The following is a 72,089-nucleotide window of genomic DNA, read 5'->3' as shown; positions in this document are numbered from 1 at the left end:
TAACAGAAAGATGAGTTCAGGCCCAAGTTTTGGGCAATTATTGAATACTGCATTCTTGGGTCCATTCTTTTCTTAGTTCATTCTCTCCTTCTGGCTGATGTCATATAATGACTTCAGTTATTTAGTATGTTTGGATGACTCTCAGATATTGACTTCCAGCCTATCTTTCTCTCCTGAGCTTCAGACCTCTGTGCCTATCAGCTGACCACAAAATGTTCACTTGGATATATTATAGGATCCTTAAATTCATCATTTCTATCATCTTTCCACCTCCCAAACTTGTTTCTCCTCTTAATTCCCTACTTTGACTAATTGTGGTTCAATTTGTACTGCAGATGAAATTCCTTAGCTCCTTTCTCTTTGTTTCTAGCTGCAGTAAACTAATTTGCCTGTTCCATCCATTCTACTTCCACAGTATCTTGGTAATCTAGTTCCTTTCTTACATCTCTTCTGCCATTGTCCTAGCCCAGACCATCATTATCTCTCACTCATACTTTTGCAATAGCTTCTTCCTACTTCTAGTCTTGTCTGGTACTACAAGCACCACATTGCTGGCCGGCGCCATGGCTTAACAGGCTAATCCTCCGCCTTGCGGCACCGGCACACCGGGTTGTAGTCCCGGTTGGGGCGCCGGATTCTATCCCGGTTGTCCCCCTTCCAGGCCAGCTCTCTGCTATGGCCCGGGAAGGCAGTGGAGGATGGCCCAAGTGCTTGGGCCCTGCACCCCATGGGAGACCAGGAGAAGCACCTGGCTCCTGGCTTCGGATCAGCGAGATGCGCCGGCTGCAGCGGCCATTGGAGGGTGAACCAACGGCAAAAAGGAAGACCTTTCTCTCTGTCTCTCTCTCTCTCTCACTATCCACTCTGCCTGTCAAAAACAAAAAAAAAAAAAAAAACAAGCCCCACATTGCTGTCAGAATTATTCTTTTAAAACAGAATTTGAATTACATCATTCTTTTTCCCAAAAATCTACCTACAGATTTAAACCCAAACACATGAACATAGTTATCTATGATTTGACCTTGCTAGAGTCATCTTATACAATATTTCTCCACTCATCTTAAACTCCTGTAATGTCTTTTTGGAGCTAGGTCACTCCTGGCCTTTGTCTCTTGCAATTCTTAAGGCCAAAATGTCTCCTACTTATTCTTTAATTGCTAAAACACTTATCCTTCAGGAACTAACTAAAATATAAGCTTTTTAAAAGCCAATTCTATTTGTCTTACTGGAAAAATAATTATTCCCTCTACAGTAGACTAGTTGGACTTCTTTTATAGCACCTGTTTCAAATTTCCTTGTATCATAATGGTTTGTGATCATGACAGTGAACTTGACTACACTGTAAGTTCCTTGAAGACAGAAACAGTGTTGTGCTAATTGCTATATCCATGGAGATAAGACAGTGACTGGAACATTAAAGATACTCTTTTTGAATTGAATTAAATTGAATTTGGTGCCCAGAGATGGACCAGGATTCATGCTTCCATGTTTCTTCCTACAACAACTATGGGTCCCAGAAAGCAGTTTTGTTGTAAACAAGTCTATACATTGGAGAGCTGTCCTTTTATTTTTTTTTAAAGATTTATTTATTTATTTGAAAGGTAGAAATACAAAGAGAGAAAGAGAGAGAGAGAGAGAGAGAGAGAGATCTTCTATCCACTGGTTCACTCCCCAAATGGCCATAACAGCTAGGGCTGGGCCAGGCCGAAGCCAGGAGCGAGGAGCTTTTTCTGGGTCTCCCATGTAGGTGTTAAGAGCCCAAAGACTTGGGCCATCTTCCACTGATTTTGCATTAGCAAGGAGCTGGATTGGAAGAGGAGCAGCTGGGACTCGAATTGGCACCCATATGGGATGCCGGCACTGCCTGCAGAGACTTAACCTTCTATGGCCACAGTGCCAGCCCCCAAAGAGTTGTTCTTAACCAGAATGTGTTCTGTTGGCTTCTGAGTTGGAGGCAAGAAGCCAAGATGCAGGCCCAAATATCTAAGGGTTCTTTCATTCCTCTAATGAGCCTAGCCTGAGTGCAGGGAGGGCAGAGGAGACAGAAAAAAAATCCTGTCAGAATAGGGACAAATAAGTGATTCATTTATCAACTAGCTAGAGTTTGGAAAGGGATGGAGAAATCCATCTGTCGAAATCTCACCATCCATCAACAGTACGTTGCCCTGGGCAGCCAGCCTGCTGTTAGCTACTTACTAATTTTAGGTTGTTTTGCTCTTCTCACAAAGGTTCTTTGGTAAACTTACGGACTGTATAAAAAAGAACCAGAAGAGCCACCACAAATTGTGGGATTAGCATTGACTCAAGTGTCAGGAAACCTGAGTTCTAATCATCATTCTGCTATTAATTTGCTATGGGATTTTGGGTAACTGATTTCCTTCTTCTGGACTAGTTCCTCTGATCCATAAAAGTCTGATGTTTGACAAAGTTGTATCCAAATCCCTTTCATGCTATGACCTTGTATAGAGTGTGGCTATGCTAATGATGCCAGCAAAGTATTAGGTGTTCAATAAATTCTTATTGAATAAATATGTAAAAATGATTAAGGGCTTTGTGTTTGTGGCATAGGTTGTGAGTGTCAAATAAATTTGGATAAAAGAAAGGTAAGAGAAGCAGAGAGAAAAGGAAAGGTATTTCAAGCAAGAACACCATTTCTATGATTAACTTTATGTAAATTCTTGAGATGGTTCCCAAAGGCCCAGAATATGTGTAATTATTTTATTACTTATTTCTGTGATTTCTATTCTTATTCTTTTCTCCTTGATTAATGAGAGGGGATGAGAAAAGAAAGGAGGAGACACAAAGTAACTTACAATAAGTCTTCTGTATGTTCAGAACTATATATTTGATACCATATTTAACCCTTACAATAACCACCATAAAAAGACTTTATTATTTCTGTTTTCTTGTAGATGAAAAAGCTAAGCCTCAGAGAGTTTCAGTAAATTTACTGAGTTCACTTTCCTAGTAAGGCGCAAATCTAGGATTCAAACTCAGATTTTTTTTTCTTTTAAAGATTTTATCTATTTATTTGAGAAATAGAGTTACAGATAGTGAGAGGGAGAAACAGAAAGAAGGGTCTTCTGTCAAATGGCCACAATAGCCGGAGATGAGCCAATCCAAAGCTAAGAGCCAGGAGCTTCTTCTGGGTCTCCCATGTGGGTGCAGGGGCCCAAACACTTGAACCATCTTCTACTGCTTTCCCAGGCCATAACAGAGAGCTGGATTAGAAGAGGAGTAGCTGGGACTCGAACCAGCACCCACACGGGATGCCAGGGCCACAGGCAGAAGATTAACCTACTGTTCCACAGTGCCGGCCCCAAACTCAGATCTTATTAACTCCAAGTCTCACTCCTAGTCAGCGTGATTCCTTAAACATTTTTCTTATACCATTTCAAGGTGAACTAAGCCATGGTACTCAGAGTTTTAAAGTTAGGAACTGACTAATTAATTCACATAGACCTTTCACTTAATGGGCTTATTTCAAAACCCTTGGTACCTTGAATATAATTTCTGAACCTTATCTTGAGCTCTGGAGGTCTGATAAAAGGGAGAGAGTTGCTCTCTGATTTCCCAAAGTACTATATAACCATGTACAAAAAGAAATTTTGAAATATTGGAAACAACCTAAATACTCACACACAGGAGAGTGGTCAAATAAACCATGCCATGTCCAAGCAATGAAGTATTTTTAGTTATATATATTCTGCAATAATAAATAATAAATGATCACAAACACATATTTATTATTTCACAGATCCGGTGGGTCAGGACCCCCAGCATATCTTAACTGGGCCTTCTACTTCAGGGTCCCTTATAAGATTGTAATCAAGGTGTTCAACAAGGCTGGGAATCACTTGAGGCTCAACTGGGGAAGGATGATCTTCCAAACTCATATGGTTGTTGGCAGAATTGAGTACCTTGAAGATTGTTAGACGAAGACCCTCAGCTACTTGTTGGCTGTCAGCCAGAATTGTTCTCTAACAGCTGAAAGCTTCCTGCAGTTCTTTGCCATATGGACCTCTCCATATGTTGGCTTCCTTCATCAAAGCTAGCAGGAAAGGACTCAATATAGAGAGCCTGCTAACAAGACGAAAGTGACAATGTCATGCAACATAATCATGGAAGTGACATTCCATCATATTTTCATGATCTATTGGTTAGTGGCAATTCACAAACCACTCCCACACTCAAGAGAATGGAATTGCATAAGGGTGTGGATACTAGGAGGTAGAGATCATGGAGCAACTTTAGAGTCTGTCACATGTTCTATACAGCTGTAAAAAGAACGAAAGAGCGATGAACTGCCTTGATTTGATTTCTATGACATACTGTTAGGTGAAAAAAGTAATGTACAAAAGAATAGCACATTACCATTCATGAAAGAAAAAGAAATACAAGAAAACCTATGTGCTCATTTGTGCAAAAGAAATAACAGAAGTATAATCAGATTTGTTATTTATATAGGGTGGTTCAGTGGAAAGAAGTGTCTATCAAAGAAAGATGTACTTTTCTCTGAAGAGAGGAGAGAATTTCTGCTTTGCTTAGGGCCCTGTCTAAATACTGATGGAGTTTGTGGACTCAAAAGGCTTCCATAGCCTCGGCAGCTCATGACAAGAGCCTTGGGTGATCACTGACGTCATAAGTAAGAGTGCCAGTTGTTAAATTAACAACAGGAGTCACTGTGCACTTACTCCCCATGTAGGACCTCTGTCCTTAATGAGTTGTACTATGAGAATTAACTGTAAAACTTGTTCTCAAACAGTACTTTATACTTTGTGTATGTGTGTGGGTGCAAACTGTTGAAATCTTTACTTAGTAGGGGGCTGGCGCTGTGGCGCAGTGGGTTAAAGTCCTGGCCTGCAGCACTGGCATCCCATATGGGCACTGGTTCTAGTCCCGGCTGCTTCACTTCCTATCCAGCTCTCTGCTATGGCCTGGGAAAGCAGTAGGAGATGGCCCAAGTCCTTGGACCCCTACACCGCGTGGGAGACCTGGAAGAAGAAGCTCCTGGCTCCTGGCTTCAGATCGGCGCAGCTCCAGCCGTTGCGGCCGGTTGGAGAGTGAACCATCGGATGGAAGACCTGTCTCTCTCTCTCTCTCTCTCTCTCTCTCTCTCTCTCTCTCTCTCTGTCTCTCTCTCTCTGCTCCTCCTCTCTCTATGTAACTCTGACTTTTGAATACATAAATAAAATCTTTAAAAAAAGAAATCTTTACTTAGTATAGAGTTGGTCTTCTATATATGAAGTTAATTAAAAATGAATCTTATTGAAGAATAGGATGGGAGAGGGAGTAGGAGGTGGAATGGGAGTGGGGGTGGGAGGGCAGGTATGGGGGGAAAAACCGCTATATTCCTAAAGTTGTACCTATGAAAATTGTATTCATTAAATAAAAGCTTTTTAAAAAATAATAAAGTATATAAATCTTCTAAAAAATTTATATAGGGTGGTTGTTAAAAGGGTGAACAGAATGGGAAAATGGGAAAAATAATAAAGTATATAAATCTTCTAAAAAATTTATATTAGGGTGGTTGTGAAAAGGATGAACAGAATGGGAAAATGGGAATAAGGTAGCAAAAGATGAGAGACAAATGACCCCTTTGTACAACTTTGACTCTTTTTAAAAAAGATTTATTTATTTATTTGAAAGTAAGACTTACACAGAGAGAGGAGAGGCAGTGAGAGAGAGAGAGAGAGAGAGAGAGAGAGAGAGGTCTTCCATCTGCTGATTCACTCCCCAAATGGCCACAATGGCAGGAGCTGTGCTGATCTGAAGCCAGGAGCCAGGAGCTTCTTCCGAGTCTCCCACACAGATGCAGGGGCCCAAGGACTTGGGCATCTTCTACTGGCCCTGGCTGTTGCAGCCATTTGGGGAATGAAGCAGTGGAAGGAAGATTCCTCCCCCCCCTTTCTCTACCATTCAAATAAATCTTTTTTAAAAACCTACAAACACATTGTACAGCTGTACAAAAATATTTCCTTTCTTTATATCCTTATTCTACAAGCTTTTTTCTTTTTAAAATGTTTTTTTAACTTTTAAAACTTTTTGGTAAAAACTAAGACAAAAGCACACGTTAGTCTAGGCCTACACAGGGTCAAGATCCTCATATCACTGTCCTCCACCCCCACATCTTGTTCTGCTGGAAGGTCTTCCAAGGCAATCAAATGCCTGGAAGTGACATCTTCTGTGGTAACAATGTCTTCTCCTGGGACACTTCTTGAGGGACCTGCCTGAGGCTCTTCTTGAGGAGGTGTTACTTTTTTCAGCAGTATGTCCAATGGTGGTTTGCTTGGCTTTTTTTTTTTTCATCATAAATTTGCTTGTCATCAGATAATGCATTGTGAACTTTCCTCTCTATTAATTAAAACATGTTAGTGTTACAGTCCATGTTTCACAATGTTTAAGAAGCTTGTTGAGGTCTGCATAAGCTTCCACTATACCCTTCACTATGAATTTTTTTGGGGAATCTTCTGTTTCTTCTCCTGCAGTTTCCTTTTCTCTTGCCCTCACTTCAGCTATATATTCAAATTTCATTTCCAACAAGTCCTTAGGAAGCACTTCCAGGAGCTCCTCAATGCCATCCTCATCACACCCAGGTTAAAGTTGTTTGCCATCTTAACCACCAGCCTGGTGATTTTTGCAACCTCTTCATTCTTTGGAAATCTTTTGAATTTGGGAACTGTTTTTTTTTTTTTGACAGAGTTAGTGAGAGAGAGACACACAGAGAGAGTTATATAGACAGTGAGAGAGAAACAGAGAGAAAGGTCTTCTCTCCGTTGGCCCACTCCCCCAATGTGTTTTTTTATTTATTTTTTATTTTTTATTTTATTTTTTTTTTGACAGGCAGAGTGGATAGTGAGAGAGAGACAGAGAGAAAGGTCTTCCTTTTTGCCTTTGGTTCACCCTCCAATGGCTGCTGCGGCCGGCGCACCGCGCCGATCCAAAGCCAGGAGCCAGGTGCTTCTCCTGGTCTCCCATGCGGGTGCAGGGCCCAAGCACTTGGGCCATCCTCCACTGCCTTCCCGGGCCATAGCAGAGAGCTGGCCTGGAAGAGGGGCAACCGGGATAGAATCCGGCGCCCCAACCGGGACTAGAACCCGGTGTGCCGGCGCCGCAAGGCGGAAGATTAGCCTGTTAAGCCACGGCGCCGGCCCCCAATGTGTTTTTTTAAATATTTGTTTATTTATTTATTTGAGAGGCAGATTCACAGACAGAGAGAGGGAGAGACAGAGAGAGGTCTTCCATCCGCTAGTTCACTCCCAAATGACTGCAAAGGCCAGAGCTGGGCCATTCCGAAACCAGGAGCCAGGAGTGCCCTCCAGGTCTCCCATGTGAGTTCAGGGGCCCAAGCATCTTGGCCATCCTCCACTGCCCTCCTAGACCATCACCAGAGCTGGATCACAAGTGGAGCAGCTGGACTCTAACTGGCACCCATATAGGATGTCGGTGCCACAGGCAGAGACCTAACCTACTACGCCACAGCATCAGCCTGGGAACTAACTTCTTGAGTGTCTTCTTCTAGATGTCATGCATACACTCCAAGCCCAAGCAAGGTTCTTGATGTGTAGATGGTGTAATCCTTCCAGAATTGCATCAGTGTCGGTCTCTTCCTCAGTTGCAACAATAGCCTGGGCAAAGATCTTCCTCAGATAGTAGGCCTTAAAAGCTGCCAGAACTTCTTGATCCATTGGTTTGATCAAAAAGGAGAAACACAACTTCGATATTGGGATGAAGGTCAATAAAAGGAGGATGTGCGGGAGCATTTGCAACAGTTAAAAAACTCTTGAGAGGTACATTACCTTCCAAACAGCACTTCTTCATTTCACTGGCATAACAATTCAGGAGAGTGCCTTGGATGAGGAGCTGAGCCATTCATGACTTCTGATTGTTCCTGTAGTGTGGGCAGTATGTCCTTACTGATATGCTTGAAGGCCCCTGGGTTCTCACTGTTCCGAGTGTTTCAATTTATAGCTTGCAACGTTGCCCCCAAGCAAGACTGTCATCTTGTTCTTAAAAGCCTTGAAACGGGCCACTGGCTTGGTCTCCTTACGTACAAAAGTCTTTCAAGGCATCCATTTCCATAATAGGGAGGTTTCAACTATATTGAAGATACGCTCTTGCAAGCAATTCTCCTCCATAATCAGGTTATCTAGAGTTTCCCAAAATTCTTCAGCTGCCTTCATATCACCCTCACATATTATGTGATTAATTCCACTTCTTGAATTGTTTAAGCCACCCAGAGCTAGTGATAAATTCAACATCCACAGTTGAGTTCAGGCTTTTCTTACAACATTGCCAATAAACTTCTTGGTTTGGTCATGATGGTTATAGTGCCAAGAGGAATATGTCTCTGTGTTCTTCTATTCAGGTCATTAGAAGGTTTTCCATATCTGATGTAGGCCCTTGTTGAATTTTTGTTTGTTTTCATGCCTTCAATGAAGCATATCTGTTAATAGCTTCTGTCATTTTATTTATTTATTGTTACACACAATGTAATTTATTGGGGGGGGGCTTTACTGACAGAAATATGCTCTCTGATGGCTTTGAGAAAATGGATCCCTGCATCACAAGGCAGTAGAAAAAAATGTATATACAAAGGTGGGTTATGGCTAATTGAACACACCTGGAGTTTTTCAAGAAATATTAATATTCATAAGAGACATTCTGGACTTCAGATAAGGGACATTCCAAATGTCAGATAAAAGCAGTAGATTATCTTAATGACTTTGTTCACCTGCGAGGGCTTGGGATGACCATAAGAGTTACCAAAAGGGCATAATGGTGGTTCCATCCAAAATGGCTGCAGTCATGTCAAGCTGAATCTCTATTCCCCATTCCTTTTTTTAAAAAAGATTTATTTATTTATTTATTTGAAAGGCAGAGTTGCAGAGAGAGAGGGAGAGAGAGAGAGAGAGAGAGGTCTTCCATCCCCTGGCTTACTCCCCAGATGGCCGCAAGGGCCGGAGCTGGGCTGATTCGGAGCCAGGAACCAGGAACTTCTCCCAGGTCTCCCACATGGGTACAGGGGCCCAAGGACTTGGTCCATCCTCTACTGCCTTCCCAGGCCATAGCAGAGAGCTGGATTGGAAGTGGAGCAGCCGGGACTCAAACTGGTGCACATATGGGATGCTGGCTGGTGGTATCTTTACCCGCTACATCATAGCGCCTGCCCCTGCCCCATTCTTTATAACTAACTTACAACCTCACATGCCTTCTTCTTCTGTGGTATTCCCTGAGCCTGACATGTGTTTTTAACATTGTGTTGGCAGAGTGTTAAGTAGCCATTTGTCCAGCCTGTAGGCAGAATCCACAGCAGCAAGAGGAACATGCACAAAAAGAGAGAAAAGATGATTATGCAAATGATAATGGCAATCAAAAACAGATTCCAGCAGAAAGAACAGCAAAAACATCATCACTCCACAGTTATGAATGAAAGCAAACATGTTTAGTGGAGACTTTTATTGGCAAATCTGCACTATCCAGGAAGATACTGCTAATAGCATCATCTCTGTTTGACAACATGGCAGCAGCAGCTGGGGGCTGGTGCTGTGGAGCAGACCACACATGTTGGCCAACAAGGTAGGATCCACCAGTAATTCCTAAAATTAACAGAGAAATGGCATGCCTGACCAATAAACTGATTTTAGAGTCCTGCAGTATTTTCTTTAGCATACTCAGAGCACAAGTCACACCCATGGATCCAGAGCCCAGCAGGATCAATGGGCATCAATTTAAGTGGGCCAGAGACTCCTTACACTGCAGCAGGAAATAGCTGACCCACTCTGGGGCAACAAACCACTTGAGCTTTCATTTAATTGTCCCCTCCCCCTGGACTTAGCATTTGTGATATCTGAAACAACAATGTCTGTGTCTCAACCCAGGCAGTATAGCCGCTGCATGTATAGCTTGGACACAAAGCCAAAGCCAGATCCCACAGGTGCTCATAAGTGACAGGATGCCAGCTGTGCGGGTATTTAAATTTATTGACCCTTGGGGCCGGTGCTGTGGCATAGCAGGTAAAGCCGCCGCCTGCAGTGCTGACAACCCATATGGGTGCTGTTCGAGTCCCGGCTGCTCCACTTCCTGGTCTAGCTCTCTGCTATAGCCTGGGAAGGCAGTAGAATATGGTCCAAGTCCTTGGGCCCCTGCATCCACATGGGAGACCTGGAGGAAGCTCCTGGCTCCTGGCTTTGGATCAGTGCAGCTCTGGCCGTTGCGACCAATTGAGGAGTGAACCAGCAGATGGAAGACCGACCGACCTCTCTTGCTCTCGTTCTGCCCCTCCGTTCTCCATATAACTCTGACTTTCAAATAAATAAATTTTTTAAAAAATAAATAAATTTATTGACTCTTCTCTAGGACTTCAGGTCAGCTGACCAAGGTGGCATTACCTAAGAGAGCCTGTACTTGTTGCTTTACCTAGTTGTTTTTTCCTTCTCCACCATTCCCACTGTCTGGGGGTTATATGGCAGATGAAAGCACCATGACACATCAAGTATTTGAGCCCAATCTTAGACAGCATGCTTTGTAAAGTGGGTGCCTCATTCATTTTCAAAGTTTTCTAGACTTCCAATGGTGACAGTTTAGTTAACTCTCTTGCAAGAAATGCTTTTATAAGGTCAGTAGCTGCAGCTACACACTGAGGGCATTTGTGTCCCTTTTTGTTTGGCAAAGGGCCAATGTACTCTACCTGCTAATTTCTCACAGGTTGGACGGCTCAGTGTATCTGTCCCTGCATGTGTGCCAAGTGGCAGAGCTGCACACTCAAGGATTACCTAACATTGTGTCACCATATTTTAGGGATAATTCTTCCTTAGCCTTGCCCCATCTCACTTTAGCATTCTGTTGTTCACTCTTGTTATGTACCCACAGGGCCAGATCAGTTGTTTGGGTCAGAACCGAGATCCAAACTTTAGTCAAGGCATCAACTACCATGTTCCCAGAGGGTGGAGGTCTTACCATAAGCAGATACATGAACCTGAAGTTCATGTAGCTGTTCCCACTGTTGCCACATCATGGCTCCCCAGAAAGGCTTTTCTAGTATAGATCATTATTATTGCTATTCTGCCATCCACAGTACGAGGCCTCAATTCACTGCCCAATTGTCAGTGCAAACAATCAGTGGGCATGGCTCATGAGTCACTGATGCTCATGGGCATCAGATAAGAGACGTTCCAAATGTCAGATAAGACTGTCAAATAAAAGCAGATTATTTTAGTGACTTTGTTTACCTGCTAGGGCTTGGGATGACCATAAGAGTTACCTAAAGGGCAAGATGGTGGTTCCATCCAAAATGGCTGCAGTCATGTCAAGCTGAATCTTTATGCCCCATTCCTTATAACTAACTCTTACAATCTCAGAATGGTGTCTGTAGCTCTGTCCATTGGCAGATAGGATCAGTGGCAGGTTGTACTGCTGCACCAGTTCAGACACTCGGGTTCCCCCTGCTGGACTCATCTATATACCAAGCATTTTCAGGTATGGGAGCCAATTCCTCTGCAATTAGCTGATATAGAGGGTGTAGACACTGAGTTAAATGGGGCAATGAAAGTCCACCAATAACTCAAGAGTCCCACAAAAACCTATGCATTCTTTTCTGTACAGGGTATAGGGAAATTTTTTACTCTATCAAACACTGTTCCTGTTTTAAATGGGGTCTTACCCAACTAGACTAGTTTGATTGGGAGTTATGTTTTACAGCCTGGTTCTTGGTCCCACTGCCCCCAGAACCAGGAAAAAACAAAACACTATACTAGGGCCCTGAACCTGGAAGCGGAGACAGTGACAAGATTCTTTCTAAGTGACACATCCACATCCACTCTAGATGCTGAGCACTAGAGGTGTACACTCAGTGCAGAGGTGCAGGAGCCTGTGGTCTTCTCAGCTTATAGCTCTTTTTTTTTTAAAGATTTATTTATTTATTTATTTGAAAGAGTTACACAGAGAGAGAAGGAGAAGCAGAGAGAGAGAGAGAGAGAGGTCTTCCATCTGCTGGTTCACTCCCCAATTAGCTGCAATGGCCGGAGCTATGCCAATCCAAAGCCAGTAGCTTCCTCTAGGTCTTTCACATGGGTATAGGGGCCCAAGGACTTGGACCATCTTCTACTGCTTTCCCAGGCCAAAGCAGGGGGTTGGACCTGAAGTGGAGCAGTCAGGACTTGAACCGGCGCCCATATGGGATGCTGGCACTTCAGGCAGCCCCAGCTTACAGCTCTTGATGTGAAACCCCTGCTTCCTCAGTCATGGAAGGCTCATTGAGTGTACAAAATTTTTGCATGTCATGCCCATGTCAGAGCTTCCATTTTGCTAATGGGAGGTGGGAAGATGAAGGGAGCCCCAATCTCTTGACCACAGTTGTCCAGGACTTAGCCTCAGTAATAAGTACGTGGGGGCAAAGGGAGAAATGCAGAACTTTTAATCTCCTGGGAAGAGTGTCCTCCAGTTGAGAGCTGGGGGAGAGGAGTCCCATATTCTTGGCTGCAGCAGTTGGGAGTGGAGTCCTGGCCTTGTAGAACTAGGAGGGGAAGAGAGAAAGAGAAGCTCATTTACATACCACAGTTTCTTCATTTGCTGTTGCCCTCAGAACCATTTCAAGATGCTTTAAAGATTTTTTTTCTTAAATAATTTGAGCCAGGGGTTGGCGCTGTGGCGCAGCAGGTTAACGCCCGGGCCTGAAGCGCCAGCATCCTATATGGGCGCTGGTTCGAGACCTGGCTGCTCCACTTCTGATCCAGCTCTCTGCTATGGCCTGGGAAAGCAGTAGAACATGGCCCCTGCACCTTCGTGGGAGACCCGGAAGAAGCTCCTGGCTCCTGGCTCCTGGCTCCTGGCTTCGGATCGGCACAGCTGCAGCCATTGCAGCCAATTGGGGAGTGAACCATCGATGGAAGACCTCTCTGTCTGCCTCTCTCTCTGTGTAACTCTGACTTTCAAATAAATAAATAAATCTTTAAAAAATTAATTAGAGTCAGTTTCGCTGAGTATTTGGTTAGCAGAGCTACTCATCCTGTCACATCAGACTCTTTTTTCTGTCTATATCCATTTCCTTGATTCTATTCAGTCTCATGGCTTTAAATATCAACTATCCATTGTTGTCTCTCAAATTTACATCCCCTACAAGGACCTATCCCCCTGAACTTGAATCATCTCTCTAGCTTTCTGATTAACATCTCCACTTGGATATCGAATAAGCATCTCAAACTTAACATGTTCAAAACTGAACTCTTTTATTTTAAAGGATGTATTTATTTATTTGAGAGGCAGAGTTACAGACACACAGAGAGAGGTATTCCCTCCACTGGTTCACTCCCCAAATGGCCACAATGACCAGAGCTGGGCTGATCCGAAGTCAGGAGCCAGGAGCTTCTTTCAGCTCTCGCACATGGGTACAGGGGCCCAAGGACTTGAGCCATCCTCCACTGCCCTCCCAGGCCATAGTAGAGAGCTGGATCAGAAGTGGAGCAGCCAGGACATGAACTGGCACCCATATAGGATGCTGGCACTGCAGGCTGTGGCTTTAACCTACTGAGCCATAGCACCGGCCCCCAGAAATAGAAATTCTTATCTCCTTTTTCTTTTGATCAGAAACCTTGGCATCATTTTGACTCTTTTCTATCTCTCTTATCCCAGTCCAATCTGCCTCTCTTTAAAACATACCAAGATTTGACCCATTCTCACCCCTCTATTCATATCCAAAATGCTATTATCTAATCCCTAGATTATTACAATAGCTTCCCTCCTGGTCTCCTTGCATTCATTCTGAACATGAGTCTCCTTCTTTTTACCTCCTAATACGCCAGGGTGATCCTGTTAAAACCTAAAACCATCATTTACTCCTCTGCTTAAAACCATCTGATCTTTGCAAATCAAAGAAAAAGCTTGTTCTTACAATGGCCAGAAGACTCCATAGTATCTGTGTGCTCCCTGCCCAGCTGATTCTGTGACCTCATCTGGTATTACTGTTGTTCTCTGGTTTTACGTTTTCACTGTGCTGCATCCTACTCACTCTGCTCCTTAACACATTAAGATGGTTCAAATTTGGTTTACTGAACAAGGGTTAATGTGTTGTGAGTGGAATTCCCAGTGTAGTAATGTTAAGAGGTGGTGGGACCTTTAAGAGGTGGGGCCTAGAGGGAGAATGGTTCATTCACTACAGAATGTCCCTCAGAAGGAACTGATGGTGGTGAGTCAGTCAGTTCCCCCTGAGAGCCAGTTGATAAGAAAGAGCAAGACTAGCTCCTCCCCGTGCTCTGGCTTCCTGTCTTTGCCACATGGTCTCTCTCTTTCCTATGTGTTCCCTCCATGATACTATCTGCTATGATGTGATGTAACCAAGGGGGCCCTCACCAGAGGCTAAAGCAATGGCACCACCTAATCTTGGACTTTTAGCCTCCAAAACTGTGAGCTAAATAAATCTCTTTTTCTTTAAAAAGCACTCAGTCTCAGGTATGAAGGTACTTCAGAATGTTCGGGGAAAATGCATATTGAAAAAACTATGCAAAGATTTAAAAAAATTGTACACCAAAATAAAATAATTTTTTAATTTCATTTTTCCACAAATGTTTTGATGTTCCCTTATGTCTCATTATGTTACATTATATTAACAAAAAACAGACTAATACACTCACCAACCTTGCTTTCATCTTAGGGCTTTTGTACTGGTTATTCCCTTTGTCAGGAACACTCTTCCTTCAGCTGTCTCTGCAGACTACATCCTTATTCCCTTCAGGTCTTTGTCCTTATGTCATCTTCCCAATGAGGCAGTTTCTACCTGCCCCATGTAAAATTGATGTCAGGGTGAGTGTTTGTCCTGGTGGTTAAGATGCTGCTTGGGATTCCTGCATCCCACATCAGAGTGCCTGGGTTTGAGTCCCAGGTGCACTCCTTATTCCAGATTACTGCAGATGTGCACCCTGGGAGGCAGCAGGTGATGGCTTAGGTGATTTGGTTCCTGCCACCCCTTTAGGAGACTTGGGTGGAGTTCCCAGCTCCTGATTTCACCCTGTCCCAGCCCTGGCTATTGTGGGCATTTGGGGAGTGAAACAGTGGATGGAAGACCTCTCTTTCTGCCTCTGCCTCTGCTCTGCCTCTGTCTCTCTGTAACGCTGCCTTTCAAATAATAAATAAACAAATCTTTAAAAAAATAGGACACAGAACAGATTTGAGCCCTTTTTATTCTCATCACAAACTGGGCAGGAACCAGCTTTGGGTATGCATATGAACTCAGGTGTGCCTCAGTTCCCAGTACTGCTTTTTTCTCTCCTATCATCCAGTAAAGCCATTAGGTATTTGTTCTGTACATCACTTGACTTGGGCTATGATAATGCTTCCTAGTGGCCACAGGCACAGGCTCCTACTCACCATGTCTAAACAAATTGGTGAATTTCCAGTCCCCCCTATATTCTGCCAACTGTTGTAGTCACATGACTTTGCATATCTAATATACACATAATATCAACACATGAAGAGGATGAGGGGTGTGTGTGTGTGTGTGTGTGTGTGTGTGGTGGTATTTGAAATATAACCATTGTGGACCTAGAGCAGGAGCCAGAGTTCAGCCTTGGTCGATACTTTGCTCAGAGCTTCAGTATCCCACTCAGGGGTCTTCCACAAACATGCCATTCTACAAATATATCTTTTAAAGACCTATTTATTTATTTGAGAGGCAAAGTGATCACACACACACACACACACACACGCAGAGAGAGAGAGAGAGAGGTATCTTCTATCTGCTGGTTCATTTCCCAAATGGCTGTGACAGCCAGGGCTGGGCCAGGCCTAATCCAGGAACCAAGAACTCTATCTGTGTCTCCCCACATGGGTAGTAGGAGCCAAATACTTTGGTCATCTTCCACTGCCTTCCCGGTCACATTAGCAGGAAGATGGATAGGAAAGCAGAACAGCTGGGATTCAAAGTGACACCCTGACGTGGGATGCTGATGTCACAAACCACAGCTCAACCCACTGTGCCACAATGCCAGCCCCCAAATATTTTTTTAAAAAAGGTTTATTTATTTATTTGAAAGTCAGAGTTACACAGAGAGAGGAGTGGCAGAGAGAGAGAGAGAGAGAGAGAGAGAGAGAGGTCTTGCATGGCTGGTTCACTCCCCAATTGGCTGCAAAGGCCAGAGCTGCACCAATCTGAAGCCCAGAGCCAGGAGCTTCCTCAGGTCTCCCATGCGGGGGCAGGGGCTCAAGGACTTGGGCCATCTTTTATTGCTTTCCCAGTCCATAGCAGAGAGCTGGATCGGAAGTGGAGCAGGCAGGACTCAAACCGGTGCCCATATGGGATACTGGCACTGCAGGTGGTGGCTTTACCCGCTACACCACAGCACCAACCCCCCAGATAGCTTGATAAAATAGAATATTATCTGGGATCTGCAAAGGACTCTAAGCCTTATTTGCACATTTAATGAATGATGAACCTGAGACCCAGAGGGAGGAAGAAACTTGCCCAGGTTCCTACACACAGCACATGGAGAAATTGAAATCCCTGCTCCTTGCCTTGTAATCTGGTCCTCTTTTGAATAGTAGATATTAAATTTGTTCTTATGGGGTACCCCAAGTGAAGAGAGTGCCTAAAAGCAGCAGAAATATTGTACTTGAAACCAATGTATGGCATATGTTCAAAGATCCCTTGAAACTACTGGTAGTACCAAACCCTGCATATGCTGTTTTTTCCAATATATACAAAACTATGATAAAGTTTAATTTTTTATTAGGCACTGTAAGAGACTGATACTTAAACAATATACTGAAATAAAAGTTATGTGAATGCATTCCCTTTCTGTCTTAAAATACATTTTTGTATTGTTCTCACCCTTCTCCTTACCCTTGGTTGACCGTGGAAACTGAAACCGCGGAGAAGGGATTACTATATAATACATGGTGCCTACTTACCCAGAGAATTTCATCTTAGCAATAATTAAGGGATATGTAATGGGACTTTTGCAAGCAGGTGCATGTTAGTTCATAGTCTTAAAACTTCATTTTAACAAATCAAATCCAGAACACATTTAATTAATCTTGTCAATCCAATCCGCTAAGCGGGTCTGATACTGCAATTTGCAAAGTAGGAGTTTAATCAACGGCAGCATTGCCTCTTTCCTTTTGAATTTTTTGACAGTTTGAAGCATCAAGTTCACACACGTACTTTGATAATAGGATTATTGGGAATTATGTTTTTTTTCTGCGATAGGTTGGCTGCACCTGAAAACAGACTCTGAAGTGGAGATTTACATTCAGGAAGTTAATTGGGGAGTGATCTTGAGAACAACATCTGAGAGAGAATAAAAGAAGCAGAATTGAGTAGAAGGAGAAGTTGCTACAGAGGACTCAGTCAACATCCTGAGGAGCTCTGACACTGGGATGACCCTTCTGGGAGTGTTTCAAATTGAGGCAAGGGGCTGCATCTTTGTATCCTACTTGGACCTGTCAATGGATGTAGTCTACCCTGGGGAAGATAAAGGTGTAAAACATTGTGTAGGGACATCCCTCCTCGGCCTAGAACAATTCCTGTGGAGGGAATTAGTGATCCTCGGTAGGAAACATTCCTGATAATCACAGGTATGAGTGTCTGAGTTCTTCACAGGGGATGATGGTGTATACCACAGTATGCACCACACTTTCTTGCCTTTAGATTTGGCCCTCCCCAACTTCCCCACAGCACCATCTTCAAATGCTTTGTTGCACTCATTCCTCACTTTATTCTTTTTTAAAAAATATTTATTTGAAAGTCAGAGTTATGCAGAGAGAGAAGGAGAGGCAGAGAGAGAAAGAGAGAGAGGTCTTCCATCCACTGGTTCACTCCCAGGTTAGCTGCAACAGCCAGAGCTGCGCTGATCCAAGCCAGGAGCCAGGAGCTTCCTCTGGGTCTTCCCACACAAGTGCAGGGGCTCAAGGACTTGGGCCATCTTTTATTGCTTTCCCAGTCCATAGCAGATAGCTGGATCGGAAGTGGAGCAGGCAGGACTCAAACCGGCGCCCATATGGGATGTCGGCACTGCAGGTGGCAGCTTTACCCGCTACGCCACAGCATCAGCCCCCTCGCCTTATTCTTTACACCCTTAAGGCTGTACCAGGGTTCTGCAAAATTGTGGTTCTCTTTGGTTTATGTAAATTTTTATTTGTTTTTTAAAATCTACTTGAAAGTTAGAATGAGAGAGAGAGAGAGAAAGAGAGAGAGAGAGAGAGAGGCACAAGGTGAAAGCCAGGAGCCCAGAGCTCCATCTGGATTTCCCACATGGGTGGTAGGGGCCCAAGCACTTGGATCATCACCTGCTGCATCCCAGTTTGAACTAATAGGAAGCTGGACTGGAAGCAGAGGAGCCTGGACTCAAACTGGCACTATGAAATTGGGTACAGTATTCCAAGCAGCAGTTTAATCCACTGTGTCACATTGCCTACCGTTTATTTATTATTTACTTACTTATTTATTTGCAACTACTTGAAAGGCAGAGAGACAGAGATCTCCCATCCACTCTTTAACTCCCAAATACCTCCGACAGCCAGAGTTGAACCACTTGGGTCTCCTACTTGGGTAGCAGTGGCCCAAGGACTTGAGCCATCATCTGTTGCCTCCCAGGATGCATCAGCAGGAAGCTGGATTTGAAGCAGAGTAGCTGAGACTCCAACTAGTCACTCCAATATTGGATATGGGTGTCTCAAGAGGCGCCTTAACCTACTGCACCACAACGCCCACCTCATCAGTTCTTTTCTTTCTTTCTTTTTTTTTTAATATTTATTTATTTACTTGAAAGAGTTACGCACAGAGAGAAGATGAGGCAGAGAGAGAGAGAGAGAGGGAGGGAGAGGAGAGAGGTCTTCCATCCACTGGTTCACTCCCCAGATGACCGCAACAGTCAGAGCTGCGCCAATCTGAAACCAGGAGCCAGGAGCTTCTTCCAGGTCTCCCATGTGGGTTCAGGAGCCCAAGGACTTGGGCCATCTTCTATTGCTATACCAGGCCATAGCAGAGAGCTGAATTGGAAGTGGAGCAGCCAGGGATATGGGATACTGGCACTGCAGGCAGCGGCTTTACCCGCTACACCACAGCGCCAGCCCCCCCATCAGTTCTTAGTACATCCATTTTTCAGGTTCTCTTTCATATCTTTTATCCCAGGTCTATTCTTCTATGCTCGATCTGAGTATCCTGGCTCACATACCCTACCAGGAATTATTTAAGATCCACAAGGAAGGCTTTTTACTACAAGTAAACTAATCTCAAAGAGCTAGCAACATATATTTAAAAAGTGACTAAAATTTTTTAGAACCTGTCATTTGTGGAGGCCATTATACTAAATGAAATAAGCCAGACACAGAAGGGCAAATACTATATGATCTCACTTATATGTGGAATATAAAAGAGTCAGACTCAGAGAAGCAGGAAGTAGAATGGTGGTTTTCAAGTTTTGGTGGGGGTGGGTAGATTGGGGGAGATGTTGGTCAAAGAGTACAAAATTTTAGTTATAAAATGAATAAGCGGGGCAGGCTCTGTGGTATAGTGGGTGAAGCCTCTGCCTGCAGTGCTGACCTCCCATATGGGCACCAGTTCGAGTCTCAGCTGCTCCGCTTCTGACCCGGATCTCTGCTATGGCCTGGGAAGGTGGTGGAAGATGGCCCAGTCCTTGGATCCCTGCACCTGCATGGGAGATCTGGAAGAAGCTCCTGGCTCCTGGCTTTGGATCAGCCCAGCTCCAGCCATTGCCATCATTTTGATGAGTGAACCAGCAGATGGAAATCCTTTCTCTCTGTCTCTCCCTCTCTCTGTAACTCTACCTCTCAAATAAATAAATAAATAAATAAATCTTTAATAAAATGAATAAGCCCTGAGAATCTGATGTATGGCACAGTGACTATAGTTAATAACATTTTATACTTGAAATTTGCAAAGAGAAATCTTAAGTGTTCTCACCATAATCACAAGAAGTGTTAATTATCCAAGGTGATAGATGTGCTAAGCAGCTTTATTGTGGTAATCATGATATAATATATAACAAGCCATCACATTGTATAACTTAAATATATACATTTTTATTGTTTATTGAGTTATCTCAAAGGAAGCGTGACAAGGAAGGAGGGTCTCTCTCTTTCTCACACACACTCTGTGTGTGTGTGTGAGAGAGAGAGAGAGAGAGGGAGAGAGAGAGAGAGGTCTTCCATCCATTGGTTCACTCCCCAAATGATTGCAATAACTGGGACTGGGCCAGGCTGAAACCAGGAGCCAGGAACTCCATCTAGGTCTACCATGTGGATGGCAGAAACTCAAGCGCTTGGGCCATCTGCTGCCTTCCCAGACCCATCAGCAGGAAACTGGGTCAGAAGCGGAGCAGGCAGGACTTGAACTGGCACTCTGATATGGGATGTGAGTGTCTCAAGCAGTGGTAGATTAACCAGATGCTCCATGATACCTACCTGTACACAATTTTTATAAATAAGCAAGCAAGCAAACAATAACAGTATCAGAAATTAATAAAATTTGAAAGCAGGAGAAGTAAACAGTAAAGAAGGTAAGATACGGGGCCAGCGCTGTGGTGCAGCGGGTTAACACCCTGGCATCCCACATAGGCGCCGGTTCAAGACCTGGCTGCTCCACTTTTGACCCAGCTCTCTGCTGTGGCCTGGGAAAGCAGTAGAAGATGGTCCAAGTCCTTGGGCCCCTGCACCCGCGTGGGAGACCCGGAAGAAGCTCCTGGCTCCTGGCTTCGGATCAGCGCAGCTCAGGCTGTTGCGGCCAATTGGCGAGTGAACCATCTCATGGAAGACCTCTCTGTCTGCCTCTCTCTCTGTGTAACTCTGACTTTCAAATAAATAAACAAATCTTAAAAAAGGTAAAATACACATTTGAAAAGATAGCCATGTAGACATTTTAGGATCCAAAATAAGAACCAAGGTAAGGTATATACATCTGCAAGATAATACAAATATTCATTTGGATAGAAAAGTGAATCACAGAGAAGGATGTTCAAAAAGCTCACAAAAACCTATGCATGGATTTCAAAACTTTTTTGCATCAAAATAAACTTAATTTCATTCTTCTACAAAGTGTTTGAAGTATACTTATATTTGTTTCAGAGTATTAGTTATTCTTTTAGTTAGCATATTTTCTAGTAATTCATAAGCAATTTAAAATTACAGTGCAGTAGATTAAACATCACCAAAGTCAATTTGAATAAAGGAATTCTGGGAGCCTAGCACACAAAAGAATTGCCAGAGTTCATCAGAGAATAAGTATTAATAGAAAATTATATCAGGTTCATAGGTTAAATCTAGTATTGCAGGTAAGGTATTATCTAGTACAAATGTAAAGTGTGATAAACAGTTGGAGAACATAACCTGGACTAATTTGAGGGCCTGTGTTGTAGAAACGCATTGGCCTGATTAAGTTTTAATGTCTGCTTCTGCACTTACAAAGGGTATTCAAAAAGTTCATGGAAAATGCATATTATGGAAAAGAAACTATGCATGATTTCAATTTTTTGTTCCAAAACAAACATCTTTTAATTTCATTTTTTTCACAAACTTTTTGAAGTACCCTTGCATTGCTGTGTGAGGTTATTAACTACTTGTTCTCACTAGGCCTCGGTTTTCTTATCTGTAAAATGGGGATAATATAGGGCCTACCTCCTTAGGTTGCTGGAAGGTTTAAATGAGATGATTAGGGGCAGGCGTTTGGCACAGAGATTAAGTTGCTGCTTGGGATGCCCACATTCCACATTGGAGTCCATGGGTTCAAGTCCTGGGTCTGTTTCTGATCTAGCTTCCTGCTAATGCACATTCTGGGAGGCAGAAGATGATGAATCAAGTGCTTTGGTTCCTGCCACACCCACATGGGAGATCTTTATGGAGTTCCAGGCTCCTAGCTTTGGCCTGGCCCAGGCCCAGATGTTGCTGGCATTTGGGGAGTGAACCAGCAGACAGAAGGTATCCATCTCTCTCTGTCTCTCTCTTTCAAATAATTAAAATAAATGAATTATTTTTAAAAGTGAGATAATTAGAGGACAGAATCGTGGCGCAGCATCCCATATGGGTATTTGTTCTAGTCCCAGCTGCTCCACTTCCAATCCAGTTCTCTGTTAATGTGCCTGAGAAAGCAGCAAAAGATGACCCAAGCACTTGGGCACTTACATGCATTGGGAGACGCAGATGAAGCTCCTGGCTTCAGCCTGGTCCAGCTTCAGCCTTTGTGGCTATTTGGGGAGTGAACCAGCTGATGGAAGATTGATCTCCCTCTCCCCCCCCCCCCCCCACTAAACTGTTCCTTTCAAATAAATATTTTTAAAAAGTAAAAAATAAAATGAGATAATTAAAGCACACTGATTTGATGGAAAATAGGTTTTAATATTAAGTATCTTTGGTTGTCTTTCAACTCTGCTATTTATGATATTGCTTTAAATTAGGCCTGAAATCTCAATTTTCTCACCACCTGTAAAGCAGAATAACAAAATAGGCCTAACTACTTCACAATGTTAAATGAGATAACCTATATAAAAGTACACAAAAGTGTTTCATAGAGGCACTATATGGATGCATGTGAAGGATTCCTATTAGTATAGGCAATTGACCTGCTGTTTCTCTTAATTTTTAGGGATTATCTTAAATTTATAGCTCAAAACCTGAAATGAAGTTTACCGCCATCTCAATTTTTGCTGGAGAATTTTCCAGCTTTTTGTTTTATCTGGCTTTGCTCCTCCATCAAAATGTGGGAAGCAAGAGAACTGAACTCAAATTTGTCAATTCTGCTATTAATATTTATGATGAAGGTTTCCATACTGCCTAACATTATCCTTTGGTTTTCAAAGATCTATACTATCCATGACTTCCACAACAATGGAGAATTTTATGATCATCACTCATTTTTCTTTGTATCTGTTCTAGCATTTAGCAAACAGGGGAAATTGGTGAATAATGCTCAACCAGTACTTGTTAAATGAATTATTTCATGAAACTATAGCCCTGAATCTAGAAAACTGGATTTAGAGCCAAAGTACTAAGCTTCCAGTCTTAGCTCTGTTCCTTTTTGGATGTGTGACTTGGACAACTCACATTAGGAAAAGGAATTACACAAGTATTGTCTGTAAATGGGGAATGTATATGGAACTCTCCATAAATTATAAAACTCAAGATGTTATTACTATTAGTCATTAGTGAATTGTGCTTTAAGTGCCTTAAAAAATTAAACTGACAAGATAGGTAGGCCTGCTAATGCTTGAGGTTAATACAGGTAAGTGTATGCATCAGTGTTCCCTATGTGAGTGAAAACAGCAGACTGACAATTGTATCATTCTAATTCATATTCTGTGGCATTGAGAATGAGGCCACTGGCCTGATGAGACACAGGACAAAACTATAGTGGTTTTGGTCCCAGGATGTCTTACAATACCATTTTAAATTTATCACAGCATTTAAATTACTGTTAATGATACAATACTGCATTGCACTGTTTTCCCTTATTCAGTGGCAAATTAGCCATTCAATTGTTCCTGCCCACTTCAAGTTAGCAGATGCAGCTTTTAAACCCAGAGAGTCTTTGATTCTCATTGTGTGCGAGGTGAAAAGATGCACAGGCTTTCAAAAGTGAGTGGGATTACAATTCTAGGTTGCAATTCTTATCATCCAATCAAATGTAAGCTCTCTGCATTATAATTACTGCTAATAGCCTACTGAACTGGAGGGTCAGGCACAAAGCAGAGAAATAAAGAGAGAAAAATACCATTAATAACAAATCCAAAACAACAAACAAACAATGGGAAACAGAGCCAGGTCCAAGTCTCACCAAAGGCCTGGATATGCCTTTATTTTGTGATTCGTATTTTTCAGAATCTCTGCATGCGTGGTTATGTTCATGTGTGGAAGAAGGAAATTGAAGAATTGGCTTTTTGAGGCCGGCACTGTGGCATAAAGTTAAGCCTCCACCTGCAGTGCTGACATCCCATATGGGCACCAGTCCCAGCTGCTTCATTTCTGAACCAGCTTTCTGCTAATGTTCCTGCGAAAGCAGTGGAAGATGGCCCAAGTACTTAGATCCCCGCACCCATGTGGGAGACAGGGAGGAAGCGCCTGGCTCCTGGCTTCAGATTGGCCAGCCCTTGCCATTGCAGCCATTTGGGGAGTGAACCAGTGGATGGAAGATTTCTTTCTCTCTCCTCTCTATCTCTGGCTTTCATATAAACCTTAAAAAAAAAAAAAAAGAATCGGTTTTTTGGAACTAAAATAAAATTATAGAAATTGGTGAAATGTTTTGGGGGTCAGATAGTTAATGCATCTCATTTTATAGATGGGGAAAGGCAAGCCTAGAGAGGGAAAGGATTTGTCAAATGTTGCTCGACAATTTTTGGGCAGAATAAGCAGATTGCTGACTTTCAAGTGGTAGCTCACTGAAAAAGGAGTTTCAAAGAGTATTATTTTAAAAAAATCATCATTACTAGGTTACTTGTTAAAAATAAAGATTTTTGGGTCCCCTTTCAGATCTGCTGACTCTGAATCTCAAAGATGGGCAACAAGAACCTGCATTTTAACAAACTCTGCGGTTGTTCTGATATACATGATGTTTGAAAAGTACTGCCCTGGACACTCCTATCTCAGGCTTTAAACACACTCTTACACACACACACACACAACCTCTTTCCAAGTATTTAAAAGAAACAAAGTGAGAGCGGATCTGAAATGCTGCAGAATCCCCATGGTAACAGGTCTTTGTCAATTGTTGGACCCAACCAATAAAGAGAAAAGCTTTAGCGGTCAAGCCCACTTGGGAAGCTGCCAATCGTCGAACATGTGGATGAGGACCGGCTCCACAGCCTGCTAAGCATTTTCACTTCCTCCTCCGGTTACACAGACACGCTAAGTGAAGATGCGGTTCCGGAGGTTCTCTGCCAAAAGGCAAAGTCTTAAAACATGGGCTTTTTGTGTGTAATCATTTGTCACCGTCCACTGCCAGCTTCTCCTAGCTCTACCAATCTCCCAAATTTCTGAACGCAGAAACCCTAGGGGTTCCGGGAAGACCTAGCAGCCGAGAACCCCTGGCCTCGCCGCCGCGTCGGCTTGGTTACGTGGAGGAATCCACGCAGCAGGGGTGACGCAAAGGGTTAACAGGCAGCGCTCCGTAGAGTGGCAGGGAGAGGAGCCAATAGGACGCCTAGGCAGGCCTACGTCTGGTGTGGGTGGGCTTGGGATAAAACGTGTGAAAAGAAACCGAAGGCGGCCTAGGGCTGAGAGGGCAGGTGGGGTTAGAGGTTCGGAGGAGGGGAGTGCTACGGGAAGAGCTCGGGACCCTCGGCCCCTTCTCTTGTTCTTTTCTCCTTAGGGTTCGGTAGCAGCGGGGACAGCCCGGGGCCCCGTGTATGGCCACGGAGTTACAGTGTCCAGACCCCCTTCCTTGTCAAAACCAGCAAGTAACCGCTGCCTCAACCCCAAACCCCGAGCCGCTGCGACCTGACGACCCAACCTCGGACCATGCCGGCGGAAACAGTGCCGCCGTGGCCAAGCTGACTCTCCTCAAGGGGGACGTTCAGCCTAGTGTGCCCGCCGAGGGGGACCCTCAGGCCTGCGGCGGCGGCGCCACCCTCAACTCTGAGAGTAGCAGTGGCACCAGTGACGGTGGTAACTCGGACGCAGTCGTCAGCGACTCCCTCCTGGGGGACTGTGAACTCTCTTGGCAGATCGGGCCGCAGCTTAAGCTGCTGCCTATGAATGATCAGATTCGGGAGCTGCAGACCATCATCCGCGACAAGTAAGCCCAGATTGGAGGGGGGAAAGGGGGGTGGAGGGTCTTGCAGAAGGTGGGCGGAGACTGGAAGTAGAAGGGCTAAGCGGGTAGTGTTCCGGCCCCCGGGCAAGCTGATCTTTGGAGATTGGGGCAGGGCCTTTTTTTGGGGGGGTGTGTATGGGTGGTGTCATGTGACACAAGCCTCCAACCCTCTCGTTCCTAGTCCCCGTGTTTAATTTTGCTTTGTAGAGGTAGCCTCGGGCTGGGCCTCTTTGTCTCTGAGCAATGAATTCTCAGCCATTCTAGGCAGGTAAACGCCCTGGTGTAATCTGCCCAGTACCTGCCCACGTGGTAAATCTACAGCCCAGGAATGGTTATTACCCGAACTTAAGCTGTACCACCAATCACCTCAGGCTTACAAATTGAAATAAAGCAATTTCAAGGCAGTTCTGTCCTGCTCTACTGGCCTTCTGACCCTTTAATGTTTTCTACTGAAAATATATAATTTTTATCTAGGATCTTGGAGTTCAGGGTTACCTGGTCACGTGAAAGCTTATCATCCAACTCTTAGCAATATCGTTTTACTGTAAACTTAAAGGGCCTTTGGCCCTTTGTAATCCTACAAACCAATGTAGCCAGAACTTCTTGTTAAAATGCTATTTTGAAATTTCTCTAAATCTCAGGTGGGCATGTGGCATACCACCACTGGACTGGGGATATCCCCATCCCATAGGGGAGTGCCTGGGTTCTAGTTCTTGCTGTGCCACAGATTCAGCTTCCTGCTGAATGCACACCCTGGGAGGCAGAAGGTGATGGCTCAAGTGCTTGGGTACCTGCCACCCTGTGGGAGACTTGGATGGAGTTCCTGGCTCCTGGCCTGATCCTGCGCTGGCTGTTGGTAGAGTTTGGGGGAGTGAACCAGCTGGATGGAGAATCTCTCAGTCTCTGGATCTCCATTTTTCTCTGTTGTTTTGCTTTCTCTGTTGCTTTTCATTAAAAATAAAGTAATGAGAACTTAGAAAAAATTTAAGTAAAAGAATTTTTTTTCTTTTCTTTCTTTCTTTCTTTCTTTCTTTATTTTTATTTGACAGGTAAAGTTATTGACAGTGAGAGAGAGAGACAGAGAGAAAGATCTTCCTTCCATTGGCTCACCCCTCAAATGGCCGCTACAGCCGGCGCTGCATTGATCCGAAGCCAGGAGCCAGGTGCTTCTTCCTGGTCTCCCATGTGGGTGCAGGGCCCAAGCACCTGGGCCATCCTCCACTGCCCTCCCGGGCCACAGCAGAGAGCTGGACTGGAAGAGGAGCAACTGGGACTAGAACCTGGCGCCCATATGGGATGCCAGCGCCGCAGGCGGAGGATTAGCTAAGTGAGCCACGGCACTGGCCTAAGTAGAAGAAATTTCTAATTTCTGTATTGTAGTTGGGTTTTCTCAAGGAAAATGTGTACCATGATGAACTGTAGTTGGTTTCTTTATTGACAGCACTTTGAGAAGCTGAATAAATTCAGGTTGCTAAAACACCCCGTTTTCAGTGTTGGGCCATGCCTTGATCTTTTAAAAATGGCTACTGAATGACAGGGTGCCACTCCCTGAATCAGACTCCAATAACTTTTTCTTCATACTGTTTTAATAGACCCCTAATTTGTTTCCCTGCCTGCGCTTTTTCTCTCTTCCACATACCCACACATTACCGTACAATCAGTCTTCTTAAATATACAGCTTTGATTTAGTAACTGCCATACTCAGCAGCCTTCTTTGGTTTCTTTGAGTCTACCAAATAAAGTCCAGGAATCATTGGCTTGATATTAAGGCCTCTCTTATGGTTCCTAGGATCTATTCTGAATCATCCCTGCTTCTATTCCCATTTAGAATTCCCTATATCCTCATTATGTCTGTTCAGATCCCGTCTATTCTTCACAGTCAAACCCAACTTTGAATGTATACCTCTACCAAGAAAGTTTCCTTTATTTTAATTTTTAAAGAGTTATTTATCTATTTGAAAGGCAGAGTGACAGAGAGGGAGAGATCCTCCATTTTCTGGTTCACTTCCCAGATGCCTACAATGTCCAGGGCTGGGCTGGGCTGAAGTCAGAAGCCAGGAACTCCATTCAGGTCTCCCACATGGGTGGCAGGAATCCAAGCACTTGGGCCATCCATCATCTGCTGCCTCTCAGCCACATTAGCTGGAAGCTGGATTGGAAGTGGTGGCAGGACTTGATCCTAGGAACTCTAATCTGGGATACAGAAATCCCAAGTGGTAGGTTAACCTGCTGTGCCATAATGCCTGCCCCAAGAAGGTTTTCTTTCAATATTTTTCCTGGGTGATTTTCCTGGCCTTTTTTTTTTTAAAAGATTGATTTATTTATTTGAAAGACAGAGTTACAGACAGAGAAAGGGAGAGATAGAGAGAGAGAGAGAGAGAGAGAGAGAGAGAGAGAGAGAGAGAGAGAGAGAATATCTTCCATCTGCTACTTTACTTCCCAAATAGCCAGGGCTGGGCCAGACCAAAGCCAGGAGCTTGGAATTCCATCCAAGTGCCTCACTTGGGGTGGTAGGGGCCCAAGCACTTGGGGTATCTTCTGCAGCATCCCAGGGAGCTGCCTGGGAAGTGGAGCAGCTGAGACTCAAACCAGCACTCCTGTAGGATGCTGGCATCCCAGGTGGCAAAATAACTCCCTTCCCTGGCCTTTTTAATGGAAGATTACCTTCTCTTCTGTTAGGTTATTTTTTAGAAAGCTGCTGGGTTTTTTGTTTGTTTTTAAAATTTATGAGAGAGAGAGAGAGAGAGAGAGAGAGCGAGAGAGCTCTTATCCCCCGGCCTACCACCCCAAAGCCTATAGCCAGGAGTTAGGAACTAAATCTAGGTCTCCCACTTGGATGGCGGGAACTCAACTGCTTTAGTCATCACCATTGCCTCCTAGGGTCCACACTAGAAGGAGCTGGAGCCAGGCACTCCATGTGGGATATAGTTGTCCTGGCATCTTAACTGCCAGGCCAAATATCCACTCCCATATTCCAATTTTTTTAAACTTTTATTTATTTGAGAGGTGGAGAGACAAAATTATATGTGTGTGTGTGGAGAGAGAGAGAGAGAGAGAGAGAGAGAGAGCACTTCCATCTGCTGTTCCACTCCCCAAATGCCTGCAATGGACCCTCACTGAGGTCAAAGCCAGGAGCTGGAACCTGAGGCAGGAACCCAATCCAGGTCTCCCACATGGGTAGCAGGAACCTGAACCTGAACTTGAGCTATCACTGCTGCCTTCCAAGTTCTACATTAGTAGGAAGTTCAAGTCAGGAGGAGAGCTCAACCCAGGCATTGACAGTGGATGCAGGAGTCATAACCAGTGTCTTAACCACTAGACCAAATGTCTACCTCTATTTTGTATATTATTTATATATTGATCTTATGTTGACTATTGGATTTGAAGTTCCCTAAGGACAGAAATCTTTTACATTTTTGAATTCCAACCATACCCTATAAATAGTAGATGCTTAGGGACTGGCGTTGCAATGCAGCAGGTTAAACTGCCACTTGGGATGCCCACATCCCATTATCAGCATGCTGATTTCAGTATTGGTTGCAGTCCTGGCTGCTCTGCTTCTGATCCAGCTTCTTGCTAATGTATCTTGGGAAGCAGCAGATTTTGGCTCAAATACTTGGGCCTATCACCAATGTGGGAGAACTAGATGGAGTTCTGGGTTCCTGGCTTTGACCTAGCCCAGCTGTTATGGACATTTGGGGAGTGAACCAATGGATGGAAGCTCTCTCTGTGTCTCTCTTTCTTTGTCACTTTGCCTTTCAAATAAATATTTAAAAAATAGATTCTCAATTACTGAAGGTTTTTACTAATTCCTAATATTTATAAAACTATACTATTTAAATGTTTTAAATTAGTCAGTATTACAAACTACTATGATCATGTGCTCTAAAAGATGAAGCAGTTATCTTAACAAATAGGAAGCATAACATTGATAGTTATGGAGGTAGTTGAAATAAAACATGAAATAAAGAAAATATGATATTTTTATTTCTGTGGGATAGGAGTTACTAATCTTGGGTCTTGGGCCCATGTATATATACGTGTTTTTCAGGGCTTTAGCAATCCCTTAGATATTATCTGGGAAATTTTATTTATATGTGCATTTTTAATGGTTTTTAAAAATTACATCTTTATGGAAGTACAATTCACATACTATACAATTTAAGCATCTAAAATATATGATTCAGTGGTTTTAAAAATGTTCATAGCTGTGTAACCATAATCACAATCAACTTTAGAATATTTTCATGACCCCACCAAGAAACCCTTACCCATTAGCAGTTCCTTTCAACCTATCCAAAGCCCTAGACAATCACTGCTTTCTGTCTTTATGTAAAGATCATAGATTATGTAGTCTTTTGTGACTAGTTTCATTTAGTATAATGTTTTCAAGGTTCATCCTTGTTATATTAGTATATCATTCCTTTTTATGCCTGAATAATATTCCATAGTATGGGTATGCTGCAGTTTGTTTATCCATTCATCAGGTGATGGACATTTGAACAGTTTCAACTCTTTGGCTATTATGACTAATTATAAATAATGCTGCTATGTACATTTGTTTATATGCCTTTTAAAACTTTTTTATTTGAGAGGAAAAGAGAGGTTCAGACAAGAGTTCCTGTCCTATAGTTACTGCCCAAAAGCCTGAAACAGCAAGAGTTGAGCCAGGCTGGAACTGGTTACTCAGTCTAAGTCTTTCAAATGGGTGGCAGGGATCCAACTACTTGAGTCATCACCTACTGCCTTCCAGGATACACATTATCTGGAAGTTGAAATGGGCAGTGGAGCCTGAGACTCGAACCCAGGCACGCTGATAAGAGATATGGGCATTCCAACTGGTTGGCTTAATCACTAGGCCAAATGCCTGCCTCTGTGGCTTTTATTTTCTTTTTAAAAAAGATTTATCTATTCAAAAGGCAGAGTTATATATATATATATATATATATATATATATATATATATATATATCTTCCACCAGCTGGTTCACCCTCCCCCCCCCGCCCCGCCCCAAATGGCCTCAGTAGCTGGAGCTGGGCTGATCTGAAGCCAGGAGCCAGGAGCTTCCTCCAGGTCCTCCACGAGGGTGCAGGGGCCCAAACACTTGGACCATCCTCTGCTGTCTTCCCAGGTGTACCAGCAGGGAGCTGGATCATAATTGGAGCAGCTTGGACTCAAACTAGCTCCGATATGGGATGTTAGCACCTCAGGCAGTGGCCCCACTCACTACACCACAGCGCTAGCCCCCTTGTGCCTTTTCTTAATGGGATAGGGACCCTTAGCTTTCATTAAATTTCTCAAAAGATCATGATAACATAAACCATTACTGTAGAACTTGGAGAGAGCATGGTGTTAGACATTCACATATGACAAAATCAATTCATACCTGATTAAACTTCATTACGAAGAAAAGTGTGAGTTATATCATAAAACTGGATGTAAGAGGAATCTTTTTTTCCTCTCGAGTTTGGAAGGAGACAGCAGGATCCAGAGGAGTGATCTTAGGCAAGATGTTTAGCATCCCTCTGCTTCAATTTTATCATTTGTAAAATGAAGATGTTAGTAATAGCTCATAGAATTCTTGGGTGGTTAAAACAAGATATTGTCCCTAAACATATGTTGTACACTACAAAGAGCTGTGCACATTTAAGGTATTTCAAGCCTTCATGTTTGGATTTGTGTATGCTTCTTGAGACAACAAAAGTATTTTTAACTGAAAATATGAAGGTATCCCAAAAAGTTCATGGAAAATGGAGTTAAATTTATTTTGATGAAAAAATTTTGAAACCTATGTATAGTGTTTTTATAGTATGCACTTCCACGAACTTTTGAAGACCCCCTCATAGAACTCACATTCTCATTTTGAAAATCAATGCTGAGAGATACTAGGTATTTTTTAATACTGCTTTGATATAAAATGGAAAGACTTACTACAATTTTGATAATGAATCAATGCTTATTTAGGTTGGGGACAGTGGTTTTAGTTTTGTTTTTGTTAACTGAATCTGTTAACAGAGATTTTATTTTCTGTTCCTTTATCTTTAAAAAAGTGTCACGCCCTCACTGGAACAAAATCTGTTTCTGCCCCTCTAGGGGGCTGGTATAGGATGCCAGCGGCAAAAGGAGCATGTTTACAAAGGTCTAGTTGTAGAAAGTGCCATTGCTAAAAAGCCTGTGAGAGCATTTCAGGCATGGAAAGCCAAGACACTGTAGCAAAGAATGACCTACATGAAGGATCTCTGTGAGTGAGATCCTGGTGGAAAGAAGGGGCCATCAAAGAAGTAGGTACCTCTCTCTGAAGGGAGGAGAGAACTAACACTGTGTTTAGGGCCCTGTCTAAATACTGACGGAGTTTGTGGACTCAAAAGGCTTCCATAGCCTTGGCAGCTCATGACAAGAGCCTTGGGTGCTCACTGACATCATACATAAGAGTGTCAATTGTTAAATCAACAACAGGAGTCACTGTGCACTTGCTCCCCATGTAGGACCTCTGTCCTTAGTGTGTTGAACTATGAGAATTAATGGTCAAACTAGTCTTCAAACAGTACTTTATACTTTGTGTGTCTATGTGGGTGCAAACTGTTGAAATCTTTACTTAGTGTAGAGTTGATCTTCTGTATATAAAGATAATTAAAATGAATCTTAATGAAGAATGGGATGGGAGAGGGAGAAGGAGGTGGGACGGAAGTGGGGGTGGGAGGGCGGTTATGGGGAGAAGAACTACTATATTCCTAAAGCTGTACCTATGAAATGTATGTTTATTAAATAAAAGCTTTCTAAAGAAATAAAGAAGAAAGTGCCATCACTTATCATTACCTGAGCTCTTTGGGGTTTGTGCTCCTGTTTATTTCATGTGCTAGTGTATATGTGCACCTTGGAGCTGTCTGATGTTAGAAGCTATTGGAGTACCTTTTTTATTGTTCTTGATTCTTAGCCTTTGTCTTGTGAAGGAATTGCTTTATGAATTCACTTAGGCATAGGCAAGTGGGGATTGAGCCAGCAGGACTTCATGTTGTTGTGTATATAAGAGGATACTTCAGAATACTCATGGAAAAATTGAATTAAAGGTATGTTTATTTTGGTGTGAAAACATCTTGAAATCTATGAATCTATGTATAGTTTTTTCATAATATACATTTTCCATATATTTTGAAAGAAAATTTTTTGCACCAAAATAAACTCATACCTTTAATCCCATTTCCCACAAACTTTGAAGTACTTATCTATATAAAGAAAGCAAAACCAAGAACACTGTACTGATTTAAAATGTTTTTTTAGTGCTCAATATTTGAAACATAATATATTGGTTGTATTATTGAATTTCAAGGAAATGATTTTCTCTCTCTTTGAGAATGCAGTAATGTAAACACCGAATGAGCAAGTAATTTACCCAGCCATACATACGTGGGTCACTGGAGAACTTGGAAAAAGAAATGACTCCTTCATTTCCTTGTTGTTCTGTTATTGTTTTTGCAGTGGATTAAAACCGCACATCCTTCCTTTCCTGCCTCCTTCATCTACTAAACCTAGCAAAATCTGAGTGCAATGTACTTTTGCCTTGAACATGGTTCATGACCTCATGTTCAAGGCAATGCAGTGTATTTAAAAGATCAGCCTCTCTGCCCAGTTTTTTGTTTTCTTTTGTCTCCTGAAACATTAAAACTGTTGAATGTTTCCTATATACTTGTCCTAGGAGGGGCTTTGACCCTTTGAGCGATTGTGGAAGTATTTCAGTTCATGAAATACCCTATAAAGAAGGGGCACATGCAACCTCGTGACTTTTTTTTTTTTAATTTAGCCACCTGGAGACAATTCACTTCAGGCTGGATAAACATACTGTGCAATCCTAATGTGAGCAATCTGATAGGATTGGAGTCATCTAAATGATGTAATATTCTTAACCAAAGCTGTGCCTCAGAATTGCTCGTGAAGTCCTTTCTGTTTTTTCTTTCTTTCTTCCTTCCTTTCTTTTTTTTTTTTTTTAAATACAAGTTCCCGACTTGCCTATTTTGGGGTTGTTTGCAGTGTCTTGGTTGCAACCTAACCATCTGCAGCTTTACAGTCACCACAGGAGACTGTGTTGTGCTCAGGTTGCGCCCCAGCCCCTGGGACAATGTCCAGTCTCCCATTCATGGTGATTTACTTGGCTTTGGACTTGGGGTAAGAGTAAGCCAGGGATTCCATACAGTAAACAGTAAACAGAACTTGCCTATAGAGCCTGGCCTGACACCAGCCTGAGACTGGAAGAATCTGAGAACTTTGCCCTTCAGCTTGTACAAAACCCAAATACCCACCACAGAAAAAAAAATAACTGTCACCTACTCGTTGTTTAAAACATGTATGTATTTTTGGTTTTTATGTTTTTCCTATGTGAATTTTCTAATTAGCTTTTAGGGCAGGAGGGAGTAAGCCACATCTTTAAGCTGTACAGATTCCTGTTAGAAAATTTACTGGGCGGCCGGCACCGTGGCTCACTTTGCTAATCTTCCACCTGCGGCGCCGGCACCCCAGGTTCTAGTCCCAGTTGGGGCGCTGGGTACTAGTCCCGGTTGCTCCTCTTCCAGTCCAGCTCTCTGCTGTGGCCCGGGAGGGCAGCGGAGGATGGCCCAAGTGCTTGGGTCCCTGCAACCGCATGGGAGACCGGGAGGAGGTTCCTGGCTTCGGATCGGCGCAGCGCCGGCCATAGCGGTCATTAGGGGAGTGAACCAATGGAAGGAAGACCTTTCTCTCTTTCTCTCTCTCACTGTCTATAACTCTCTCTGTCTGTCTGTCTCTCTCTTTCTCTCACTGTCTAACTCTGCCTGGCAAAAAATAATAAAAAAAATTACTGGTCATATCCTAGTAATGCCTCACAAACTGGATTGGATTCCATGAAGGGAGAAAGAGAGGGTCTGCCTTGGCACAGGGAATGGTGCATAGGGGCATGAATGTAGCAATCTTAATATTAAGATAAAATGAGTTTCCCTTGTTTTTCTACCTGAATTTGAATGTTTACATTGAACTCTGCTTTGAGTTGCAAGTGAATCATTAATGACACTCTGTTTTATGAGCTTATTAAGAAGGTGCTAAAGAGCTGTGGCCTTGATGACTTGCACCTGGCAGGTAGTAAAAGCTAATTGTTTAACTTTTCACTTTGGGTTAGCTTTATTCCAAGTACTTCCTAGGGAATTTGTTTTTGTGAAGGTGAAGGAAGGAGGAGAAAAATCATTTATAAATTATCTGCACACCGTGAGAAACCTTGGGGCTATCCTTTATTTATTTTTCATATTTGTTAATTTGAAAAGCAGAATCATGGCAGGGAGGAGATAGAGATCTTCTATCCATTGGTTCACTTCCCAAATAGCCACAACAGCTGGGGCTGGGCCAGGCCAAGGCCAGGAGCCTAGAACTCCAAGTGGGTGGCTGGAGCCCAAGTACTTGGGCCATCATCCGCTTCTTTCCCAGGCACATTAGAAGGGAGCTGGATCATGACTAGATCCAGGACTTGAGCTGGCACTCTGATATGGGATGCCAGCATCACAAGTGATGGCTTAACTTGCTGCACTGCAACACCAGCCCCTTTATTTATTTTTTTAAATATTTATTTGTTTGAGAGGCAGAGAGACAGACACAGACAGAGAAAAAGAGCTCCCGCTGCTGGTTTACTCTCTAAATGCCTACAGTGGCCCCATGCCAGGCCAGGACTGAAGCCAAGAGACCAGAACTCAGTCCAGGTCTCTCATGTGGGTGGCAAGAACCTAATTACTTGAGCCATCACAGCTGTCTCCCAGGGTTTGCATTAGCAGGAAGCTGGAGTCAGTAGCTGGAGCTGGGTATCGAGCCAGGTACTCTAATAGGGAACACTGTTGTACTGATGAATGTCTTAACTGCTAGGCCAAATACCTACCCTGATTCTTTAATGATCATATAAAACAAAGTAGTTATGGAAGTAGAGTTTCTGTTTTCAGACCTTTCACTAAACGTTAACTGTAAATGAAATATTCTTTTAGTTTAAACCTTTCAGAAAAACTTTTATGTTCATTTCCCTTTAACCTGTGGGTTAAAAAACAAAAAGAAGCAGACAAAAACACTTTAGAGATGAATTTGAATCCATTTAATTCTTCTTCCTCAACTTAGGTTGTCAGATTGAAAGCAGAATGCCCAGTTAAATTTGAATTCAGATAAACAATCAATTTCTAAAATACATATTTAATTAGGCATCCTATAGTTTTATTTGCTAAATCTGGCAGTCTATGCCTGACTCCAACTTCCCCTGCTCCAAATGCTGCAAACAAGCCTTGCATATAATCTTCCTGGAGAAAAAAATGATATATTTAAGCTTTTGAAATGACTTCTAATTTAGTGCTACTAGGATTTGATTTAAATTAAATTGTTTTAAATTATGAGTCAGAAAATTTTTGCTTTAATCGTTTTTGGAAAGAATGTGTTCTTCCCTGTGATAACCTGCATACATACTCTTTACAAACTATGTTATAAGAAAAGCTTCTCCCTCTTCAGAAAGGAGCATTTTAATATCTTATTTGCCTTCCCGGCTCCTTGTTTCATGTTTTCATTGCTTGCATTGTATATACATGCCAATTTGATTCACGGGGGGAGAAATATAAAGTACATCTAAAAATTGGCTACCTTTTAAGTAAATATTCCCTTATTAGAGCAAAATATAAATAATGGCTCTACTTAGGGAGTTAGAAGCAGAGAGCTTCAGGCTGGGGAGAACCTTGAAATTCTTCACCACTCTAAGTCTCACTGTTCTCAAGCTAAAGTGGTGGTGACAATAGTAGAATCTACCTCTTAAGGTTTTGTGAGGGTTAGATGACATAATGCACCAAAGTGCTTAATGCTCGGCACCAAGAAAACTTTTAGTCAATGGTGCTTGTGAGAAAGAAGGGAGAAAGTACGTATAGCATTAGGTATCCACTGTAACTTCTGGGCCTTTTTAGAACAACTTTATTAGTAAGTCGTCATGAATTTGGGATACATACACATACACATGTAGTTATACATACAAGGGTACCTCAGACATTCATTGAAAATAGAAAGTAAGAAGAGGTGGAGAGGATCCCCACTTGAAGCTTCAATTTTTTAATGTTAGGAAAAATTCTCTCTCATATTTCTGTATCTTGTGAATGATAAACGAATACCTGTTAGCCTTTGAAAGAAAGGTCGGTGACACTCTTAAGCAGCTTCACCTTGCTTTGAGGTTTGCTATGAGGAACACATGTTTTTAAATATACACAATGACTATAGCCTGTCTGGAAATTTTAAAGTGCTTTCTAATAGTCTCACTTAGCAAATATGAAAGTCAGGTCACTAAGTCCACATTAAGGTGAGGCTTTGGCTTCCAGTATGAATCTCATTCTTTTGTTGTTTTATTGTGAAGATCATTTTGTAAAATGGCTGCCTTTGGCTTTCCTCTTGTTGCTACAGGTGTGTGACATATTCATGTTGGATGGGGGAAGGGTATCCAGAGAAGTGTATTCTCAGATTCGGTTAGATCTGCATTATTAAACCCGTTTGGTGTTTGTAGAATTTAAAAGGTGCTTGGCTTAACGTTAATTAGATTTTCATGCTTTAGACTATGAGTGCCTGGATATTACTGTTTGTTTGAATGGTTAATATTTAATTATTTAGATATATTTTAGAATATTCCAGGGATGTGTGTTTTTGTTTTGAAATAATTTTGCCTTAGAATTCATTTAAGAGCATTATCAGATAGAAGATGATGTGTCTTTCATAGGTTTGTTTCCAGTAGGAGAGTTTCTTTTTATCTGGTGTTGAGACAAAAGTGAATAGAATTGTGATTTAAAGTGAAGTGTGTGGAGTGAATAAAACCTAGGGCTTGGTTTACATCAAAACATTATTATTAACAAATAATTTAGCCCAGTGTTGGGCCTAAAGTAGGAGTTTAGAGAATACGGGCAGCTCAATTGATCTGGCAAGTAATCATCTGCTTTATGAACCTCTAGTCTTAATGACATTAAGGATTTCAATGTGCTATTGAAAGCCACTGGGGGTTTTAAAAAATGTAATCAACTTACTGTATTCTAGCTTTACTTTAATTTCTAGATTGATTTAAGGTAAACAGTATAGGTCTGAAGTCTGTCTAAAGCAACAGGAGGTAGGTTAGTAATTACTGTTCATAGTGGAGTGACTTGGAACAGTAGATGCTTTAATTGGAGGTCAAATAGCTGTCAAGAAATGACAGTGTATGTTCAGTTCTCATAGTATCCTTTTTAAGAATGTAGAGAAGGTGCTTATTAAAAGTTACTGGCTGAGGCTGATTTTTTTTTTTTTTGGAGAGGATGTTGAAGGTGTTAAAATATCTGATTCCAAAGTAAAAAAACAGATTTGTCAGTTCTGATTGCTTCACCTAAGTTAACTTTTCTGGGTAATAAATTGATGTGTAACTGTTCGGAAAACAAAACAAAACATTTCAGAAGTGTTCCCAAGACGTACCACAGATATTTCCTTTAGATAAACCCAAGACTGTTCTTCCCTATTGAAAAACTGGGTTCTGGCTGCCTAAGCTAGTTTTTATAGATCTAGCAAGCAAAGCAGTAGGCTTCAGTATTTTTAATAGTTCACTGCTTTTGACTTCTTTAACAAGCATGTTGTGAAGATTAATTATAGAAATAAAAGGTGCTGGTGTAATACCATAGTCTCATTTGAAAACCACAGTACATGCTATAGAGCCTTTTTTAAAAGATTTATTTATTTTAAAGTCAGTTACATAGAGACAGAAGGAGAGGCAGAGAGAGAGAGAGGTCTTCCATCCACTGGTTCACTCTCCAATTGGCCACAAGGGCCAGAACTATGCCAATCTGAAGCCAGGAGCCAGGAACTTCTTCTGTGTCTCCAACATGGGTGCAGGGGCCCAAGGGCTTGGGCCATCTTCTACTGCTTTCCCAGGCCATAGCAGAGAGCTGGATCAGAAGTGGAGCAGCCGGGACTTGAACCAGTGCCCATATGGGATGTCGGCACTGCAGGCGGCAGCTTTACCCACTATACCACAGCACCAGCCCCGCGATAGACTTTTAAATGGGCTCTATGTGCGTATATAAGGCTACATCAATATATCTATAGAAAAATGGAGTTAAGAAGATATATTTATTTTTGTGCAAAATTTTTTTGAGATCCATGCATAGTTTTCTTTTTCCATAGTATGGAACTTTTGGAAGACCTCTCATAGGGGTGTTGTGGGTAGTTTTCTGAGTTCCTGGAATATTTATACATAAAGAATACAGACCCATAATCTTCTGTTGCTCAAATATCATCCATCTTTTAGAGTTAATGTCTGTGATATGTTAGAGCTGTGATTACTCTAAGAAACCTAATGCCATTTGTGTCATTGTACCATTTGTGTCATTGCTTTTCTATGTCAGAGAAAGTGAATGCAGCTTGAAAAAAAGAGTGGTGATTAGTGGTATACTAATATAGTATGTGCTTGCATATGGCATTTTGATGTTATGTTGGGGAATATTTTTGGTATGCTTTGGATAGGCAGATGGGGATTTTTAAGTACATAAACTGTAAATCAGTCCTTTCAGTCAGATCACTTAACTTAATCAGAGAAGGAAGAAACAATGCTAGATTTTTACATACAGAATAAAATCAGCCCTTTTTAAAAGTTCACTTCAATTATATGCAAGACCCAATTTTCAAAACAAGTTTATTTATTTGAAAGGCAGAGCAACAGAGAGACATCTGCTGGTTCACTTCCCAAATGCCCACAATAACTGCCGCTGGGCCAGACTGAAGCCAGGATCCTGCAACTCCATCCAGATCTCCCGTGTGGGTGGTAGGGATTCAAGTACTTGAGGCATTGTCTGCTGCCTCCCAGTATGCACATTAGAAAGAAGCTGAAGGGGCTAGTGCTGTGGCATAGTGGGTAAAGCTGCTGCCTGCCGTGCCACTTCTGATCCAGCTCTCTGCTGTGGCCTGGGAAAGCAGTAGAAGATGGCCCAAGCCCTTGGGCCTCTGCACCGGTGTGGGAAGGCCCGGAGGAAGCTCCTGGCTCCTGGCTTCGGATCGACACAGTTCTGGCCCTTGTGGCCAATTGGGGAGTGAACCAGTGGATGGGAGACCGCTCTGTTTTTTTTTCTCTGCCTTTCAAATAAATAAATAAATAAATAATAAATCTTTGTTTTTATTTATTTATTTATTTTTGACAGGCAGAGTTAGACAGAGAGAGAGAGAGATAGAAAGGTCTTCCTTTTCCCTTGGTTCATCCCCCAAATGGCTGCTATGGCCCGCGCTGTGCCGATCCAAAGCCAGGAGCCAGGTGCTTCCTCCTGGTCTTCCATGCAGGTGCAGGGCCCAAGCACTTGGGCCATCCTCCACTGCCTTCTCGGGCCACAGCAGAGAGCTGGCCTGGAAGAGGAGCAACCGGGACAGAATCCAGAGCCCCAACCGGGACTAGAACCGGGGGTGCTGGCGCTGCAGGCGGAGGATTAGCCTAGTGAGCCGTGGCGCTGGCCAATCTTTTATTTAAAAAAAAAAAAAAAAGGAAGCTGAAACAGAAGCAGATAGCTGGTTCTGGATCCCAGACACTCCTTTATGGGATGTGAGAGTCCCAAGCGGTGGCTTAAACCTGTTGATCCAGAATGCCTGCCCCAATCAACAGTCTTTTAGCATTACTTTTTGGCTGCTTAACAGCTCGTGGGTGGCTGCAACCCTAAATTATTGCTTGGGCACCTAAGAGATATGAAAGGATTAACCAGAGGGAAATATACAGGAAAAGTACAGAAAGAACTTAAGGAATGAAGAACTTGTTTGAAAAACAAATAGGCAAAAGGAACAAGTTATCAATAATTTGACAAGGAGATCTTGGAAATTAAATTATACATTAAAAATAGGAAAAGTAGAGGACTTATTGTACCATTATAATTTCAAAAAGAATTAGAGAAAAAGTATGGGTTACTTTTCTGGGATATATGGAGGGGGAGGATGGAGAGAACCTGAACTTTTTTTTTTTTTAATCCTAGAGATTTATTTTAAAAATTAATTAATTAATTATATTTATTTGAAAGGTGGAGAAAGACAGGCAGACAGGCAGACAGACATAACAGATCTCCCATCTGTTCCCATGACAGCTGGATCTGGGTCAGACCAAAGCCAAGAGCCAGGAACTCAGTCCAATCTCCCATGTTAGTTGCAGGAATCCCATCACCTGCTGCCTCCCAAGGTGCATATCAGCAGGAAGCTTGAATCAAGAGTGAAGCTGGGACTTGAACCCGGACACTCCAATATGGGATGCAGGTTTCCAAGCAGTATCTTTAACTGCTAGGTCACACACCCACCCGGAGAACCTGATTTTCTTACTGCAAAGATTCCTCTCACCTTGAACTGTGAGCTTGCTGGCATCTTCCAGGGGGAATTTGTTCATTTTCCTAGTTGAATTGTGTATACTCAGGTACCTCAGTGCTGGACTGCATGCTCTTCTCAATTCCTATCTCTAATATTGATATGAAATAAGCATTTCCGATAATATTGGTCAGTTTATCCCACTTAAATGCTTATATTCTGGTAAAAAAAATCTTGCCTCAATAATAGTCTGTACATATATGCATTTAAGTTTTTAGTATGTAATAGGTCTTAATATCAGTGTTACTATATGCAGTAATATTTTATCTTACAGCTTTATTTTAGACTAAAATTTGTACTATTTCTTTTAGGACAGCCAGTAGAGGGGACTTCATGTTTTCTGCGGATCGTTTGGTAGGTGGAGGCTTTCCATTTTCATTTTGTTGTTGCACCTAGTGATATAATCATGGTAGACCAAGAGGGCATTTTGGGGGTGAGAGAGGTTGTACTAAATTGCCATTATGTTGCTAGGCTTCTGAAGTTGTTCTTTCTACTGTTGTGTTAAAGCTCTGCCTCAATCCTTTTCACCTCAAAGCCTTGCACATGAACTCATTCCCTTTAGTTCTGAGGTCCCACGATCTTGCAAATTGATCTTGGTAATCTGGCACTTAGAAACTCTTAAATGCCTCATCTTACATCAGTGAAGTGAAGTGAAGTACATTAGAAGAATATTAAAGGTGTAATGCACAAAAACATGTTTTTTGTAGTTTACATTGAGGGAGGTGGTATTTTGGCTCCTCTTTACTATCCTCATATGTGAAATGCTAAGCTAGACTGTCTACACTTTCTTCAGAGACTTCCAATTAAGGATTGACCAAACCCAATCTGTTTGGCTAGTGTGATCTGAGAGGATCTCAGGCTAAATTGGGTTGTCTTCAGGGTTAGCACTGCGTTTCTTGTCTTTTTATCTAAGTGTACTCAGTGCTTGGAATGAGGTTGACACATTTCTCTTCTGGGGTTATTATTAGTCTTCATTCATTCAGGAAACATACACTGAACTCCTGAGAGTCAGCCACTGTGCTAGGCTCTGCTGGGCGGGAGGAGATAGAACAGTGAGGAATATAGACATGGGCCCTAACCTCGTGGAGTTGTCAATATGAATACTGTTGTCAGTATTGAGTTTTGAAAAGAAAGAATTGTGCCTTATTAACCTAACAGAATCAGATAGTAGAAGGTAGATTATTTTTTAAAAGATTCTATTTATTTATTGGAGAGATTGAGTTACAGAGAGAGGGAGAGACAGAGAGAAAGGTCTTCCATCCACTGGTTCACTCCCTAAATGGCCACAACAGCAGGTGCTGGGACGATCCAAAGACAGGAGACAGGAGCTTCTTCTGGGTCTCCCACATGGGTGCAGGGGCCCAAGAACTTAGGCCATCTTGTACTGCTTTCCCAGGCACATTAGCAGGGATCTGGATTGGAAGAGGAGCAGCCAGGACATGAACAGACTCCCATATGGGATGCCAGCACCACTGGCATAGGCTACTGTGCCATAGTGCTGGCCCCAGAAGGTAGACTATTAAAGAGAATGTGAGGGGAAAAAACATGAAACTTTTCATTTAGATTTTCCCTGGGAAATTTATTCCAAAAGGATGTAGAAAACTCCTGTTCTGTTTTTCGCTTTAAATATTCTTAGTTCAGAGAACAATTCTATTTAAAATTATTTGAGCTTTTAGGGGGCAGTGATGGCACCAAGATAAATGTGGTTGACATTTTTGGGGATATAGTTAGGTCATCTTGTGTTTTATGCTTTTATCAAACCAAAATAACAGGTTGGAGGAGGAACGAACTTTTGTCTTAATGGCTTGCTGCAGAGAGAACAGGGGTCTCGGTGTTCTCTCATAGAAAATGTTCTTCCTTTCTTTTGCTTTCTTGTGCTTTTTATTTCTACAGAAAATAGGCATTAAATCCCTGGTTATTGCAAAATGCTTCCCTGAAAGGGCAAGCATTATATGAAGGGTCTTCAAAAAGTTCATGGAAAATGCATATTATGAAAGAAATTTTTGCATGTTTCAAAAATTTTTGAGCCAAAATAAATATCTTTTAATCCTATTTTCCACAAATCTTTTTGAAGTCCCTTGTATCTTAGCCAAATGAAGTATTAAGAATCTAGAGCATAATTCACCTGACAGCATGGTGATTTGGACTTCTCTATTTTCTGCAGTTGGCTTTGAAGCTCCTGATGTGGACTGGGGGAGGGTGTGTTGTGGTTGTGGGAGAAACTGGAACTGTTTAGGTTTCTATTGCTGAGGATTTCTAGCACAAGGCTGCCATCATAGTGGACAGGAATTCTATCCTAAGTTTGTCAGCATTGGCTTCTCTGGCCCTCAGATTTTTTTTTTAATATTTTAGTCACTGTTCTGGTTCTATACTCTCCTGTGAGAATTAGACACACTAATTTCTGTGCCAGAGTTGCAGGTGATGGGTCAGGCAGGAGGTAGGGCTCTTTAGAGGAGTGTTACTTGGAGGAGGAGTTTCAGGCTATTTAAAGAAGATTCCTCTTCTGTCCTTGTAATTTGTTCATAAAAGCATAAATCTCCATGGAAAGCAGTGGCCGGAGGTGAGTGTGCACTTGCACGCAGTATTCATGCGGTTCCCGGGTCCTCTCTCTGATACTGCGGGCTGACGAAGTACTGGCCTATTTAGAATTGATCCTTTTAATGGCAGCAGGGTGTTGTGTTGTGATAACAAAGCATGGGACCTGGTGCTTCTCCCTGCTGTTCCTGATTCTCCATCAGCAATGTAATATTGATTGGAGAAAATGTGTATTGCAGACTCTGGTTGCTCCTTGTGGGAATACCGTATCTGGTTTTTGGAGGCTGTTCCTGGCAGTTCTTTTAAAAATTTATTTATTTAAGGGGAAAGAGAGAAAGAATGCGCGGGCTCCCATTCCCTGGTTCACTCCCTGAATTTCTGCAGCAGCAAGGGCTAGGTCAGGCTAGAGCTAGGAGCTGGGAGCTCAGTCAGGGTCTCCCACGAGGTTGCAAAGAACTAACGACTTAAGCCTTCATTGCTGCCTTCCAGGATTAGCAGGAAGCTAGAATCCAGTGCCAGAGCCAGGAATCAAACCCATACACTCCAGTGTACAAACATCTTAACTAGTGTCTTAACCCATTAGGCTAAACACCCACTGCTGTTCCTGGTTAGTTCTTAGTGATTCTTTCCTGTCTCACACATTGTGATTATTATGTCCCTTTTATTTAGCTAAGAAGCACCTTGAATCCTCCTCCCAAGTTCACTAAGTTGGTTTAGTGAACTCATTTATTTCTTCACAAGAAGTTTCAGGCTTTATTTGCATCATCATGGGCCTTTGTTACAAAGAATATGACTTACCAATTTCAAAGGTAATGAACAAGGCAGAAAAATTCCCAGTAAGCACTATTTCTAGATAATCAGAAGTATATTACTACCAAGGGGGCTTGCCATGAATCTTGCTTTTTGCTGGAGTTTCACATCTGTAATAGTCTGGACTGATTGAGAATCAGAAGGCATAGGGAAGCCTTTTGGTGGCAATCATGTGCCTGAGGCAGGATACTAGCAACAAGCAGTCTGACATTTGGATCTGTCCCTGCATCAAACGCATGGTATGGGCCCCCTTCCTACCTCCAAAGCTAAACCCTTGCCTAGTGTGCTACTGACTCTCTCCCTGACTTCCCATTCAGCTCCTGAGGTTAACAGCCAGCAGGAGAGTCTCAGCAGATTCTCAACTTATTCTTCCTTTGACTCTCTAGATCAGACTTGTTGTGGAAGAGGGACTGAATCAGCTGCCATATAAAGAGTGCACAGTGACCACTCCAACAGGTAACCAGGGTCGTTACTCAAAATTTTCCTCATAAAAACTCTGAGCTAGGATTGGGGGAGAAAGGAAGAAAAGCAGTCTGAATAAAATCAATATGTACAATGAGGAGTCTAGGCAGAGCTGTTCTTTTAAACATCTTTTAAAAACTCTGAGACACTTAGTAAAGAAATCTGTAGAGGTGACTTTTTGTTAATGGCTTGCTTGTCAATTCAAGTTAAAGGTTAATAAATAGTCTTCAGTATGCAGGTGTTACCTCTGATGACGGCCCATTGGGACCAGAGTTAAGAATTGCTGGCAGCTTATCTTCACTTCAGTGGAGAAGCTGCTGGTGTTAACAAATGGGCAAGGCTGGTTTGGCATTGAAACTCCAGGTTAAAAAAAAAAGAATGAATAGCAAAAAAGAAAAATGAGAACTGGAGAAGGTGCTTTGTTCCCCTCTTTAATAGAAAGTAGCTGAGGATCCCTGTTTCAGGGATTTGAAATTCTGATTTTGTTCTTTAGTAAGTAATGGAAAACTGTCCTTTTTAAAGGATTGACCTTATGAAAATTGGGAGCTGAGTTTGTTGCATCTTAATTGACACAAATTCAGGATGAGACTGAGGGTTGAGCGTGGTTTGATAACTATTTCAGCCTCTTTCTTCTGCTTTTAAGGCAGAATGGAGGATCATGAAAAGGGATGGAATGAGGAGGCTTTCTGCTGTGACTCACGGTGGGGTCTTAGTTTGAATTGATGGGGTCTATAGCATTCTCAGAGTGCAGTGATTCTCCTTTGAATTCAATTTGAGGAATGTGTGTGTGAACATTTTGCTATAATAAGTCCTATTCCCATTCAATGAGGTCTGCCTCTCCCAATTATCCCAATGGGCTCTTTATGAAGAATTAAAAAACAACTACAAAAAATCATGACTCAAATCATTGCTTACTCAGACAATCTAAGTTGTTATACAGTGTGTCTGGACAAGGGTTGCTTTGTCCCCATCTACTTTAAACCCATAGGAACTTTATAAAACAAATAGGTTGCTCCAATGATGAAAGATGAATTCTTTGGTTTTATTTCCCAACAGGGTACAAGTATGAAGGAGTGAAATTTGAGAAGGGAAATTGTGGGGTCAGCATAATGAGAAGCGGTAGGTTTGCATGTGTGTGATTTTTGCCTCTTTGCATGCATAGAAATGGTTGCTGTTTTCCAGGAGAGAGGCAGCCTTGTCTGTCATGATTGCTGCCTGCTCAGATTAAATTTCCCGGCCCATGTTGTCTGTCCTGATGGTTCTTCACATTCATGGCCTGTGTGCTGCTAAGTTGGGTTAATTTTAACTGCAGAGCATCTTCCCTGGTAGCCTGTCCCCATGGGCAAGAAATCTTTCAAAGAGATTCAAGGGAGAGTGAGAGGGTAGGAGGATGAAATGATGCTGTCTTGGGGAGAACAGGGCAGTTTGATGACTGAGGGAGTATGACAGAAATTCAGGCCTACAGAACTTCGAATACCTGACTGGAGAAAATATTTGTTCTGTTTTTGTTTAATTTCTATTGTAGGGAAGAGTTCTCTGCCAGGAGCTGGACTAAATGGCTTATTCAATATTTTTAATTTTATATTTGATGAATATGTGATCATGTAGGCAAAAGCACTTATCTGTCATTAACTCTTAAGTATTTTCATCTGCCGATCTTATAAATGTTGTATTTGTGTTTGAGCCCAACTAATTAGCCTTCTAAGCCAACCTTTGTGCTGCAAAATCACAGGTCTGTGATTAGAACCTATGCCACGTACATGGGAATGATTACTTCCATTCAGCAGACTTAATTTTTTTTTGTACAAGATGCACTCTTTTTTTTTTTTTTTTTTTTTTTTTGCTCAAAGGGTGGCAGCCCCACTCACTTGCACTAGAAACAGATGGATTTTTTTTTAAACATCAGTGTTCACTTTTCTCCTCTGGCTATGAAGTTCTTTCTGTTTGTGAACAATTGAATATGTCAAGTAAAATACCCCCAAACTCCCTTTTTTAAAAGTAGAAGGTAACTGTTAAACAATATTGAATTCTTAGGATATTGCTCAAATATTAAAAATTGGTGATGCTAATCAACCTTAAATTTTTTGATTTACACATAATATTTTAAAAGAAAATGTATATAAACATAGTAGAATACTATCCATCATAAAAAGCATGAAATCTTGCCACTTGCAACAACATTGATAGACCCAGAGGACATTGTGTTAAATGTGTTAAATGAAGTAAGTCAGGCACAGAAAGACAAATACCACATGATCTTACTCATAAGTGGAATCTAAAAAAGTTAATCTCATAGTAGAAGCTGAGAACAGAACAGTGTTTACCAGAGACCGGGGAAAGTACGGGGAGGGGGAAAGGGAAAAGCTTGGTCAGTGCGAACAATGTTAGGTAAGAGGGATACCTCCCAAGTTCTGGTGTTCTACAGCATAGTAGGATGAATATAGTTAACAATAGCACAATATATATGTGTGTGTGTATATATATATATATATATATACACACACACATATATATACACACACATACATATATATCAAAAAGTTTAGAAGATGCAATTTGGAATTATTTACCATAAAGAAATGATAAAAGTTTAAGGTGATGGATATGCTAATTTCCCTGAGTTTATCTGCTTTGTTATTATGTGTTCCAGTTTTTCTGTAGCACAGCAAGGTGCGTATAGTTAAAAATAATGTGTATGGCCGGCACTGCGGCTCACTTGGCTAATCCTCTGCCTGCGGCGCTGGCACCCCGGGTTCTAGTCCTGGTTGGGGCTCCGGATTCTGTCCCTGTTGCTCCTCTTCCAGTCCAGCTCTCTGCTGTGACCCAGGAAGGCAGTGGAGGATGGCCCAAGTGCTTGGGCCCTGCACCCACATGGGAGACCAGGAGGAAGCACCTGGCTCCTGGCTTTGGATCGGCGCAGCGCCGGCTGTAGTGGCCATTTTGGGGGTGAACCAACGGAAGGAAGACCCTTCTCTCTGTCTCTCTCTCTCACTAACTCTGCCTGTCAAAATAAATAAATAAAAAAATGTGTTATATATCTCAAAACAGTTAATGTCTTTACCATAAAGAAACTATGAGATGTAAGGTGATGGGTATGCTAATTATGCTGAATTGATCATTCCCCAATATTCCTGAATCAAAACATCACATCAAACATCCTCACTAAGCATGTATTCATATATATATTATGTCACAATGTACTTTTTTTAAAAAAGATTTTATTTCATTTGAGATACAGTATTACAGACAGAGAGAAGGAGAGGCAGAGAGAGAGAGAGAGGTCTTTCATCCATTGGTTCACTCCCCAGATGGCCGCAATTGGCTTGTGCTGCGCCGATCTGAAGCCAGGAGCCAGGAGCTTCCCCCGGATCTCCCACATGGGTGCAGGGGCCCAAGAACTTGTGCCGTCTTCTATTGCTTTCCCAGACAGTAGCAGAGAGCTGGATCAGGAGAGGGGCAACTGGGACTAGAACCTGTGCCCATATGGGATGCTGGCACCACAGACAGAGGCTTTAGCCCATTGTGCCACAGCACTGGCCCCCTGCAGTGTACTTTTAAGGCACAGTCTCTTCTGTTCAGTACAGCTTCTTACCTAAAGGTATCAACATGGTTCTTGCACCCTAGGTGCCTGTACCTCAGGTGTCTTGAGGTAATGCCCAGATAGAGTTATAGCCACTTGTTGATTTTCATGTACACTAGAAATAAACTTTTTTGTTTACACTAATGATATAAGGTTTTCTCTTTTTACAAAAGATTTATTTATTTGAAAGGCACAAAGACAGAGAGGGAAGGGCGCGACACTAATCTTCCATCTGCTGTTTCATTCCACAAATGGCAACAGCAGCCAGGATTGGACCAGGCTGAAGAAGCCAGGAGCCAGGAACTCCATCTGGGTCTTCCACTTGGGCAGGGGCCCAAGCAATGGGTCCATCCTCCAGCTGCCTTCCAAGGTCCATCAGCAGGGAGCTGGACCAGAAACGGAGAAACTCCGACTTGAACTGGCACTCCAGTGGAGGCTAGTGTCACAAGTGGCAGCTTAACTCACTTTGCCACAATACCGGTCCCGCCTCTTAAATTTAAATAAAAACAATTAATTTAAGAAAAATGTTAAGTAAATAGCAGTACTGGTAGAATTCTGAGATGTCCTTTTTAAAATCTTGAAGATGATATGAAAATGAGGGTGAATACTTCTTTAAAGGAATTCAGACTCAAAAACAGCTCTGTGTTCAGAAACCAAGGAGGTGGCAGTGGTTGTGGTTCTCAGAAGGGGAATCATATTCTGCTTCTTCACGGTTTGCAGCAGAACCTTGCCAGTGAAGTCATTGCTTAGCTAAGTGATATCCCCTGATGCCACCTTGATCTAAAAGAAAGTCTTTGGTTTATAGCCCCTGTTCTTCCTTGAGTCTTTTTAAACATTTTTTCCTGATAAAAATGATAAATTTAAGTGGTTTAATAGCTTCTTTAAAATAATTGGAGTAAAAATGTTGCTAATTTTGAAAAAGCTCAACAAAATACTGTCTTTCCTGTTTAATCATGGAAGCAAGATAGCTCTCAAACTTATAAGCCAGCATTAAAGCTAGCTGATCCTGGTTTCATTGACCAACCTTTACCCTTGTGCTATTGACCTTCACTAAGAATAAAGTATAAGCAGATCAGAAGTAAAAGCTATTCTGTTCAGAAAAATTGCTTCCTTCTTGACAGGGCCTTTTTGTATTAAATTTAATAACTCTTACAGATCCTGCTTTGGCCTGTTCTTGGGTTTTCACTCTGGCTCCTCCAATGCTTTCTTTTGTTGTTTTTAAAGATTTATTTATTTATTTATTTGGAAGTCAGAGTCATAGAGAGAGAAGGAGAGGCAGATAGAGAGAGAGAGAGAGAGAGAGAGAGAGAGAGGTCTTCCATCTGCTGGTTCACTCCTCAACTGGCTGCAACGACCAGAGCTGTGCCGATCCAAAGCCAGGAGCCAGGAGCCAGGAGCCAGGAGTTTATCCGGGTCTTCCACACAAGTGCAGGGGCCCAAGGACTTGGGCCATCTTCTACTGCTTTCCCAGGCGATAGCAGAGACCTGGATCAGAAGTGGAGCAGCTGGGACTCGAACCGGCATCCATATGGGATGCCAGCATTGCAGGCAGCAGCTTTACCCGCCATGCCACAATGCCAGCCCCATCCTCCAATGCTTTCTTTGTTGTTGTTTTTATTTCCTTCCTCAAGGTGAAGCAATGGAGCAAGGTTTACGAGACTGCTGTCGATCCATCCGAATTGGAAAGATCCTGATTCAGAGTGATGAGGAGACACAAAGAGCCAAAGTATACTATGCCAAGTTCCCCCCAGACATTTACCGGAGAAAAGTCCTTCTGATGTATCCAATTCTCAGTGAGTGGCTTGAGTTCAATTTGTAACCTTTGGTTAGGGTTTAAGTTCAACTTAGTGCCTGTCTCCTAGGTACCTTGTATAAAAGCCAAAAATAGTTTCTAAACATGTTTTTCTTAGTTGAATTTAGAGTTGCCTTGGGCGATTCACTGGGAATTTTTATTATGTAATAAGAGAATATGCATTAGTCAGAATTTATTAGCTCCAGAGAGCTTCTGTCTTGAAATGAACACCTTGAAGCATAAGACCTAATGAGGCAAAATATATAGAACACAGAAAATATATTGAAACATGTCTCCTCTCCACCCTAATGAGTATAGCAGTGATTTTCCTAAGGATTTATCCTCTCTGGAGGTAATTTTTCCTCCTTCTATTCTGTTCTCTTTCCTATTTTTACTCAGAGCATACATGGCATGGTCTCCTGGGGAGGTAAGGGGAAATATGTTAAATTTAATATCTCAAATACTAAACAAATGTTGGGCTTATCTTGCATTTGATAATGGAAACATATATGTGTCATGTCCATTACCGAAAATAACAGTGATGAAGAACAAACACCTACAAATGAAGCTTGGCCTAGTGATGTCTTAGGTTAGATTACTATATTGCTCTGACTTCAAAGACACTTAAAAGCCATTCTGAAATAAACATTGGTGTTGGTAATGCATTTGCCTTTCATTTGATTTCAGGCACGGGAAATACTGTGATTGAAGCAGTGAAGGTTCTTATAGAACATGGAGTTCAACCCAATGTCATCATCCTGCTCAGTCTGTTCTCCACTCCTCATGGTGAGTTCAGCATGAGAAAGTAACTAGGCCTCCAAAGTGTTGCTCATGAGGTGGGTAAGTGCACATTCTTCTAGCCTCTCGTCCTGAGGAAAAGTTTATTTGCTCCCACAGTAAAATCTAAATCTAATTTTGGCAGTTAGAACTTGCATTTGTCACCGCTAAGTTCACTGATAATATTTTTACACCTTTCTAATATTCAAATTCAGTTGGAGATGTATGAGGGTACTTCAGAAGGTTTGTGGAAATTGGAACAAAAAGCTAAGTTTGCTGCTAAAAATTTTGAATTCTGTGCATACGAGGGGGTTATCAAAAAATTTACAGAAAATACATATTATGAAAACTGTGCATGTGGCTGGTTTTGTGGCACAATGGGTTAAGCTGCTGCCTATGACACCAGCATCCCATATGGGCACTGGTTCAAGTCCCAGCTGCTCTGCTTCTGATCCAGCTCCCAGTTAATATGCCTGAGAAAGCAGCGGAAGATGGCCCAAGTCTTTGGGTCCCTGCCACCCACCTGGGAGACCTGGATGAAGTTCCAGGCTCCTGGCTTCCATCTGGCCCAGCCCCAGTTATTGCAGTCACTTGGGGGAGTGAACCAGTAGATGGAAGATCTCTCTCTCTCTCTCTCTCTCTCTCTCTCCCTCTCCCTCTCCCTCTCCCTCTCCCTCTCCCTCTCCCTCTTTCTTTTCTCTCTTTGTGTATGTCTCCCTCCCTCTCTCTCTGTAACTCTGCTTTTCAATTAAAAAAAATATGCATGGATTTAAAAAAATTTTTACACCAAAACAAAGTTTTCCACAAATTTTGTGAAGTACCCTCATGTGAACTAACCCCATTGAATAGAACTGTAATTATTTTCCTGGGCACTCTGTTTAGGTAGAATGTGCAAGGGATTAAAAAGTCTCTGTTTCAATAAAAAGGGGGTAGGCAGCATTGCAACTCTGGCATTCCCATTTGGGTACCGGTTCATATTCTAGCTGCTCCACTTCCAACCCATCTCCCTGCTAGTGTGCCTGAGAAAGCAGCAGAAGATGGCCTAAGTACTTGGGCCCCTGCCACTCACATGAGAGACCCAGATGAAGATCCTGGCTCCTAGCTTCTGCCTGGCCCAGCCCTTGGCCATCGTGGCCATCTGGGGAGTGAACCAGCAAATGAAAGGTCTCAATCTCTCTCTCTCAACCTCTCTCTCTCTCAATCTCTCTCTCTTTCTCTTTCTTTCTCTCTCTCTTTCTCTTTCTCTTTCTTTCTCTCTCTCTTTCTCTCTTTCAAACAAATAAATAAATCTTTAAAAAAAGGAAAAAAGTTCCTGCTTCCTCTTGACTCCCCACCTAAGCTTGAGAATTACTTCCAAACAGCAAGAACTCAGGTTTTAGTGAGCTCTGTGGTAAGCTTTGCAGTGTGTAGCAAAGAGCAGAAGTATTTTAAGTGTTTAAGACTTCTGTTCAAAATTTTTAGGTTTTTAAGATTTCTGCTCAAAGGGATGGTCAAAGAACTTCATGCTGTTCATTTCCTGACGGAAATGTGCCTAGTTTAAGATCCTAACTTTTTTTTGCTATACATAGGAGAATTGGGATTGCATCCTATGAAAATAATAAATGCATGTAGAAATATAACTTATAGGATATTTGTTGTATAGTTATTTAGTATAGGAAAAAATGGAAGTATATAAAAAACAATAAGAAAATGGTTAAATAATACTTGGGATCTTCAGAAAGTTCATGAAAAATGTGTATTTTGATAAACTATGCATGTATTTCAGAATTTTTTGCACCAAAATAAATTTGTAATTTCATTCTCCCATGAACTTCTTGAAGCACTCGTGTACGTATTCAAAGGGTCTAATATTATGTAACTGTTAAATCATGTTTTTTAAAAATATTTAGTGACATAAAAAATGTACATGGTAAATGGAAATGAGTAGCACAAAAAATAAACAGCATTAGAATAATGTACAATGTTATCACTAGGCTTAGAGATGACCAATATGAATCATGATTATTGTAATTACCAAAATCATATGAATTTTTGATTTTACATTGAACTTAATGAATCTTTCCTCACCATGATAAGTTACAGAAATACACAGTACTGTTTCAATTTTGGTTTCAGAATACATACATAATAGTAATAGTGGTTCTCTTAGGATAGTGAGATTCTAAGTGATTTTCATTTTATTTTTAAGCTTTTTGAGGATATTTTCTAAATGTTCTACATTGATTTACTTCATAATTGAAAATAACGAGAAATATGAGGAAACTTCTAAAAGTGCATGGAAAATAGAATTAAAAGATAAGTTTATTTTGGTGCAAAAAATTGAAATCCATGAATAGTTTCATCATATTAGGTGTATTCCATGAACTTTTTGAAGTTCCCTCATAAGTGGCTTCTCTGGTGAGGGTGTTTCCTCATCTCCAAAGATTCTGAATCTCACCCTGAAGAGGCTATAGAGTATCAAGTTGGGAAGGCTGCTTTCAACTGGCCATTGTAAAGGAATTATGGCCTGTTTCATTACTTTGCTGCTTCATGATAAAAAAATTATCTGTAAGTCAATGTTAGTGGTGACAAAGGGTGATTTTCTTGGATATCTATTTATATGTAACACAGGTGGCATTGAAAGCATTGAGATAATCCAATAATTCTGAGATTTCCACCTTTGGGTATAACAAAGTAATATTTTTAGTTCTAACAGTGCACAGTAGAATAGTATAATATTCTTTGACATTATAATTGAGAAAATTTAAATATTTTTATTTTTCATCTGCTTAAAAGGCAAGAGTGCTAGGAAGAGAAAAAGAGAGGGTGGGAGGGAGGAGGAATTGGTCTTTTATCCTGATTTACTTTCTTTTTTTTTTTAACTTTTATTTAATGAATATAAATTTCCAAAGTACAGCTTATGGATTACAATGGCTCCCCCCCCATAACCCCCTCCACCTGCAACCCTCCCCTCTCCCACTCCCTCTCCCCTTCCATTCACATCAAGATTCATTTTCAGGCTCTAGGAGGCTGCCCAGCCGGTGCTGCCAACTGGCCCCAGCTGCTAGCTAGAGGCAGCGGCCGGCCTCAGGAGCACACCTGCAAACGTCTCCGGGCCGCACAAACATTCTCTGAGGGAAGCTAGAGCCCCCGGCAGGCAGGCAGCCAGCTTCCTCCTCTGGCTCGCCAGCAAGCTGGCCAAATTTAAAAAAAAAGATTCATTTTCAATTATCTTAATATACAGAAGATCAATTTAGCATATATTAAGTAAAGATTTCAACAGTTTGCACCCACACAGAAACACAAAGTGTAAAACACTGTTTGAGTACTAGTTATAGCATTAAATCACAATGTGCAACACATTTAGGACAGAGATCCTACATGAGGAGTAAATGCACAGTGACTCCTGTTGTTGACTTAACAAATTGATACTCTTGTTTATGGCACCATTAATCACCCTAGGCTCTTATCATGAGTTGCCAAGGTTATGGAAGCCTTTTGAGTTTGCTGACTCTGATCATATTTGGACAAGGTCATAGTCAAAGTGGAAGTTCTCCCCACCCTTCAGAGAAAGGTACCTCCTTCTTTGACCTGTTCTTTCCACCGGGATCTCACTCACAGAGATCTTTCATTTAGGTCCTCTTTTTTTTTGCCAGAGTGTCTTGGCTTTCCATGCCTAAAATACTCTCATGGGCTTTTCAGCCAGATCCGAATGCCTTAAGCGCTAATTCTGAGGCCAGAGTGCTGTTTAGAACATCTGCCATTCTATGAGTCTGCTGTGTATCCCGCTTCCCATGTTGGATTGTTCTCTCCCTTTTTTATTCTATCAGGTAGTATTTGCAGACACTAGTCTTGTTTATGTGATCCCTTTGACTCTTAGTCCTATCATTATGATCAATTGTGAACAGAAATTGATCAAATGGACTAGTGAGATGGCATTGGTACATGCCACCTTGATGGGATTGAATTGGAATCCTCTGGCACGTTTCTAACTCTACCATTTGGGGCAAGTCAATTTGGGATTGAGCATGTCCCAAATTGTACATCTCTTCCCTCTCTTATTCCCACTCTTATATTTAACAGGGATCCCTTTTCAGTTAAGTTTCAACACTTAAGAATAATTGTGTATTAATTACAGAGTTCAACCAATAGTATTAAGTAGAACAAAAAAATACTAAAAGGGATAAAATATTAAGTTGTTCATCAACAGTCAGGGCAAGGGCTGATCAAGTCACCGTGTCTCATAGTGTCCATTTCACTTCAACAGGTTTCGTTTTTGGTGCTTGGTTAGTTGTCACTGATCAGGGAGAACATACATTTGTCCCTTTGGGACTGGCTTATTTCACTCAGCATGATGTTTTCCAGATTCCTCCATTTTGTTGCAAATGACTGGATTTCATTGTTTTTTACTGCTGTATAGTATTCTGTAGAGTACATGACTCATAATTTCTTTATCCAGTCTACTGTTGATGGGCATTTAGGTTGATTCCAGGTATTAGCTATTGTGTATTGAGCTGCAATAAACATTAATGTGCAGACAGCTTTTTTGTTTGCCAGTTTAATTTCGTTTGGGTAAATTCCAAGGAATGGGATGGCTGGGTTGTATGGTAGGGTTATATTCAGATTTCTGAGGAATCTCCAGACTGACTTCCATAGTGGCTTTACCAGTTTGCATTCCCACCAACAGTGGGTTAGTGTCCCTTTTTCCCCACATCCTCGCCAGCATCTGTTGTTGGTAGATTTCTGAATGTGAGCCATTCTAACCAGGGTGAGGTGAAACCTCATTGTGGTTTTGATTTGCATTTTCCTGATTGCTAGTGATCCTGAACATTTTTTCATGTGTCTGTTGGCCATTTGGATTTCCTCTTTTGAAAAATGTCTATTGAGGTCCTTGGCCCATCTCTTAAGTGGGTTGTTTGTTTTGTTGTGGTGGAGTTTCTTGATCTCTTTGTAGATTCCAGTTATTAATCCTTTATCTGTTGCATAGTTTGCAAATATTTTTTCCCATTCTGTCGGTTGCCTCTTCACTTTCCTGACTGTTTCTTTAGCAGTACAGAAACTTCTCAATTTGATGCAATCCTAATCGTTAATTTTGGCTTTGACTGCCTGTGCCACTGGGGTCTTTTCCAAGAAGTCTTTGCCGGTGCCAATATCTTGCAGGGTTTCTCCAATGCTCTCTAATAATTTGATGGTGTTGGGTCGTAGATTTGGGTCTTTAATCCATGTTGAGTGGATTTTTGTGTAAGGTGTAAGGTAGGGGTCTTGCTTCATACTTCTGCACATGGAAATCCAGTTTTCCCAGCACCATTTGTTGACTAGACTGTCCTTGCTCCAGGAATTGGTTTTAGATCCTTGGTCAAATATAAGTTGGCTGTAGATGTCTGGATTGATTTCTGATGTTTCTATTCTGTTCCATTGGTCTATCCATCTGTTTCTGTACCAGTACCATGCTGTTTTGATTACAACTGCCCTGGAGTATGTCCTGAAATCTGGTATTGTGATGCCTTCAGCTTTGTTTTTGTTGTACAAGATTGCTTTGGCTATTCGAGGTCTTCTGTGTCTCCATATGAATTTCAGCATCATTTTTTCCAGATCTGAGAAGAATGTCTTTGGTATCTTGATTGGTATCATATTGAATGTATAAATTGCTTTTGGGAGAATGGACATTTTGATGATGTTGATTCTTCCAATCCATGAGCATGGATTATTTTTCCATTTTTTGGTATCCTCTTCTATTTCTTGCTTTAAGATTTAGTGATTCTCATTGTAGAGATCTTTAACATCCTTGGTTAAGTTTATTCCAAGGTATTTGATTGTTTTTGTAGCTATTGTGCATGGGATTGTTCTTAGCAGTTCTTTCTCAGGCATGGCATTGCCTGTGTATACAAAGGTCGTTGATTTTTGTGCATTGATTTTATATCCTGCTACTTTGCCAAACTCTTCTATGAGTTCCAATAGTCTCTTAGTAGAGTTCTTTGGATCCTCTCAATAAAGAATCATATCATCTGCAAAGAGGGATAATTTGAGTTCTTCCTTCCCAATTTGTATCCCTTTAATTTCTTTTTCTTGTCCTGATGGCTCTGGCTAAAACTTCCAGAACTATATTGAATAGCAGTGGTGAGAGTGGGCATCCCTGTCTGGTACCAGATCTCAGTGGAAATGCTTCCAACTTTTCCCCATTCAATAGGATGCTGGCTGTGGGTTTTTTCATAAATTGCTTTGATTGCATTGAGGAATGTTCCTTCTATATCCAATTTGGTTAGTTTTCATCATGAAAGGGTGTTGTATTTTATCGAATGCTTTCTCTGCATCTATTGAGATAATTATACGGTTTTTCTTCTGCAGTCTGTTAATGTGGTGTATCACATTGATTGATTTATGAACATCCCTGCATACCAGGGATAAATCCCACTTGGTCTGGGTGGATGATTTTTCTGATGTGTTGTTGTATTCTATTGGTGAGAATTTTATTGAGGATTTTTGTGTCTATGTTCATCAGGGATATTGGTCTGTAATTCTCTTTCAATGCTGCATCTTTCTCTGGCTTAGGGATTAAGGTGATGCTGGCTTCATAGAAAGAATTTGGGAGGATTCCCTCTTTTTTGATTGTTCTGAATGGTTTGAGAAGAATTGGAGTTAGTTCTTCTTTAAATTTCTGGTAGAATCCCCTGATTTACTTTCCAAATGCCCATAACAGCTGAGGCTGGGCCAGGCCAAAACCAGGAGCCAGGAACTCCTTTCAGCTCTCCCACATAAGTGATAGGGGCCCAAGCATTTGTGCCATCATTTGCTGCCTTCTAGGATGCATTGGCAGGAAGCTAGATCAGAAGTGGAGGAGCTAAGTCTTGAACCAGTGCTATGATATGGGGTGCAGGTGTCATAAGAGGCAAGGGGTTGCTTAACTTTCTTTGCCACAATGTCCGACCCATTTAGTAGAAAAAGATTTTATTCCATGTCAGGTTTGCTATTGCTTTTTAGTTTGGGGTCCCAGCTAGTCCCTTTCACCCAGTCCTTTCTCTGCCTGCACTCCTCCCCTAAAGGTAGAGTTGCAACTCCTGAAAAAGCTAACTTACTCTGACACACTGAAGAAGTTTTGCACTTGTTTCACAGTATTCCAGTTCAGAAAACAACATTTTATGTGTAATCATCTTTTTAGAAAGGACTATTTTCACTCTATTCTGGCCACCTTTAAAGCAAAACAAGATTCTTTAAGGGAAAAGTTACTATAACCGAGTAACTCTATTCTTCAAATCTTGGATATAAAACATTTTGATTCTAAGAATGTATTAATGAAAGGATAGGGGCATAGTCTAACTGCTATCAAAGCTTTTCACATATGAGCATACTTCAAAAAGTTGATGAAAATGGCATTAAGAGATAATTTTGGTCAAAAATAATGAAATCCACATGTAGTTTTTCCATAATACAACTTGTCCATGAACTTTTTGAAGACCCTTCATATGAGACATTATGTAATGAAGAGATTAACCAAGTCTGGCTATATATCCAAAGACTGTTGTTCTCTGTTCTCTGTTAGTATTAGACCTAGTAACAGTGAATATGGAAGTTCCTAAATTCCAACTAGTGTTACCAAAAAATCTTATCATAATAACGATTTTTCTTTTGTTTTTTTAAAGGTGCCAAATCAATCATCCAAGAATTTCCAGAGATCACAATTTTAACTACTGAAGTTCATCCTGTTGCACCTACACATTTTGGACAGAAATATTTTGGGACAGACTAAGTTATTGGAGGAAAATAGATATTATTGTATATCATTACACTTATGTTTTTGAATTTCTACTTGTATAAATTCACTGGAGAAATGGCAGAGACGACATATTAAGGATGCCTTTTAATTTTGGATTCAGGTATAGTAAAAAGGAAATATTTGAGGTTTATTTATTTTGTTTGGTAATTTCTTGACTACTGACACCAAATTCAACATTGAAGCCCTCAGAACTCTTATATAAGATAGAAATTTTCAATATGCTAATACACATTGCCGAACCCTCAGTGCATTGTTATTCTCCTAATGAACCTCTTAGTTTAGGGGTTGCTTGTAACCACAAAACAAACCTAAACAAAAGTCACTGCTTTGGCCCAGTATTGCATTTTATTTAGCTTGCTCTTAGCTCTAGTGAGGTTTCATGTATGTGACTGTTGCCACCTTCCTCTGTGCTTTACTTCCTGATACTATACATGCTGATAGCTTGGAGAAGAGAAAAAAAATAATGCCTCCTAGATTTTTACATTTCCATTAATAACTTCACTCAGTTGGCAGACCCAGGATGTATGGTTAACTCTTTGGTCATGCCATTATTTTCCTCATGGCTCATTTCCCAAACTGTGTCTTGTAGGCAATGCCTTGCCAAGCTGTAAGGCAGTGAAGAAGGTGGTGGGACATTTTCAGTAACTGAACTGTAATATTGATTTATACCGACTGAACCAGGGGTGTCTGGATACTGACAAAGGAGAGCTAAGTACTAGTGGTGCCTTCAATTCTCCAGAAAAGAATTGCTGGTGGTTTTTCTGAGGTATTGGGGAAAGAGGGAATTCTTGCTGGATTTCAGGCCAATAAATAAAGTAATTAAAATTTTAATTCATTTTTAATTTGGACGTTTCTACTAAAGGCCTTGGATTTGGAAATTAGTTATATTGCGTGTTTGTTGACTGTAGTTGTATTAAAATGTCAGACGAAAAACCACATCCATGCTCTTTAAAAAAAAATCCCTAAGATTTATATGTGTTCTTATTTAGGCTTCTGGAAGGAAGAGAAACTATTTTAGAAATCTGTCTGTTCTGGCCGGTGCCACGTTTCAGAAGGCTAATCCTCCGCCTGCAGCGCCGGCACACTGGGTTCTAGTCCTGGTCGGGGCGCCAGATTCTATCTCGGTTGCTCCTCTTCCAGTCCAGCTCTCTGCTGTGGCCCGGGAGTGCAGTGGAGGATGGCCCAAGTGCTTGGGCCCTGCACTTGCATGGGAGACCAGGAGAAGCACCTGGCTCCTTGCAGAGCCCCGGCCGCAGCATGCTGGCTGCAGCGGCCATTGGGGGGTGAACCAAGGGAAAAGGAAGACCTTTCTCTCTGTCTCTCTCTCTCACTGTCTAACTCTGCCTGTCCAAAAAAAAAAAAGAAAGAAAGAAAGAAAGAAATCTGTGTGTTCTGAAATCTGTGTGTAAAACCCTAATCTCATTTTGCATTGATATTAAAACATTTTAACAATGGTAGCTGGCTGATTACTTGATGAATTATGCTCTCAGGGGCCCATAGGCAGCTGTTGTGGGCCTCTGTTCAAAAGCACAGAAAAGAGCAGAAGGCAATGTCTTAGAAAGAACTAAAGCTGACAAAAATGAACAAAGATTGGGAAAGAGAAAAGAGACCTGGTATAAAGTGGGTTATATTTTACTTTGGAGCCTAGACTACTAGAAGAACCTTACTGTGCATTTTCCCCTTTATTTTTTAAGGACTGTCATAGATACATAGCCCAATTTACAGTCTTTCTGTGGCAAGTGTTCTTTCAAATTGTTACTGAAATTCTTATCTATATCTGTCACTTATAATTTTGATACAATGTGGATCTTGTTTACTCCTGGTTAGCAGAAGCTGTGACTGAAGCCCATTGAAAGCCAAAATCATTATCTTCCTGTCCCAGGAAAGATGTGAGCCAGCAAATTTAGATAGAGAACAGATCTCCTTGAGATTATGGCATTAAATTAGTTGGAAAGATGATGCCTACCACTAGGGGAGTTAATGTTTCTGAATTAGTGTGTTTGTTAGGGCTTCAATATTTTGTTTGAAGTGACTTTATTATAGAACATCAGATAAATTCATATTCAAGAGTAGGTTAAAAAACCATATTTCAGGAAAATTATTTTTATATGATCACTCCATTGGATTTTACATGTTTCTGTTCCTTTTCATCAGTGGACATGATTGGGAGCTGACTACATTTGGTTTCCACCTGGAAGGCCTAGCATAAACAGTAAGAATTGTTCAAGGGGATCATATTCCCCCTGATGCTTATCCTCTACCCCTGGCAGATTTCAAGAAAAATTGTAGCTATGTCTTCTAAAATTTGGCTGTTTTAAGCAAATGAGGCATTATTTGTAGGGTGAACTACTTGCACAATTCTTTGGACCTGGGACATTTCTGAAATCTAAAGTTTATACAAGATTAACAGACTATTCAAAACAAGATTCTTTTTTAATGACATTAATTTCAGAGCAGTATAAACTATCAATTCCTTATTGAAGATAATAAAAACCCAGGCACAATAAAAATGACACTAAATAGAATATAGCCGTGCTTCTTCATACTTGAATGTTGGGATTGATGTTGTGGTACAACAGGTTCAGCTGCCTCTTGCAGTGCCAGCATCCTATATGAGCACCCATTGGGAGTTCCAGCTGCTCCGCTTCTGATCCAGCTCCCTGGTCATGCACCTGGGAAAGCAGCCGAAGATGGCCCAAGTATTTAGGCCCCTTCCACCCATGAGGGAGACCCAGGCTCCTCTTTTCAGCCTGGCTCAGCCCTGGCTGTTTGTAGCCATTTAGAGAGTGAACCAGGAGATGAAAGAAAATTCTCCCTCCCTCTTTCACTCTGCCTTTCAAACCCACTATGCTACAATGTGAGTCCCAATAAAACAAATCTTTAAATAAACCTGAGTGTGTACCAGACTCACCTGCAGGGTCACAGATTACTGGGCCCTACTGCTAGAGTTTTGGATTCCACAGATCTGGGTTAGGGACCGAGGATTTGCATTTCTAGTAAGTTCCCAGGTGATGCTGTTGTTGCTGGACTGGGGACCATATTTGACTTCACACATTTCTTCTTTACTAATATAAACATTTAATGATATCAATTTGCCTATAAACATTTAATTATATCTCACAATTAAAAAATTATTTTCATTTTATTTGAAAAGCAGAAAGAGAGGGGTGGGTATCTTCCATTAGCTGGTTCCCTCTCTGAGTGTCTGCAATAGCCATGGATGGGCCAGGCTAAAGCCAGGAGCCCAGAACTCAGTCTGGGGCACCCACGTGGGTGGCAGGGACCCAAGAATTTGAATCATTGTTTGCTGCCTCTCAGGGTACAAATTAACAGGAACCTGGAATTGGAAGTGGAACTCAGCTTCGAACACGGCATTCCAATATGGGATGAGGGTGTCCCAAGTGGCATCTTAACTGTTGTGCCAAATGCCCACCTCAGTACCTTTTTTTTTTACAAAATTATATTTGTAAACATATAACAGGCTCCAAGATAACATTTCATTCATTCTAGGTGTTATGATAGAGAATCTAGATGTTTAATTAGGAATGGAATCAGGTGTTGCCATCATTTGAAACACAGCGAACAGCTTACCAATTTTGCCAGATTCTTTAACTCTACGAGTGGCCAGGGGAGCATCCCCTAGCTCCTTGATTTTCTTCTGCTCCTCTTTTTGTTTTGGCTTGAAAGCTTGAGCTTGATCTTCCTCATCCATCGGCTTGGTCTGCTTCTTGGGCTGTTTCGGGACTTCTTGCCACCTTAATGACCAGACACGGTATGTGCTGCATATCTCACAAATTTCGGCATATTGTGTTTTCATTTTCACTGAGATCAAAATACTTTCTTATTTCCTCTTTTTGGACCCAGGGTTATTTAGAATTGTATCATTTAAACTCCAAATATTTATAGGATTTTCCAGATTTCTTTCTGCTATTGCTTCCTCATTCTATTGTGATCAGAGAATATACTTTGTATGATTTGAATCCTTTTAAATTTATTGAGGTTTGTTTTATGGTCCAGAATATAGTCCCTCCTGGTAAATCTTCTGTGGGTGCTTGAAAAGTGTATGTATCCTGCTGTTGTTGGGTGGAGTGTTCTATAAATGTCAATTAGGTTAAGTGGATTGATAGTGTTGCTCAAGTCATCTGTTTACTGATTTCCTGTCTGCTTCTTCTATCTGTTATTGGGAGAGGGATGTTGAAATCTCAGACTAAAATTTTGCATTTGTTTGTTTCTCCTTTCAGATCTATCAGTGTTTGCTTCATATATTTTGAAGCTCTGTTGGGTATATAAACTTTTAGGATTGTTCTCTTGATGATTTGATCCTTTGTCATTATGAAGCATTTCCCCTTTATCCCTGTCAATATTCTTTGTTCTGAAATCTACTTTGGCTAATGTTAACATAAATATTTTAGCTTTCTTTTGAATAATATTAACATGGCATATCTTTTTCCATTCTTTTAATTTAATGTGATTGTTTTTAAAAAATTTATTTGAGAGGCAGAGAGACAGAGCTGTCATTTGCTGGTTTATTTCCCAGATGCCCAAAGCCAGGTGCTAGGAACTCAGTCCAAGTCTCCCATGTGAATGGTAGGAACCCAATTACTTAAACCATCACTGCTGCCTCCTAGGATCTGTGTTAGTGGGAAGTTTGAGTCAGGAGCTACAGCTGGCAATTGAAACCTGATACTCTGATATGGGATATGGGCATCTTTTTTTAATTTATTTATTTGACAGATGGAGTTAGACAGTGAGAGAGAGAGAGAGACACCCCCAGATGTCCCTCACGGCCAGAGCTACGCCCATCCGAAGCCAGGAGCCAGGTGCTTCTTCCTGGTCTCCGATGTGGGTGCAGGGCCCAAGCACTTGGGCCATCCTCCACTGCCCTCCTGGGCCACAGCAGAGAGCTGGACTGGAAGAGGAGCAGCTGGGACTAGAACCCGGCAGGGATATGGGCATCTTAACTGCTAGGCCAAATGCCCACCCCATGATTGGTTTTAAATCTCCCATCTTGCTCTTTGCCTTCTATTTTAAGTTTCAAATTTTTAATTTTATTTTAAAAAGACAGTAAAGATAATTTACATAACATGTTCCAAGAGGTAACTAGTTTATAAAGTATCTTAAACAAAAATGTGTATAATATATTCAGCAAAAGTATATATAATTCAGCAATTATAGACTGTTTTTTATAGACCGTGTACTTGAAGTTTTTCAGTAGTTCCTGAAAATTTGGTCATGGGAGTTGAATATAAGGGAAATATGTTTATAGGTTGCTTTTTATTTATACAGAATGGAAAAATAAAATGGGTTTTTGACAGTCCTTAATGAGCTTCAAGTGACGTTTTAATTTTCAAACTCAAATATTCTTTCATAAAATTGCTATTATCAGAGGCAGGCGTTGTGGAATGGTGAGTTAAGCCACTGCTTGGGACACCTGCCTCCTGTATGAGTGCCAGTTCAAGCTCCAGCTGTTTTGTTCCTCATCTAGCTCCCCACTAATGTGTCAGGAAGACAGTAGAAGATTGCCCAATGCTTGGGCTCCTGGCACTCATGTGGAGGACCAAGATGGAGTTCCTGGCCCCTAGCTTTGGCCTGGCCCAAATCCAACTGTGGCATTTGGGGATTGAACCAGTGGATAGAAATCTCTGCCTCTCCTCTCAGTAGCTCTGCCTTCAGAGTAAAATTAAATAAATATTGTTATTACTGAAAGACTATTTTAAGTACCTAACTGTATATTGTATCTGAGATTACTTACGAGAGGAGATTTTAAAGATAGTACAGCTAGTTAAGCTGCTGCTTGGGATGCCTGCATCCCATATCAGGGTGCTGGTTTGAGTCCTGGCTACTTTGCTTCCAATCCAGCTTTCTGCTAATGTACCTGGGAGGCAGCAGAAGATGGCCCAAGTTCTTGGGTTCCTGCCTCCCACAGGAGAGATGCAGATGGAGTTCCTGGCTCCTGGCTTTAGCCTGGCCCAGCCCCAGCTATTGTAGGCATTTGGAGAGTGAACCAGCAGACAGAAGATAATTTCTCCTTCTCTGTCCTTCTGCTTTTCAAATAAATAAATCTTTTTAAATAAATAAAGATATAATACATTATAAAAGATATAATCACCATTCAGAATATTTAAATGCTGGAGCAGCTGGGACTCGAACTGGCACCCATATGGGATGCCAGCACTGTAGGCAGCGGCTTTACCCACTACACCGCAGCACCAGCCCCGCTATTGATTTTCTTCATGTCTTTTATCTCAATTATTGCCTTCTTTTATATTAATTAGGTTATTTTCTGGTATACCTGTATCAGGGATTCCCAAGACCACCTCCAAAATTTCTAGGATTCCAAAGTCATTAACTTTGTTGTTACAGTTTATTTCAGCCAAAGGATGCTAACCAAAAGCAGCAGAAGGAATTGGCACGTGGGGCAATGTCTGGAGGCAAACAGATACAAGTGTGCAAGACTCCTTTTCTAGTAGAACTGCATAGGATGCATTTGATTCCTCTGTTGATTAGCAACACATGTAAACTGTGGTCTACCAGGGAGCTCACTGGATTCTAAGATTCCAGAGTTCATTGCAGTTTGATCACAAAGGGACATGGTGCCTGCATGGTTGATTGCAGTTACCAAAACAGACCACCAGAAGAAAAGCAGGTGTTCTCCATAAGTCACATTGTCTATGAAGACGAGACAAATTAGTACCAGGTTGTTCAAAATTCCAAGTCTACAAAACAACCTTACCAGGACATTTTAAGATTTCAATTCCCAGTAGGTAGACAAGTGCCATTCATTGAAACAGACCCTCTGAGAATAAGCAAGGTGTGAGTAGCTCAGATCTGATGAGTCAGCTCTTTCCTGCATAGTCTATCCTCTTGGCCCTTGACCTAGGCTGTCTTAAAGGAAAACTATATTTTTCTGAGTACCTGCATTTAGTATAGCATGTATATAACAGCTGTAGTAAAAATATCTATGTCCTACATTTCAAGGATTCAGTGCAAGATGGGGATAGACTAGAAGAGGCAATTAGCCCATCCTATAAAACTATTATATACATCTCCATTATTTCATATTAATTTGATTGTTTCTTCCATTGGTCTACTATCATGTATACTTTATGATAAATAGAACCATTTAGCATATTAATTAGCTGATGTTTAACTAGATATAATTCTTCCTCAAGCCAATCAGTTTCCATTGATCTCACATCCTGAGAAAGTTTAATTAAATTTCTCAATGCATATAATTATCAATATCTGTATTATGACTTATTCTTTAAAATATTTATTTACTTGAAAGAATTACAGAGAGGTGGAGAGAGAGAGTCTTCCATCAGCTGGTTCACTCCCCAATTGACCGCAATGGCTGGAGCTGCACCGATCCGAAACCAGGAACCAAGAGCTTCTTCTGGGTCTCCCACATGGGTTTAGGGGCCCAAGGACTTGGGCCATCTTCTGCTGCTCTCCCAGGCCACAGCAGAGAGCTGGATTGGAAGTGGAATAGCCAGGACTTGAACCGGTGATCATATGGGATGCTGGCACCACAGGCGACAGCTTTACCCACTATGCGACAGCACCAGCCCCATGACTTATTTATGAAAGGCAATTGAATTTTACTAGCAATGCTAACATTACACCATATTTGTACAATAGTTATTGTGCAACTCTGTTTCATTCCACAAGTCAGTAAGAATTAGCTATTTATTATACTCTCCCAACATAATTGGCCCTTGACCACATACCAATGTTCTGATACACAGATGTCATGATTGACCAGGTTTTGGTTATTTCCAGGTTCTGAGTCAGATGGTGTCCTTGTATTAGTCTGCTAGAGCTGTCACAATGAAATACAGACTGGCTGTAACAACAGAACTTTGTTTTCTCACAGTTCTGGATGCTAGAAGTCCTAGATCAAGGCGTTGGCAGATTTGATTTCTAAAGCGTCTCTGGCTTTTAGAAATGGCTACTTTCTTGCTGTGTCCTTATGTGGTCTTTCCTTTGTATGTGTGCCCCTAGTGTATTTTTGTGTGTCCATGTTTTCTCTTCTAAGGACACTAGTCAGATTAGATTAGGGCCCATCTAGTACCCTCACTTTAACTTCTTTTTTTTTTTTTTAAAGATTTATTTATTTATTTGAAAGTCAGAGTAACACAGAGAGGAGAGGCAGAGAGAGGTCTTCCATCTGATGATTCACTCCCCAATTGGCCACAACGGCCGGAGCTGCGCCAATCCGAAGCCAGGAGCCAGGAGCTTCTTCTGGGTCTCCCACCTGGGTGCAGGGGCCCAAGGACTTGGGCCATCTTCTACTGTTTTCTGAGGCCATAGCAGAGAGCTGGATGGGACTAGAACCGGTGCCCATATGGGATGCCGGCGCTTCAGGCCAGGGTGTTAACCCGCTGTGCCACAGCGCTGGCTCCCTCACTTTAACTTCTAAAAGGCCCAATCTCCAAATACACTCACATTCTAAGGCTCTGGGTGTTAGCACTTCAACATGAATTTGAGGAGGACACAATCAGCCTATAGCATGTGGAAACAAAGCTAGCTGTCTCAATTCACATGACTTTTACTGACACTGACTCCCCTTGTGTGTCATTCTTTAGTAGATCTCACCTGTTTTTTAAGGTAAGTATAAGGATGTCGTCCAGACTGGTTCCTATTCCTGCTAATTGTAGTACAGGGTGCAACTTATTTTGGTCCATTCATGGGGTGAGGCCTGACAGTGTACATCAATGTAAATTATTCTTGCCTCCAGAGAACTTAGAAGTTTGAAAGTCCATAAGGTTTCCAAAAGTGTTGATGAAGGGTCATTGCCTAGGATGTAGCATCATTGCTCAATTGCAGTGTCAGGCTTTATCTTTTTTAAAAGAGCTATTTATTTATTTGAAAGGCAGAGTTAGAGAAAGAAAGGGGGAGTGAAAGAGGGAGGGAGGAAGAGAGAAAGAGATCAATCTTCCATCCGCTGGTTCATTCCCCCAAAAGGCTGCAATGGCCAGGGCTGGGCCAGATCAAATCCAGGAGCTAGGATCTTCCTCTGAGTCTCCCACGTGGGTGGCAGGGACCAAGCACTTGGGTTATCTTCTGCTGTTTTCCAGGTGCATTATTAGGGAGCTGCATTGGCTGGAATCAAAGTGGCATTCTATGGGATGCTGGCATTGCAAGTGATAGATTAACCTGCTATGCCACAACACTGGTCCCAGGCTCTATCTGTTTTAAAATAGTATAGCGACTCTACTGGGCCAGAGTACAGGCCCTTTATCAGCAACAAGTCCTTGCATAGAATCTGCCAGACCCAGATTCCTAAAGCCTCACCAGCTTTGCAGGCTGATTCCTATCCTTTTGCTTTCTTCTGGAAGAGTATCTTTTTTTTTACTGGGCTATTCTACCTAATATCGTTTTCTTTTGAATGCTGCTCATTCAAAGAGAATTCACTTTGTCCTTTGAAACTTCAACTGACATTAATCTTTCCCACAGCTCTCTTCTGTCTTGTGGACCAGCATTTAATCCACCAGTCATGTTGTTGCCATTGTGAACCAATTGCTTGAGTACAGTTAAGATACATGGTTTGGGCTGGCGCCGTGGCTCACTTGGCTAATCCTCTGCCTGTGGTGCTGGCACCCCGGGTTCTAGTCCTGGTTGGGGCACCGGATTCTGTCCCGGTTGTTCCTCTTCCAGTCCAGCTCTCTGCTGTGGCCTGGGAAGGCAGTGGAGGATGGCCCAAGTCCTTGGGCCCTGTACCCACATGGGAGACCAGGAGAAGCACCTGGCTCGTGGTTTCAGATCGGCGCAGTGCACCGGCCGTAGCGGCCATTTGGGGGGTGAACCAACGGAAAAGGAAGACCTTTGTCTCTCTCTCTCTCTGTCTAACTCTGCCTGTCAAAAAGAAAAAAAAAGATACATGGTTTGTATCCAAAAATGATGAGTCCCAATACTAAGGTTATATTTGCATGGATAGTAGTCACATTTAGGTATAGTTTGCTTTGAGTGTGCCATAAAGTCCTCCCCATGCCTTCCTTGTCTCAAGGTGAAGTCATTTCCCATAGAATTGGAGCCCATCGTGTGGCATCTACTGCCTTATTTCCATCAGAAACTCTTTGTTTCTATTTTATTTATTATCCTTAAAGCCACAGAAACAAGGATGATTTGTATTTATATATAACACCACTTTGCCATAACAAGCATGCAGCTGCTACATTCTGTTCATAATAGTCAAGGACTTTTCTAAGTATCTGGTGATCAAAGTTTACAGATTATCTAGTGAACAGTCTGCCAGTTGCACACTACATAGTTTAATGATTCACCAAGAGATACTTCCTGGAAGCTTCTTCCCAAATGATATCCTGTATGGTAGATGTAGCCTAAAATTTAAGAATCAAAAGATATTGGTGATTAACTTGTGCTCCATTTGATTTTCAACAATTAATTCTGTTCATCATTGTAGTGCATGACCAGAATATCTCCCATCATGATACCACTCAGGCTTGCAGGTTTCTGTTTGCCCTTGTCAAAGTCCAAAAGTTGGGGTATTCTAGGCAAACATACCACTTCACCCTCTTGGGCATCTGGTATACTTGTGTTAATATAGAGTATTATTCTCTTCCTGTTAGCCTTTATTTTAAAGATTTATTTGAAAATCAGAATTAAAGACAGAGGGGAGATCTTCATTCACTTGTTCACTGTCCAAATGGCCCCAACAGCCAGGACTTGGCCAGGTTGAAGCCAGAAGCCAGGAACTCCATCTGGGTCTCCCAAAAGGGTGACAGGGGCCCAAGCACTTGGGCCATCTTGCAATGTTTCCCAGGAACATTAGCAGGAAGCTCGATTGGAAGTAGAGCCACCAGGACTTGAACTGGCACTCAGATATGAGATGCTGGCATTTCAAAGAGTGGCTTAACTCACTGTACTGCAGAGCCGGTTCCTGTTGTGAGCCTTTCTTGAGAAACCAATGTAATGTTGGATTTCCATCATTGAATTCATTCTTTTACTTTCAGCTACTACTTTTCTTTCTTTCTATTTGTTAATGATTTTAACCTAGACATTTTCACCCTTGAAAGGAATGTCAGACTCAATGACAGTGCTTTCCCTTCAGTCCATTTCCACCTGTATAGAGTTACACAAATATAGAACTAGTGGCCTATCTTGGCCACTACTAAGCAAGACAGTTGCATTCATTGTTAATCTCAGTGTTTCAAGATGAGTGAAAGTGTAATCCATCCCCAAAAGTTCTTAGGAATTCTGGCATAAAGTTTGAAATATAAAATTACAGTTGTCCTTTGTCATCTATGGGGGATAAGTTCCAATATGCCCAGTGGATGTCTGAAACTGCAGATAGTACCGTACCGTAAATTTAATGCCTTTTTCATCCTAACTAAGCACTTATCATGGACTATGGCTGTGATCTTTGTAGTTTGAGATGCAACAGATAAACCTGCATGAATTTCTTTTTCCTTCCTGACAATATCATGGATAGAAGATTTGTTCTTACTATGGATCTTAGAAACCTCAGCATACAGCTTTTTTTTTTATTACCTAGTTAAGAACTTTTACTTTTTCATTTTAAGGAAGCATTTGGCAGCTTATCTTTGGCATATCCAAATTGCCAGCATCACTATTCTTGCCTTTTAGGGCCATTATTAAACAAAACAGTGGATGCTTGAGCACAGGCATAGCAGTCAATCTAATAACTGAGATAGATAGATTTTCTAAGTGACTAATAGGCAGGTAGCATAGGCAGCATGGACACATTGGACAATAAGATGACTCAGGCAGGATGGAGCAAGACAGTGTTGGATTTCATTACATGCTTATAGCAGCAGGGAATTTAAAACTCATTAATTATTTTTGGAATTTTCCATGTAATATTTTCAGATGCTAGTTGATCATGGATAACTGAAACCACAGAAAGCTAAACTGCATATAATTGGAGAACTACTGTACAATTTCTTGATTAAAGATTATCATGGCTCTGGCAAGTAGAATTTTAGCCCTGGACCCAAAACCACTGTATCAGGTAGGAGAAAAAGAAAGTTGAGGTGATGTGGGGAATAATTGTATGGTTGTAACAGTATCATACCCACCCTTACCATCCTAAGTCCTCCCTCATGTTAGTATGAGCATATATTCTTTATATAAGTAGGATTTCATACCTTTGTCTCCAACCAAATATTGAGGTAGTATTCACATATAATAAAAATAATTAAAGTTTTTGATTCAGTGATTTTTAATATATTCACAAAGTTGAGCAACCACCACAATCTAATGCCAAAATATTTTCAGCAAACCAACAAGAAACCCTGTACTCATTAGTAGTCACTTCCCATTCCCCATCCCCCAGTCCCTGGCAACTACCAATATACTTTCTTGCCCTATGGATTTGTCTATTCTGAACATTAGATATAAATGGAATAATCTGTGATCTGTTTCAAGTTCATTTTTATGCATGGTGTAAAGAAGGAATTTGCATATGTATATCTGGTAATCTAAGCATTATTTGTTGAAAAGACCTGTCATTGCCCCATTGAATTGTCTTGGCATCCTTGTTAAGAATCAACTGACCATAAATGTAAGGGTTTATTTCTGGACTCACAATTTTATTCCAGAACCCTATGTGTCTGTCCTTATGCCAGTTTTGATTACTGTAGCTCTGTAGTAGTGTTGACATCAGAAAGTATGAGTCCTCCTACTTTATTATTCTTTCTTGAGATTTTTTTGGCTATTTGGGGGGAGAGTCTTGCAAATCATTATGAATTTTAGGACCAGCTTTTCCATGTCTAAAAAACTAAGCCAAATTTTCAACAATGTTTCGTACTTTTTAAGACACAAGTCTTGCACCTCCTTGCTTATTCATCAAATAAATATTTTATTATTTTTGATGCTATTATACATGGAATTATTTTCTTAATTTCTTTTTGGATTGTTCATTGCTAGTGTATGTAGATCTGCTGGTTTTGTGTGTTGATCTTATATCCTACAACTTTGCTGAATCCAGTTATTAGATATGGGCTTCTTTTTTTCTGTGTGTATTCTTTGGAAATTTCCATATATAAGAGTATGTCATCAGCATATAGATTTACTTTTTCTATTCCAATTTGGGTGCCTTTTATTTCTTTTTTGCCTAATTACTGTGGCTGGAACTTCCCTTACAATGTTACATAAGAGTAGTGTCTTAATTCCACTTATTACCACATTGTCTTAGGAAAAATAATTCCTGACTTCCACTACTGAGTATCTTTATAAAATGTACCTCTTCATTTCTATTAACATGTTTTGTTTAAAATGTATTTTGACT

The 72,089-nt window shown here is 41.4% G+C and overlaps 1 protein-coding gene across 1 annotated transcript; it reads left to right on the top strand.

Moving 5' to 3' along the window:
- The first annotated feature begins 25,193 nt into the window (after positions 1–25,193).
- Positions 25,194–71,681, top strand: UPRT (uracil phosphoribosyltransferase homolog). The gene is made up of 7 exons (XM_062184471.1): positions 25,194–25,729; positions 41,422–41,464; positions 44,842–44,911; positions 45,974–46,036; positions 50,129–50,290; positions 50,977–51,075; positions 58,683–71,681. Exons 1-7 carry the CDS (start codon positions 25,341–25,343, stop codon positions 58,787–58,789), a joined length of 933 nt encoding a protein of 310 aa, XP_062040455.1. The 5' UTR covers positions 25,194–25,340; the 3' UTR covers positions 58,790–71,681.
- Positions 71,682–72,089: the final 408 nt, after the last annotated feature.

This window comes from Lepus europaeus, chromosome X (genome assembly GCF_033115175.1).
Source record: "Lepus europaeus isolate LE1 chromosome X, mLepTim1.pri, whole genome shotgun sequence".
Classification (NCBI taxonomy): Eukaryota; Metazoa; Chordata; class Mammalia; order Lagomorpha; family Leporidae; genus Lepus; species Lepus europaeus.
This window is presented reverse-complemented; position numbering and strand designations above follow the sequence as displayed.

Excerpts from the sequence above, each read along its gene's own strand:
- UPRT (XM_062184471.1), top strand. The coding sequence starts at position 25,341 with ATGGCCACGGAGTTACAGTGTCCAGACCCCCTTCCTTGTCAAAACCAG. Across the intron at positions 25,730-41,421 it reads CAGACCATCATCCGCGACAA|GACAGCCAGTAGAGGGGACT; the intron begins GTAAGCCCAGAT and ends TATTTCTTTTAG. Across the intron at positions 50,291-50,976 it reads TCTGATGTATCCAATTCTCA|GCACGGGAAATACTGTGATT; the intron begins GTGAGTGGCTTG and ends ATTTGATTTCAG.